At 31.9% G+C, this 66132-nt stretch overlaps 5 protein-coding genes across 7 annotated transcripts; 3 read left to right on the forward strand and 2 right to left on the reverse strand.

Annotated features, from left to right (window-relative positions):
• The first annotated feature begins 14045 nt into the window (after positions 1-14045).
• On the forward strand, positions 14046-25552 carry LOC126681906 (mediator of RNA polymerase II transcription subunit 16). 2 transcript variants are annotated; one of them, XM_050377463.2, is made up of 16 exons: positions 14046-14747; positions 15490-15558; positions 16094-16182; positions 16662-16774; positions 16970-17071; positions 17905-17995; positions 18548-19144; positions 19428-20046; positions 20179-20258; positions 20559-20641; positions 21136-21372; positions 21621-21792; positions 22066-22586; positions 23153-23329; positions 23634-24011; positions 24840-25552. In XM_050377463.2, the coding sequence occupies exons 1-16, from the start codon at positions 14431-14433 to the stop codon at positions 24984-24986; spliced, it is 3792 nt and encodes a 1263-aa protein (XP_050233420.1). In that variant the 5' UTR covers positions 14046-14430; the 3' UTR covers positions 24987-25552. The 2 variants fall into 2 exon arrangements, with proteins under 2 accessions (XP_050233420.1, XP_050233422.1); XM_050377465.2 differs by lacking the exons at positions 14046-14747; positions 15490-15558; positions 16094-16182 and having other exon boundaries at positions 16684-16774; positions 17910-17995.
• Positions 25553-26822: 1270 nt separating this feature from the next.
• Positions 26823-31170, forward strand: LOC126665692 (uncharacterized). 2 transcript variants are annotated; one of them, XR_008790565.1, is made up of 12 exons: positions 26823-27187; positions 27280-27364; positions 27454-27584; positions 27667-27769; positions 27903-27917; positions 28325-28467; positions 28622-28802; positions 29243-29317; positions 29742-29858; positions 30264-30325; positions 30573-30671; positions 30873-31170. XR_008790565.1 is itself a non-coding variant. In XM_050358568.2 (12 exons), the coding sequence occupies exons 1-12, from the start codon at positions 26901-26903 to the stop codon at positions 30891-30893; spliced, it is 1302 nt and encodes a 433-aa protein (XP_050214525.1). In that variant the 5' UTR covers positions 26823-26900; the 3' UTR covers positions 30894-31170. The 2 variants fall into 2 exon arrangements, 1 of the variants encoding a protein (XP_050214525.1); XM_050358568.2 differs by having other exon boundaries at positions 30281-30325.
• Positions 31171-34863: 3693 nt separating this feature from the next.
• Positions 34864-36348, reverse strand: LOC126656822 (stem-specific protein TSJT1-like). The gene is made up of 3 exons (XM_050351460.1): positions 36040-36348; positions 35639-35879; positions 34864-35289 (listed from the first exon to the last, which is right to left on the reverse strand). Exons 1-3 carry the CDS (start codon positions 36240-36242, stop codon positions 34975-34977), a joined length of 759 nt encoding a protein of 252 aa, XP_050207417.1. The 5' UTR covers positions 36243-36348; the 3' UTR covers positions 34864-34974.
• A 20101-nt stretch (positions 36349-56449) lies between these two features.
• On the forward strand, positions 56450-58404 carry LOC126656049 (CBS domain-containing protein CBSX5-like). The gene is made up of 2 exons (XM_050350506.2): positions 56450-56932; positions 57444-58404. The coding sequence occupies exons 1-2, from the start codon at positions 56553-56555 to the stop codon at positions 58273-58275; spliced, it is 1212 nt and encodes a 403-aa protein (XP_050206463.1). The 5' UTR covers positions 56450-56552; the 3' UTR covers positions 58276-58404.
• A 259-nt stretch (positions 58405-58663) lies between these two features.
• Positions 58664-61932, reverse strand: LOC126656043 (uncharacterized). Its single transcript, XM_050350494.2, has 3 exons — positions 59880-61932; positions 59177-59267; positions 58664-59080 (listed from the first exon to the last, which is right to left on the reverse strand). The coding sequence occupies exons 1-3, from the start codon at positions 61779-61781 to the stop codon at positions 58890-58892; spliced, it is 2184 nt and encodes a 727-aa protein (XP_050206451.1). The 5' UTR covers positions 61782-61932; the 3' UTR covers positions 58664-58889.
• Positions 61933-66132: the final 4200 nt, after the last annotated feature.

A 66132-nucleotide genomic window follows, 5' to 3' on the forward strand; every position in this document is an offset into this window, starting at 1 on the left:
CATATATGTAACTCAACTTCAGTTCTTATAGTTTTATTTGGTTAATTAATCAACTAATTTCACTAATTAGGCAATTGCAATAATTTTTTTATTATTGGATGAATTTATTTCAGGTCTCTAAGAACCTAGAAATTTGAATTAGTTAAGGATGTGGTTTTATCATAATGGGTTCTTTGAATGGGGATATTAGAATTACTTTTGTTTATAGAAAATAATGCATCATCGATGTATCTACAATGTATCATTATTGTCAAAATTTATTCGTTGAAAATAATTATTATGAATTGTAGACTGATTCTAGAAGATATAATAAATGATGTATCTATGATGTATCAACGATGTACCAATGTTGTATGTATAATGTATCGTTTCTGTATCTAATATGTATACATAATAAACATTTTAGATACATCTAAACAACATTAAAGATACGTCTCAAAACTAGCTCAGCTACATTCTTCAAAATAAAGGTAGTATACTAAATAATCAAAGCATAAAAAATTAACATGAAAGATATTAAAATTTTAAAATATAGAAATACATATATGAGACATATATGATAGAGTTTCAAATTGTTAAAAATATATCAAATATAGTTATATATACATGTCTGATACATTATAGATACGTAGCATTTGTCGTCCAAAGTACAAAAAGTTACAAAAAATTAACTTCACTGTCTAATTATACATATGTGATACATTTAGCTATACTTGGAAATTTTCAGACTATAATTGGATAACATGTTTGTCTTGTGAATTATATCAACAATTTCTTTAATTGATAATATTTTTGGACAGTGCAGATCATTATTAAGTACAACAGTTGGAAGGAGGCCTTCAAGTTTGAGTACAATAACTTCAACTTCTTCAGAAATGTCTACAAATTCATAAAAGAAAAAATAATAATTAGTCAAGTACAATAGATCACTCTAAATAAAGGACACAAACTATTTTAACTGTAAGAGAAAGTTCATCTACTCAAAGAAATAAAAACAGAGAAAGAATTATTGTTCTTCGATAATAGTAGAGTAAAAGTAGATCATGAACTAAAAAAATATATGAGATGTATTCATAACGACTTCATCTTGTCGATGGATTGCATCTTCGCAACCCTTGATTGAATCATACACGCAGAACACATAACATCAAACTACAAAACAAAACAGAACAATCAGTAAGCAAAATCAGATTAATAAATATCACATAACACATACAAAGTTATAAAAATAATACATTTCACATACATCTAATAAACAATACAGATACATCTCAAAACAGTATAGATGCGTTCCATAATTTCTAAAGAACCATAACATTATACATCTCAGAATTTTAAAGTAAAGCGAAATATTTTAAACTTCCTATAACCAAATAACAACTTTTTTTCGCATCGAAATAGTTCCGCGAAGGAACCATTTAGCTAATCTTTTTTCACAATTAGAATTAAAGGTGCAAACCCACGTTGAAACCCTGCTGTTTTGTGATGCATAAGAGAGTGACACAGCTGATTTTGGTTTAGGTAATGCATTTGATGTAATTTTTTGACTTTCAATTTGTTTTTTTGCTTTTTTCCACCTAATTATGGTTTTTCTTCTTTTGGGTCTTCTCTCTTTTCTTCTATACATACAGACCAACACAAATTCGAAACTGCTCCGGTGACAAAACCGCACACCACTCATCTTCAGACTTTTGCACATAGCCAGAACCAGCCATGGCAATAACCCCACCGCAAAAGTTGCGGTCTTTCCTGCAGAACTCAAATACCCACCAAATCCGGCAATAAAAATGGAGTTAAATACGGGTTGGGTCGATAAAAATCACCGTGAATGAATAAATTACATCACACAACACATATAATTAGATTAATTGAATTAAATTTCGTTTTGAATAACACAGATCTAGATTTAAAGGAGTAGAGAATAGACCTTGAAAAATAGGAGAAGCGAGTAGTAGAAGAGCGATGAATCGCCGATCTTGTTGGTGATAAGTCGTCGGTCGCCACTATTGTCAGTTATGAGTTGTAGGGTGAAGAACTCGCTGCAAACAAATATGGACATTTTTTGTAAAGAAAGTGGAAAAAAAGGAATATAGTGTAAATAGAAGTTGGCTATTAAATGTAAACATTTTAAGAAGTGGCTATTTGAGAAAAATTTCACCGTGAATGTAATTATTATGTTGTTTTCTCAATTAAAATAGGTAGTTAAATTATCTCGAATTTAGTTTTTAGTATGTAAAAAATAACTAAATTGTCTCCAATGTAGTAGGAATACCTATCTTTTAATTTGATTGAACTACAAAATTAAAATACTATATTTGGTCAATATATTATTATTTAAATTTCTATCTTATTATTTTTAAAGATATTATTAATAAAATTAAGTTAATTATTTAATTATGATTATTATAAAACCAAAAAAAGAATAAATTCAGTATGGAAAAAAATTTAGTTACCGAATATATTATATTTACTTTTACAATTTTTTTTAACTAATTTAATATTAATTATAAATAAAAAAATGATATAATTATAATAAATTTACTAATATGTTCATTGACGAGTTACGTTACGAGCCACGTGCATAGCACGTAATGCGAAACTAGTTTCAATAAAATATCAAATGTTTGCATATGTGGTCAGTTATATTCAAATCTTTTAAAAGCGGCTAGTTTAGCCAATTTTGTAATATTTGAAACCTTTTTTAGTCAATTTTTGAATCGAACCAAATTTTTGTTAAAATGTCCGCCACATCACTGCCAACTCGGCAAATTGTTGACGTGGCAACACACCTCATCCATCCAAATCACATGATAACCAAACCAAAATCAAACCAAATTTTTAAGTCTAATTATATTTATTGTTGAATAAATATAGAACTTTCAATTAGGTTTAAGTAAATTTAATTAGAAAATATTAATTATTTTAAATATATATAAATTTTATATTAATTAATTTGATTTAGAATTTGGTTTGATTCTAGTTTGGTTATCATGTGGTTTGGTTGGATAAGGTGTGTTGCCATGTCAACAATTTGCTGAGTAGGCAGTGATGTGGTGGACAATTTGGCATACATTGGGTTCGATTTAAAAATTGGATAAAAAAAAGGTTCTAAATATTATAAAATTGGCTAAATTAGACGATTTTAAAAGGTTTGGATATAACTGACCAAACACGTAAACCTTTGGTATTTTATTGAGATTAATCCTATTTAAATTCCATTGTAGACATCATAAATCATCGAAGAACGATGATGTTATGTAAAAAAAATTAGAATATATTAAAGATGAACAAACATCATGAAAATATTAAAAGGATATTATGACTGTTCACTCTAATATTTTAATTAATTCATGCATTATTTTTAGTTAGGTTTATAAATTTATGGCCAAATGTTGTAAAAGGGCGAAACCTTTCACAAAAGTTTTATAAAAGTCCTGACCTTTCAATTTTATCGATTTTGGCCAAAAACAAATTATTTGGTTTTAATTGTGGCCAACTTTCAATTTGATTTCAATTTGCCTATGTGACGCCTATGTGGCATGCCAAATATTGAAAGGTCGGGACTTTTGTGAAACCAAATAATCCATTTTTGGCCAAAATCGACAAAATTGAAAGGTCGGGACTTTTGTGAAACCAAATTATCAGTTTTTGGCCAAAATCGACAAAATTGAATCAGGACTTTCGTGAAACTTTTGTGAAAGGTTTGGCCTTTTTACAATATTTGGCCTAAATTTATTATATACTTTTTTCACATATAAGTAAACTCTAATTCTGTCAAAAAAATAATATAAAAGAAACATAAAAAAAAAGTTATACGAGAGATTTAGATATTTACCGAAAGGCCTAATCACTTAAAAACCCTCGACATTGTAATTTTTTTTTTATACCCCGGCGTAGGAGTTTTTTCAATTGTACTTAGGTTTCAACTCTACCCCAGTTTAGAAAAATTTGAAAAATTAATTAATTTAAGGATGAAAACACTAAAAACAATTAATTAGAAGGGTTATATCATATTTTTTTTGTTTGGAAAAATACAAACAAGTCCTTTAACTTTAAAAATGTTCAAATAAATTCAAAAATTTAATTGTTTTTTAAAATTTTATTAAATAAATAAATAAATTTTGACCTACCACCGTACTCATCTGATTTGCGATCCCGTTATCGAAACCCGACAATTTTTTAAAAAAAATTATTCTCTTTTCCGATTTTCAAGCTTCTCCTCCTCGCCTAAAAAGAGGAGCTGCAAATCGATCATAGGCCTTCTCCAAATCGATTTTAATCAATATAGATCCCCTACGACCTTTTTTCTTACGCATAGAGTGCAAAGCTTCTTGAGCTAAAATAATGTTATCCGTAATTTGACGCCCCTCCACAAAGCTAGTTTGGGTCGGTCTAATAATATGAGTCATGATTTTCTTAAACCGATTAGCAATAAGCTTAGTTATGATCTTATAAAGAACATTACAAAGGTTTATCGGCCTGAAGCTTTTGAAAGAATCCAGAAACTAGCACTTAGGAATAAGGGTAATAAGAGTTCTATTTAAATCGAAAGGGATAGGCTGACCATTAAAAATCCCATGAACAAAAGCGCAAATTTTTACCTCCAACCGTAGCCCACAGGCTTTGGTAAAATAAAGCATGAAGGCCATCTATCCCCGGCGCCTTCAAAGGTTGCATATTCCACAAAGCATTTCTGATTTCTTCAACTGTAATATCGAAGTCTAAGTGATTCATCGTTCTTCTATCCAGTAAAGGAAAGCATCCTCTGCACGCAAGGGGAACAAGCTCATTCATATTCTTAGTGAATAGCTTCTTGAAATAATCTACTGCCATGGTTTTGAGGTCCTCCTGGTTGTCAATAATGAGCCCTGCATCATTTTTCAAAGCCCATATTTTATTCTGTCTTCTACGAATAGCAACCCTCTTATGGAAGTAAGCAGTATTTCGGTCACCATCCATATCTCCTTCACAACGAGATTTTTGAATCCAGAGAAGCTCCTCTTGATAGAGAGTTTCATCCAGCTCGAGTCTAAACTGAACTTCGATGTCATTGAGCCTTTGATTTGAATAACTCTCCCTCACACATTGAATACCTCTAAGCCGAGCCAAAATATGTTTCTTCCGTTGAAAATTGTTACCAAAAACTGAATGATTCAAGGACCTCATCTTCTCCGCAATATCGTTAATAGACTCAATGATAGGCATATCAGGCTTCCAATTCTCACTTACCATTTTACCAAAGTTATCAACTCTCAACCAGGCCGCCAAAAACCTAAAGGGCTTTCTACTAGTCCGGCTTTGAGCATGTTTACAGAATTGCAGAAAAATCGGATTGTGATCCGAGTGAACACGGGGGAGATGCAGAACGTAGTTATTAGGAAAAGTCTTAGCCCAGTTTTCATTACACACATATCGATCTAATCTTTTTAAAAGATTTCCTCTGCGCCAAGTAAAAAGAGAGCCTCGAAACCCAAGATCCACCAATTCAAATTCATCCATCCACTGTTTAAACAGCGAGGGCTGATGAGCCAAGGATCCACAGTCGTCCTAGCTAAGTTACTAATATCCTCCCAAAAACCTCTCCGAAGGCTAGCGTTAGGATTAGCATAGGCAATAGTAAATAAAAATGAATCATTCCCATCATCCACTTTGAGATGGATATAATGCTTGTTGTTCTCCAAGATAGAAACCATAATTCTACCCTTCCACCACAAAACCCAAATACCTTCAGAAAAAACAACTGCTTCAATTCTATGCGAAAACTGAAAGCCGCTGCTTTTAATGAAATTATCAGCATTTTGGCCACTTATCCTTGGCTCAAGAATACCCACCATATCAAAGCTATACTGCGAACATAAATTCTTAAAAATACCGAAGTAATTTTTTTGAGCCCGCTCCCTACGAGTTCCAAATAAAAGACTTGCTTTTGTCTATCATTAAAAAGATAAAGAAAAGAACAAACACCAGCCAAAAGAGGCTCGATCAACACTGACTTCCATTCCATCCCCAAGAATATCTCCTTGGGCTTCTCTATCTATACCAGCAGGGCAATCAACAAACATGGCATCAGAAGGGTCCGGGTCCTTAGTCTCAACTACATCGATTATCATGCAACTGTTATGTTGCTTGTTCACCCCACTCTCATTATGAGTATCCATCTGCTTTTGCTTATTGAATGATACATTCACCATCGAATGTTTGGACCCATCCAGAGGTCTGGGCTTTAGTAACAACACATTTTTTATTCTCCAACTGGGCTTTTATGTTTGCAACATCTGATAAGGCTTTTCTTTGGTGAGATATTTCCAGAATTTAGGCAGGGGCAGGACTGTCATTTACTGCATGTGAAACCTTCTTAGCCTTGGACTCCTTTCTAGTAGCATGATTAGCTCTATTTTCGAAATTCTCCACCTTTTCCTCCATCTGCTTAGGTAACAAACACCCTCCAAATCGTTTTCTATATCTCATGCATTCAGAACATCAAATCTGGTAGCTAACGTGTTTCTATCCTTAACAGAATTGGGATTTTTTTATCATTTGTGGAATAACTTCTATTTCCACCATACTTTCCTCTTTTCTCCATGGCCCAAAACTAGGGTTTTCTTCTTAGGCATTCCCAACCTCCTTAGTCACCTTGCCTGGTTCATGACTGCCGGCACTGACCTTTCCGGTGTGGGCAATTTCTGTCTTGTATTGGACCCTATCATGAGGGCAGCTCTCCCTGACATGACCGAATCTACCGCATTCAAAACAAATCATGGGAAGACATTCATATTCCACAAATTGGACATTACCATCAAGCCGGAATTGAGAAACTAGGGGATTTTTCAGGTCCAACTCAACTGCAATTCTCGCAAATTTTCCTCTTTTCACAGCCTCAATACAATAATCAATCTTGATAACTCTCCCTACTATCGCCCCAATATATCTGAGCACTTTTTTGTTGTAGTACTGAATCGGCATACACGGCAGTCTAATCCATGCGTTGACAAATCTAATTTCATCATTCGAGACATCGAATCCAGGGTACCAAGCTTGCACTGACAGGTAGTGCCCTAACATCACCCACGACCCTTCTGTAATCACTAACTTTAGATCATGACTAGTGCTTAATTTCACCAGAAAATAGTCGTTTTCCATGTTAATAACGCCAAATGACTCCACAAAATTCCACATCGACTCCAGTCTATAACATAGATTTCGGTGCTCAATCGGTCTCCCCAGGAGTTTGACAATGGCTGTAGATTGCCATTGTTTCGACAGTTCGGTCTCAGAAAAATCAATGGCTAGCATGCCATCTCCTATAACAATTGTAACATCCGCCTCCTCCACCACAAAATCGTCAAAATCTCCAGCCAAATATTCGTCACGAACCCGTTCCGTTTACATCACCTTATCCCCGAAAGACATGGCTCATGTGGGATTAATTCCGCCATCCCCCTCTCTAAACTTAGCTTTCTTGGTGGATTTGTCTTCACCAACCGTAGGTCGAGATTCTTTCAGAAGGGGGTGATAGGAGTAGAAATACTCCTATTTTCTATATCGATTTTGGTCTTTCTAATATGCTTTTATTGTTATAATTGAGCTATTATAGGTCTTATTATGTGTTTAGTATTTCAGGTTAAATACATGGAAATCAATGAGTTTTGGGTTTAATTTGAGCATTCTGAAGGTTTCCGAAGTAAGGAGATGCCGAAACCACATTTGCAAACCTGAAAATCTGACCCCTCTGCACTAATCGACGAATATGGACTAGCTAGAAGCTTCAAATGAATTTGTGTTCTTCATGAACGTTGAAGTAGACATCCTAATCTTTCCAACGGTTCAAGAATCAGCTCATTTGGAGGTGTCTACAAAGAGTTATGAAGTTTTGAAGTCAGTCGTTGCGCAGTAGAAATAGTGTCTCTTTCAAGACAAACTTTTGTGCATGTCTCGATCGAGAAGCATGTTCAGATGAGCTTCTCGATAGAGACCAGTGTTACAAAAAGAAACAGAGAGCAAGCCAAAATTGGGTCTCGATCAAGAAGCACTTCTCAACAAGCTTCTCGATAGAGACATGAAGAAAACTCAGAAAAGACCAAAATTCGACTTTAGAGCTTTGCTTTGAACATTTTCCTTATTTAGCCCAACAAAACGTGGACTAGAATGTCTTTTATGTTTCCTCTTTTGTTTTTACCTATATAAGGCTCATTATCTCTCACCTTTAGGGTATCACTTATCATGTAAATACATACATCACTTATTCTCTACACATTTTTAGTCATTTTTAGGAGTAGATTAATTTTAGGGTTTTGAGCCACCATCTTCTTCATCATTTCCAGCATTTTTAGTATCTCCCATTGAAGAACATTTCAAGCTTTCATTATATGGATATTGCAATTTAATGAAGTTTTATCTTTTCTAACTAATGTCTCTACTCATTTATTGTCTTCAAGAGGTACTTAATTCTTCCTTTATGTTTATTAATTGTTTTTGGTTGTTTGTTGATTTTAACTTTGCCATGAGTAGCTAAAACCTCCATGTTTGGGGGTTGATATGATGGTTGAATAATTGCTAGATTTGGTTAGGTTTTGGCTTGTGTGTTCTAATTAATTGCTTAATGCCTATGCTAGATTGATCTCCTAGTATTTGTTGCTAGATTAATTTTCACCTTGAGAGAGGGTTTATTAATTGGAATTAATTAATTAGATGCTTAATTAGTAACACCATGAGAGTGGGTTAGTAATTAGGTGGCCTATGAGTTGTGTTTAATTGCTAATTGCCTCTAATTGTGTTTAGTGCTACGAGAGTAGGTTGAGCTTAATTAGTTGTGGTTTTGTAACTCTTTGAGGCTCGAGAGAGCGGGAGTTGCGATTTAGAAAAAACTCGGTTCGCGTTTAGAAGCCATAGTCCGACCCCTTGATAGTAATTGGTTAATCGTAGTATCACCCCTCAAGCTCGTTATCCATAGTTTATCTTAATCATTCAATCACTTGTTTATCGCATTTTTCTAGTTAAATTGTTTAGTAATTGTGTTTGCTTTAGTTAATGTTTTAATTGTTCAAAGTCCAAATAAACTACCTTGCTATTGCTAAACGAATTGGATTCCAAAATCATATTTCACTCACTTTAAATCTCTCATCCTTGTGGGATTCGACCTCGGTCTTACCGAGTATTACTAGTTGCGACACCGTACACTTGCGGTTTTCGCCAACAAGTTTTTGGCGCCGTTGCCGGGGATGAGGTTGTGTTTAATTGATTGAAAGTATTTTGAAATTCGGTCGAGTTAGCCTTATTTTCTGTTTTTACTTTTCTTTTGTTGGTTTGTTTTCGTGAATTACGCTTGGTGTTCTTGTTTGTGGTTGTGCAGGAAATTTGTGTTGTGTTGGTTTATCTTCAATATTATTTTTTATGGTGAATATATTTGGGCAAGAGTAATGGCTTGGGATCTAAATTTTGAGATTTGTGGGGATTTTAGTCATACCGGAGCCGAGTGTCCTATACTCTATTCAAATTGGAATGACCATGTCAATTATGTTGGTGATCAATGGCAAGCTAATGACCCTTATTCCGACATGTATGATCCGGGGTGGCACAACACTCCGAACTATGGTTGGAGCAACAATTGGGAGAACTTCAATGAAAACTTGAACTTTGATTCAAGCTATCACCCACATCAAAACCAATGGGACCTCAATTCCAATTTTGGCAATGAAGCACAACAATCACATGGTTTTCAACAAGATGAAATGTTTGATGAATCTAGCAAAATCGACAAGATCATGGAGTTGTTAGATAGAATGGAGGTACATTATGAAATTCAATCTACACATCTTCATAACCTAGAGTTACAAGTTGCTCGGTTAGCTAGTGATTTGAAAGAGACAACCCAAGAAGGTTTACTAGCCGAAATTGAAGCTACTCCAACACAACATGCTATGGCCATAGAGTTGAAAGATGATGATGCTTTAGTAGAACATCCTCCCATAAAGGTTCACATAGAGATTGAAAGAGAAAAGTGTGAGGATGTTGAACTTGAAGCTCCAATTTCCAAGCCACTTACTTGTCCCAAGAGCGTAAATGATGAAAGTGAGGAGAAATTTGGTATTACGGTACTCTACGAGGAATTCAACAAATCCTTTGATTATAAAGATCCATTCTTGGAGGGGTTTGATTCCGAGTATGACGGAAAGAATATCAAATATATGAAGATGCTTCATACTCCTCATGTTCTTTGTTATAGAGTACAAGCATACTCTATATTATTGGAGTTGTATTTGAAGGAGCCAACAAGGAAAAAGAGGGAGAAGATGCTACCAAGACGGCTTCCACATGTTAGGTTGTATTTTTAACAACCTTACGCGAAGAGTTTAGCTTTGGACTCCAACTAAAGCGCACTCGGGAGGCAATCCCGAGAGGTTCGATTTCTTTTCTTGTCATTTATCTTTTGTTATTTATTTTTAGTATTTCATTTATGTTATTTTGCGTTTAATTGAAAAAGATTTGATTCTCTAACCCAAACTCATGCAATTTTCATATATGTTTTATTTCTTAGCATTGAGGGCATTGCTTAGAAATAGTGTGAGGAGGGTTGGAAAATTGAATCTCGTTTGTGTTTAGATTGTTTTAGGTTGTTTTTATGTGTTTATGCTTTTATGTGTTTGTTTAGTTTAAATGTTTTAAGATATTTTTGTGTTGGGATTTTGGTGCCTTTAGTGCATGAAGCCTTTGCTTAATTTTGTGAGCATGTTATCTAAGTTGAATAAAATGTTTGAACCGTATCAATTGTCGATTTTCCGGTTAATGAATGCTTAGAATGATGCTTCTCGAGTTAACAATTTTGGGTGATGCTTGTCTAATGAAATGCCAATTGTATGACATGATTCGATAGGATTAGGGTGAACTCACTAGTGAGCAATTTTAACCCTCGATGCATGCTCGATTTAGCTTGATGCGGATTCATGATATGTATGCCATAAAATTGTGTAATTTTCAAAATTTGGGCATGCTTGACATAGTTGATGTAGCTTCTAGTACATGGCAAAAACACACATTTCTTTCATTGATTGAATATTTTGAGCCTACATTTCTTGTTGTGTTTTGCATACTTAGTCCTAGAACTTGCTCGGTGTCCGTTCAAGATTGCATTGTTGAATTTTTGACAATTAGATGAGTATGGCAATTAGGATTACACATTTCCTTAAACCACTTAAAAAGCCTACCCTTTTACCCCTAGATAACACAAACTTGAGCCCAAGACTTTTCTTGTTTTAACCCACATTTTCACACATTCAACCTTTCAACAATTTACCTCTTTGAACACCACATTTGACTTGATTGAATTTAATGTAGAAACACTTGATCTTAACTTGATGGAAAGAAAAAGAAAAGTGAACAAAATGCCTTAGTACAAAAGAAAGAAAATAAAAACAAAGAAAGAATAAAGAAAGTTTAGAAAAAAAGAGAAAAAGAAAAAAAAAAGAAATTGAATACAAAAGAATAAATAGAGGCATGAAAAAAAAAGAGAAGAAAATGTTCACATTGTGCAAAATTCCAAGTTAGATCAATTTGAAATATTTTGTGAGTTAGTCATCAAGTTATTTGTTAAGCAACATTTTACCTTTCTACCTACCCTAACCCTTAACCCCATTACAACCCAATAAAGTCCATATGATAATTGTCGGAAACCGAACTAAGTAGTGGAGTCCGGACTATGAGCAAGCTTATGGTGACTTTGCATGCGTTCTTTTACACCTTGATCTTTTGAGCGAGTGAAATCTAGAGAGGATTGTGCCATTGCTTGAAACTTAAAGAACTATGCCATGCTTTGGCCATGTTAGCTTGTGATAGTTACATGTCCCGCATATGATAGCAACCTCGTGATGTAACTTGTTTGATAAAGTGCTTGCGTGATTGTAGTCTTAATATCATTGGATCATGTCATTAAAATTGCATTCCTCATTTGTTTGCATCACTCTTAGTTGTTGGTTCTTGAAGCATTTGTTCGAGTATTCATTGGTTGGAATGGGTGTTTGATACATGTTCAAGTATTAGTTCATTAGTTAGCATGTATTCTTAAGTAAGTTTCATTTCTTGCTTGGGGACAAGCAAGGGTTTAGTGTGAGGAGGTTTGATAGGAGTAGAAATACTCCTATTTTCTATATCGATTTTGGTCTTTCTAATATGCTTTTATTGTTATAATTGAGCTATTATAGGTCTTATTATGTGTTTAGTATTTCAGGTTAAATACATGGAAATCAATGAGTTTTGGGTTTAATTTGAGCATTCTGAAGGTTTCCGAAGTAAGGAGATGCCGAAACCACATTTGCAAACCTGAAAATCTGACCCCTCTGCACTAATCGACGAATATGGACTAGCTAGAAGCTTCAAATGAATTTGTGTTCTTCATGAACGTTGAAGTAGACATCCTAATCTTTCCAACGGTTCAAGAATCAGCTCATTTGGAGGTGTCTACAAAGAGTTATGAAGTTTTGAAGTCAGTCGTTGCGCAGTAGAAATAGTGTCTCTTTCAAGACAAACTTTTGTGCATGTCTCGATCGAGAAGCATGTTCAGATGAGCTTCTCGATAGAGACCAGTGTTACAAAAAGAAACAGAGAGCAAGCCAAAATTGGGTCTCGATCAAGAAGCACTTCTCAACAAGCTTCTCGATAGAGACATGAAGAAAACTCAGAAAAGACCAAAATTCGACTTTAGAGCTTTGCTTTGAACATTTTCCTTATTTAGCCCAACAAAACGTGGACTAGAATGTCTTTTATGTTTCCTCTTTTGTTTTTACCTATATAAGGCTCATTATCTCTCACCTTTAGGGTATCACTTATCATGTAAATACATACATCACTTATTCTCTACACATTTTTAGTCATTTTTAGGAGTAGATTAATTTTAGGGTTTTGAGCCACCATCTTCTTCATCATTTCCAGCATTTTTAGTATCTCCCATTGAAGAACATTTCAAGCTTTCATTATATGGATATTGCAATTTAATGAAGTTTTATCTTTTCTAACTAATGTCTCTACTCATTTATTGTCTTCAAGAGGTACTTAATTCTTCCTTTATGTTTATTAATTGTTTTTGGTTGTTTGTTGATTTTAACTTTGCCATGAGTAGCTAAAACCTCCATGTTTGGGGGTTGATATGATGGTTGAATAATTGCTAGATTTGGTTAGGTTTTGGCTTGTGTGTTCTAATTAATTGCTTAATGCCTATGCTAGATTGATCTCCTAGTATTTGTTGCTAGATTAATTTTCACCTTGAGAGAGGGTTTATTAATTGGAATTAATTAATTAGATGCTTAATTAGTAACACCATGAGAGTGGGTTAGTAATTAGGTGGCCTATGAGTTGTGTTTAATTGCTAATTGCCTCTAATTGTGTTTAGTGCTACGAGAGTAGGTTGAGCTTAATTAGTTGTGGTTTTGTAACTCTTTGAGGCTCGAGAGAGCGGGAGTTGCGATTTAGAAAAAACTCGGTTCGCGTTTAGAAGCCATAGTCCGACCCCTTGATAGTAATTGGTTAATCGTAGTATCACCCCTCAAGCTCGTTATCCATAGTTTATCTTAATCATTCAATCACTTGTTTATCGCATTTTTCTAGTTAAATTGTTTAGTAATTGTGTTTGCTTTAGTTAATGTTTTAATTGTTCAAAGTCCAAATAAACTACCTTGCTATTGCTAAACGAATTGGATTCCAAAATCATATTTCACTCACTTTAAATCTCTCATCCTTGTGGGATTCGACCTCGGTCTTACCGAGTATTACTAGTTGCGACACCGTACACTTGCGGTTTTCGCCAACAGGGGGTCCTCCATCTTGATTTTTTCCTCTCTATTAGTAGTCAAATCACATTTGGAAAAATTCATCTTAACTGAACCGATCAAAATAATAGAATGTACAACATTTCTATCAAATTATTGTGTTATAATGGTAACAATCTAATATTTTTTTAATTTTTTTATAATTTTAATCTATCATGTAATTCGACATTTTTCCTTAATAATATTATATTCATTGAGGTCTGAAAATTATACTAAAGTTTCCTCTCTTACTAGCAAAACAAACAAACCAGACAACATTGTCAACACTATGTCTCCCCACTCTGCAAAACCCTAAAAAATTAACACCCCAAAATCAAAAACAAATTTCATTTCCAATCCCTAAAATCATCAATTCCCCAAATATATACATCAATTTACCCACTCACTCACTCGCTCACTGAGTCACTCACTGTCTCTCATAACAAGCACAAGCACAAGCACAAACACACGCACACTAGCCCCACTCTATCTCTCTCCAACAGTGATACCTGTCGCCCTCAATTGCGACTTTTGCACCACTCAAAAGCAGATTCAATTTTAACCTCTTGCTCTTTCTCTCTCTTCCCCTATAATTTTTATATATATACTCATAAAGTTAGGGTTTCGTTTCATTCAAATGAACAATCAGACCCAACAGCAGACACAAATTGTGGGGTCTGGAGGAAATAATAAGGACCAGGAAGAGGAGAGCGTGGGACAGTCGCTTGAAATTGCGGCTAAGGCGGCTGCTGCCGGCTCCGATAAGGCCGCAGCCGGTGAGACTGTTGGTGGTTGTAATAGTAGTGGTGAAGAAGAGAGTGTTGAGAAACCTGATTGTGATCCTATGGAGGAGGATTCTGTTAGTCCTGCTACTGTTTTTTGTATTCGGCTTAAACAACCTCGCTCTAATTTGCAGCATAAAATGAGCGTCCCTGAACTTTGTCGTAATTTTAGGTCAGTTTTTCTTGTTATTGTTCTTCCTCTTGAGTTAATTTTAGTGAATTAGTGCTTTAGTTTTTGATCAATTTTGATTCAGTTGAGTGGTGTTTCAATTGTTTGTGCTGTAATTGTGAGTTTAGTGAAAGGTTGAAGCATTTCTTGGTCAAATTTAGCTTAATTTGTTTTTTAAGGCTATGATAAGCTTGTGTTCGAGTTTTCAGTAAGTGGTATTCTTACCTTACTTTAGTGTTTTGATACAAGGGAAATAAGTTCTCCTTTATACTGTGAATTAGTGCTATATGATGTAGTAAAGAAGTAGAGCAAAAAGGGGATGGATAATAGGATACTGCTGACTTGTAAATTTTCCTCTGCCTTGCTGCAACATCCTCAGCTGGTTGACTCTGTAGTCTCTTGTCTGGTCTAAAGTGTGAAGGTTGAATCCAGTTATGCAATTAACTTAGGAAGTTCTTTACATCGCGTACTACAATATCATTCCACTAGTAAATTCAGCAGCCATGATTTGGTTCATCTTATGCCTGGACTCTCAGCTTTGTAGATATCCTATCTGTGCTGGACATGTCTTATCATTATTATTGTTATTTAACCGTTCTTTTAGCATTTGAGATTGGGCTAGTTTTGCTAATGCTAAACCACATGAGGATATATTTATAATGCTTGCGGGCCTGCTATTTTTCATTCACTTCTTCGTATGGTTGTTGTAACTCTTTTTCCTTATTCCGATGCTTGCCTTTTTCAGTGCTGTTGCTTGGTGTGGAAAGCTGAATGCTATTGCGTGTGCATCAGAAACTTGTGCTAGAATCCCAAGGTCAGTGGTTGCTAAAAAATGAAAAGTAAATATTTAAATAGAAGTTAACAGGAATGGTCCCGGTATTTCTATTGATCATTCTGCATGCTACTATTAGTAACTAGTCCTGGACTCCTGGGAACTTAATTATCATTGCCTAGATACTAGTAATGCTTTGAGGCTAAATCAATATTTCTTCTCTTTTTTTCATGCTAAAACTCTTTCTGTCTCAGTCCTCTTATATTTGTTACATTTTGCTGTCTTTTTTCTTTTACAATGGATAAACCATTAATTTTTGGTAATAAATACTGATTGTACTTTGAGGAAGGATTGCAGAAATTGAATGGAGATAAATCTATTAATTCATACGCGAAAATTCACATCTGTGTTACATTCTTGTTGAGATGGTTCTGATTTGTTGTTTCTGGTGATGATGTATAATATTGTATATATAAACAAATGTTGGACTTGTGATGAATAAATTTCTGTTTCAGTTTGCTCCTTATCTTAATGAAAACTGTTTCTTTTCATTCTAATTTACTAATGGTTGATGTAGCTCCAATGCAAATCCACCATTTTGGATCCCCATACATATTGTTATACCCGAGCGTCCAACTGAATGTGCAGTTTTCAATGTGATAGCAGGTACTTCATTCATCTTGTTGCTTCTATTGGCTCATCAGACTTTAAGCTATTATACTTATTATCTTTGTCTAGGCCATATTTTTTCATGGTATTTATAACATCTTTATGACTTCAATTGAATCACGGCATTCTAGTTAGCCAAACTCCTATATTCCTCTCTGCCTTTCTTGATGCAATTATTTAGAGATAATTCTGACATATATTCAGTGGATAGCTTACTCTGTTGCTTGAATATTTTGGTAATGCTACATTATAAACATAATAATTTGTATGTAGTTGGTTAGATATACCTATTTATACTCTGTTTAGCATCATTATGCTTTAATTTGCATGAAAAGTACCTATTTGATAGCTCAAGACCTGGATCTTGTACTACTACATGTTATATCTCTTACATTTATGAAAGTATGTTACTAATGTATGCCAAGCATGTATTGATAAGTAAATTTGAGGTCAGCTCACATTGATTTTTGATACAGATTCTCCCCGCGATTCTGTTCAGTTTATTGAATGGTCCCCTACTTCTTGCCCTCGTGCCTTACTAATTACTAATTTTCACGGGAGGATAACCATCTGGACTCAGCCTTCTCAAGTAAGTTAGCTTGCTGTCTAGCTTTCACCAAACAAATAAGAAGATGCCTTATAGCTCACAAGTTATTATAGGCCATGTTATGATATTTATCAGGCTTGCAATTGGTGATTATTATTTCTACTTGTATTAGTAGACGCAGTTTTCTTTCAACTGCTCTAGTTCTTATTTAGCTCTCATGTTATCTTTCTTATCCAGGGCTCAGCTAATTTGGTTCGTGATGCTAGCTGCTGGCAGCGTGAGCATGAATGGCGTCAGGATATTGCAGTTGTCACTAAGTGGCTGTCTGGGGTTTCTCCGGTAAATAATTTTTGTGCTCATTTGCTCATATAGTACTGCCATCAATTTTGTTTTTGCTTGCAATTGTTTTGTGCTTGTAAGAGTACTATTCATACATGCAAGTTAGAAAAATTATTGGGGACATCACTATTATAGGTTAGAGTTGTACTTTGGTTTTAATGACTGAAAAATGACTTACTATGTGGAAGAATATTTTCTCCTCCCATCATGTTAATATTTTTTTTTGCTATCACATACATTTCCTTAATAATCAAATGACCAGATTTTGTTTTATAAGATTGTAGTCTTTTGTTTCTTTGCTTAATTCATGCCATTATTTTTTTAATGTATTGATGTTCGTGGCCATTTTTTTCTTACACTGTTGTCAGTCTTCTCCATCCATCTAGTTAATATTTCTGGAGCATTGTTACGAAATTTTCACATTTCTGGCCCTTGTTCTGTCAAGTATTTTATGTTAAAAAGTTTAAATACATGTACGGGATTCTTCACGAGAGGCATAATATGGAGCTCAGTCCTGTCAAGCTTTGTCTCATTTATTACTGATATTGTGTTTCAAACATGAGCTTATGCTCATCTTGTTATTGTAGCATTTGTTTAACCATGATTATTTTTATCACACTTTTGGAACCATGGGCCACGGAGTTAGTGTTACATTTTCTGCAAGATACTTTCATTTGCCTAAAATTGCATTTAAATTATATTGTTTCCTTCCTTTTTGTATTCCTATTATGCATTGCTTTATATTGTGTTCTTCTGGTGGTTTAAATTTTGTCTCAAGGTATGATGGAGTTTCGGCATTTTGGTTGTTATTTGACTTCTTTTAGAAAAATCAGTATAGGTGGCTTTCATCGAAGTCCAGCAATTCTGCAAATTCAAAGTCAACATTTGAGGAAAAATTTCTTTCACAGCAGTCTCAAACTTCAGGTTTGTCTTTAATAGATTATATCATAGAGCTCATATTCAAGTTTTTGATCTTGTTTATCATTTTTGATTTGCGATGCGTAAGATTTTGTCCATGGCTTTCTGACTAGCCAGCCTTATCTGCTGATAATCAGATGATAATTGTAATTATGTGAAAGTAATAGCAATACCGTGTTCCTGATATAAAATATGTAATTTTTATGTATAAAAGAATTGCAGCTGCAGTTTTTGCAATAGTTTTATGTACTTTAATCTGCGAATGATAGGTTCCAGGCCATTGGTGATTATATTTCACGATGATGCTTTGCATACCACGCTTTCTGAAATGCATCACCGACCATATAATACCAGTGGTAGAAATTTACTGCATGCTTTTTCTATCTATAGAAATGTACTCACGCGTCAACATAATTATAAATATGGACAACATGTACAGGCAACAATATTGGTCTAGTTTAATTGCTGCAGCTATGGTTATATGCTGTGTGTTATTTCTTTTGTATATTCAAACAGCATCACAAACAATGATTGACTCGGTATCTGGTTTTATTTCAGCTAGATGGCCTAATTTCCTTTGCGTCTGCTCCGTTTTCTCGTCTGGTTCCGTGCAGCTACATTGGTCTCAGTGGCATCCTAGTCAAACTAATGCAACACCAGAGTGGTTTTGCACAAGTAAAGGTCTGTTGGGTGCTGGGCCCAGTGGGATTATGGCTGCTGATGCAATTGTGACAGATAGTGGTGCCATGCATGTTGCCGGTGTTCCGATTGTTAACCCATCTACAGTTGTGGTTTGGGAGGTAACTCCTGGTCCGGGACCTGGATTTCAGACTACTCCAAAGACAAGTACCAGCAATGGGGTTCCACCTTCTCTTAATCCACCTAATTGGTCAGGTTTTGCTCCCTTGGCTGCATATTTGTTCAGCTGGCAAGAATATCTGATATCTGAAGCAAAACAAGGGAGAAAGAATACTGATCAAGATTTTAGTAACACTGTATCACTTCACTGTTCACCAGTTTCCAATTTTTCTGCATATGTCAGTCCTGAGGCTGCAGCTCAATCTGCAGCAACTACTACTTGGGGCTCTGGAGTTACTGCTGTTGCTTTTGATCCAACGCGTGGTGGCTCTGTGATAGCTGTTGTGATAGTTGAGGGTATTTCACTATTCTGACTTCTTCCAGTCAAAGTTCATGTCGATTCTATCTCTTTTTGTTTTGTTTTTGTTTCGTGTACTTAATTTTAGACTGCATGAACATGGCTAGGCTTTGCATTCCGACTATGTTAAGAATAGTTTCTGGGGGCCTAGAATGTTATGTCAAAAGTCAGATTAGCTCTCATGCCCTTCTACATTTTAGATATGGGGCGGGAATCTTATGTTAAAAGTCTCATGAATTATTTTCTTTAATTGCATTTAGGATACTTGTTTTACAATTGCAGGGCAATATATGTCTCCTTATGATCCAGACGAGGGTCCTTCAATTACTGGATGGAGAGTGCAACGGTGGGAATCATCTGTTCAGCCTGTAGTTCTTCATCAAATCTTTGGAAATCCTACCTCGAGTTTTGGAGGGCAGGCACCTATGCAAACTGTTTGGGTGTCCAAAGTGGATACAAGCATACCTCCTACAAATGATTTTAAAAGTCATCAAGCAGTTGCCGCAGGGCTAGCCTCAGATGTAAGGAAGATGTCTGATTCTGGTTCTGAGAAGGCAAAAAGTCTCAGTTTTGATCCGTTTGATTTGCCAAGTGATGTTAGATCACTTGCTCGAATTGTTTATTCTGCTCATGGTGGTGAGATTGCAATTGCTTTCCTGCGGGGCGGAGTTCACATTTTCTCTGGTCCAAACTTTGCACCTGTTGACAGCTATCAGATTAATGTTGGATCTGCAATTGCTGCTCCTGCTTTCTCTTCTACAAGCTGCTGCTCTGCTTCTGTTTGGCATGACGTTAGCAAGGACCGTACGATACTGAAGATCATACGTGTTCTTCCCCCAGCTGTTCCTAGTGGTCAGGCAAAGGCTAACTCGTCAACCTGGGAACGCGCAATTGCTGAGAGGTTCTTGTAATTCTTTTTTATTAACTATTTCAGTTCTCTGTATTTTCATAGTTATGTTGTGTCTTTTTAAGGTTGAGTGGCAGTTTCTTCAATATTCTGCTTGCCAATGATGATTTTGTAGTTTTAATGTAGATTTTGGTGGAGTCTTTTAGTTGGTGTTGATTGGTGGGATGCAGTTGGCTGTACACAAAGTGCTGCTGAGGATAATATTGGTATGGATATTTATGTGGTTATGACCAAGACTCTGTACATTTTCAAAAAATATCCTCACCAGCACAGTTCTTATTTTTCTTTGCATCTGAAAATATATTTTGTTGATGGAACAAAACATAGGTTCTATTAGTTTGGATAAATTCCTTAGACTATTTTGCTGAAACTCCCACTGGTTTGCTGCTACTTACTGGTAGTGTGCAACAACTAAATTCTATGCTAATGCATGTATGTACACTCTAGATTATGAATATTAAGTTGTGAGAGAAGTCTCTTGATGGATGTGGTTCTTTTCCTTTCAGTTTCACTAAACAGTGTCATTGCGGTCTTGGATGCGGATTTTCATTCTCTCCCTTCCACTCAGCATCGGCAACAGTATGGCCCTGTATGTTCTCTGGCCTGTTTTCATCTCAATAACATGCTGTTGATATGTATCTTTTCTGATCTTTGGAATTGTGAATTTGTTAAAGAATAATGAACTGTCAACAAAGTTATCTGGGATTTTTACCTCTGCGCTTTCTCGCCTGACTACGTCCATTTCTAATTGTTAGTTATGTTCTTTTATGAAATCCTTTGTTGTGTGTTTTTATGTGTCAATTGTTATTTGCAAACAAGATTGAAGGTATTCAGCTTTTTTAAATGGCCTTTCCTATATTACAGAACATTTGATTGCATTCTGATTTAAATGAGGATGTGTCTTCTGTTGAATGACTTTTGTTTCTGAAATATGCCTGTAATTCTGATTAATTTTACTGTTCCGACGGATTGGTCGCCGTTCATCCTGGCATACTTTCACATGTAGGATAAATTTAAAATTCATTTAGTGTAATTGTTTATTCTTGGTTTTATATGTGTAATTATTGGTTTGGCCTGGTGTAGAGTCTGGACAGGATAAAATGCAGGCTTCTTGAAGGTACAAATGCTCAGGAGGTTAGGGCAATGGTTCTAGATATGCAGGCGAGATTGTTGCTTGACATGTTGGGTAAAGGCATTGAGGCTGCTCTGATAAATCCGTCAGCACTTATTCCTGAACCATGGCAGGCCTCTGGGGAGACTCTATCGAGCATTGATCCTGAAGCAATGGCTGTTGAACCGAGCCTTGTTCCTAGTATTCAGGTTCAATTTGCACTTCATTGACTTGCTTACATCTTGAGTCCTGTTGAAGTTTTAAGTTGTGAATTGATATGACCAACATATGCTCCCTACTGCTCTTCTTCACTGCTTGTTTTCATGCACCAGCAAATATGGTCTTCTCTCTATTCAGCTCTATGTTCTGCTATACTGTTATTTTTATTGTATTTTCCAAATTTGTTCTGTAAACTTTTTACTTATTAATTTTTCATAAACATGTTTGTGCTACTCAGGCTTACGTTGATGCGGTTCTTGATCTAGCTTCACATTTTATCACACGTTTACGGCGTTATGCAAGTTTCTGTCGCACATTGGCTAGTCATGCAGTTACAGCCGGAACCGGCAGTAATCGCAGTATGGTGACTAGTCCTACCCAAAATGCAGCATCTCCTGTAACAAGTCAAGGTTAGTAATGCTTCGGGGCCTAGTGTTTTAGAAATGTAGAAAATGAGGGCGGAGGTAATACATGAGCCAGTTATCTAATGCATATATATAAAAATGTTTGGCTGCAGTATATCATGAGTGGCTATTATACATCTTGACTACCCAAGGGGTGATACCAAAGCTGTTTGAACCAAGTGGTTAATTAGGATGCTTTTTAAATATGCACTCACAAAAACAAAATCACATTGTAGTCAGCTAAGAATATTTTTAACTGCGGTATACCATGTTTTCCAGGAGGTCAAAATGGTACTTCTAGTTCTACAGGTAGCACTCAGATGCAAGCTTGGGTGCAGGGTGCTATTGCTAAGATTAGTAGCACCAGTGATGGAGTGGCTAATTCGACCCCAAACCCTATAAGTGGCCCGTCTTCCTTTATGCCAATTAGCATTAATACTGGAACTTTTCCTGGAACACCAGCTGTTAGGCTCATTGGTGATTGCCACTTTCTTCATAGATTATGCCAGCTTTTGCTCTTCTGTTTTTTCTTTCGGCGAACACTATTACCCCGATTTATGGGGGCTGCACAGCGGAATTCTGATTCAAATATGCAAAAACTTCAGCCTGGTGCTCCTGGAAAGGTGGAGGAAACCGGCTCTGTGTCATCTAAACCAGCGCAGGCCATGGTCAGATCAGATGAAGGACTGGCTTCTCGAGGTGGGCAGCTTGTGCCTGGAGCCAAAGGATCTGAAGATGGACCTGCTGGGCGTTCGAGATTAGGATATGGCAATGCTGGGCAAGGTTACACTTTTGAGGAGGTACAAGATTAGTGCTATATGATTATTTGTAATGTTATGGTCTTGTCATAGTATAGCAAACATGATCAATTTAGGCTAAACCCATTTTAAAGTCCTTAAACTTTCATTTTTTTCTTCATCAAGTCCTTCAATTTTTATTTAGCTTTCTCAAATCCTTAAACTTTCATTTTTTGGTTCATCAGGACCCTCAACTTCTATTTGACTTTCTCAGGTCCTTAAACTTTTATTTTTTGGTTCATTAGGTCCTTAAACGAAGATTCATTTAAGGACCCAATGAACCAAAAAATTATCAATTAGGTACTTACTTGAGAAAGGCAAATGAAAGTTGAAGGATCTGATGAACCAAAAAATAAAAGTTTAAGGACTCGAAGAAGTCAAATAGAAGTTGAGGGACCTAATGAACCAAAAATTTATAGTTTAAGGACCTCAAAATAGATTTAGCCATCAATTTATTGTGTGGCTAAACATCTATTTTCCTTCAGTAAACTGACATTGTTCAAGTTTTAGTTTAGGAAGCCTATTGTATTGTTAATATATTTAAAGCTCCATTTGCTGTTCTGGTGCAGGTGAAGGTCCTTTTCCTCATACTTATGGATCTTTGCAGAAGAACAGCAGCTCTTTCACATCCATTACCTGTTTCTCAAGTTGGTAGCAGCAACATCCAGGTGCGGCTGCATTATATTGATGGGAATTATACTGTATTGCCAGAGGTTGTAGAAGCGTCACTTGGACCACATATGCAGGTATCTTTGATTAGGATGATCGCCAATGACTTAAAATGTGATTTACAGTCAGTTTTTATAAATTTGTGTAATGCTATTTGTAGTTCCATCGGAAACTGGACTATTGAACTGGAGAGTATTTAAAACTTCAGTTTTTATATATAGATTTACTAGATCAGGCAAGGCATATTAAATATCTACTGTTCCGCTGAGGTTGTCAGCTTCGCAAAAGAAAATTATGTAGTTTACATGACACGTTAAGCTTATTTTGTCTTCAAACTTAACTTGGTCAAATTAATCTCTGTTTTCCAATGAAAATACACAGAACATGCCCAGGCCCAGGGGTGCAGATGCGGCTGGCTTGTTGCTTCGTGAGTTAGAACTCCATCCCCCATCTGAAGAATGGCACAGGCGGAATATGTTTGGTGGTCCCTGGTCTGACCTAGAAGATATGAGTTCTTCAGATGATACTCCCAGGATGAGTAGTTATGCAGATTCCCCCGAATACAGTTCATTGGAGAATTGTGATGTGTATTATGGGGTAAATGGTCTATGGCCAAGGAAGCGTAGGTTGTCCGAACGAGATGCAGCTTTTGGCTTGAATACTTCAGTTGGCCTGGGAGCATACCTTGGGATTATGGGATCTCGAAGAGATGTTGTTACTGCGATATGGAAGACTGGTCTTGAAGGAGTTTGGTACAAGGTTGGTCCCTTTAAATTTTTGCCAGTATTTTTTTTCCTGTCTTTCTCCTTGTACTATTTTTCTTTTGTTTAATAATGCTGCTTGGATCCACCGAATTATTTTTGCTTAATGCATAGAATTGATAACAAGATCCTGAAAGAAAATTCTAAACCTGTCAAAATCGTAAAGTAAAATTAATTTGAAGCAACTAGATTCTTTTTTTACTTTTTTTTGGTAAGAATACCGAGATTATATTAAGCTCAAGAAATCTAACTACACAGGCTCAAAAGCCAACAAGTTCTTAATCCTCAGGATTGATACAAACAACAGAAACAAAATAAAGCTTTAACAAATCATTCTCTGCCAATTCTGATACAGCTGACAGAACACCTGGGAATTATTCCTCCTAGAAAACATCTTCAGAATTACTTCATGCCTGATTACAGCAGTGATAATTGCTTCTGTAATGTCTTCTTCTCAAAGATAATCCTGTTCCTAGCTCTCCAAATCTCACACACAAAAGCAATCCTTCTGATCTTAGCAAGGATACTCTTCCCCATAAATAATTAGTATTATAAACTCAATATACTGAATGGACACTCACCTAATATTAAAACTAGATTTCTGTTTAACTAGGGGCTCTATTGCACCATTACACCAAGTTGGGAGGTTTACAATGATATTGAGTCAAGTGGTTAATGTAAAAAAAAATGAAACTTCCAAGGGCTCTACATATTGGAAGTTCTAGTTTTAATTTAGTTGTTCACATTTCTGTATGCATGTTCAAATCTATCTGGTTTTTGTATGTAAATTTGTCGTCCTTTATAATGTGGACTAATGTTGGTGCAGTGTATAAGATGCTTGCGACAGACTTCAGCTTTTGCTTCACCTGGTGCCACAAACTCATCTAACCAAATGGACCGAGAGGCATGGTGGATTAGCCGCTGGGCCTATGGGTGCCCTATGTGTGGTGGAACCTGGGTTCGAGTTGTATAAACAGTTACTATTGTACATATGACGTCTGATTTTTGATAATTTATCAGATAAGAAAGCCATGTGCTTATGAAGTATTCACACGATAGACGTGAGAAGGCATAACTCCTGATTGGTATTATACGCTTTTGCCCATCACTTGCTGATCGGTGAGTCCTATAAATGCAGGCGCTTTCGTGATCTTCTGAACTCGGTCGGAAGTGAGAAGCTAGTTTCTTGTAAAGTCTAGCCAGTTCTTATATCTTACAATTGGCATTAGTTCTTGCAAGAAAGCGGCTACAAACTTCCTTTGCAGCCAACAATTTTGGGTTTTGGATGATGTTTTATTGGAACGATTGACCCTCTGCCTTCATTGAGGAATGAAATGTAACTACACTTTATAATGTATATTCATAAATATTAAGGAAATTGTACTGTATGTATTTGTATTTACACCGATCTACACGATGGTGAAAGTAGCGTTTGTTGGAGGAATTTAATCTATTCTTAGTAAAATGTTGTTCAGCATTTGTAATATTTGAGTTGTCACTTGTTTTTCTACATAAAAGTAATTTGTTAAGTTTATGTGAGATTCCTGATTTCCTTTTTGAAATGATTAGTTATTTTCCATTCAATGATTATCTTTAACAGTCGCAAAGATATATAAAATGTACTATAGTTTGCTTGCCACTTGCCAAATATAGAATTGTGAGTATATATAACAAAGATTAAAAAATAATGGATCATATTGGTAGAGTTTTGAAATTATATTTGACAAACGATAGATTACAATTATGGATAAATAAAAATATTTTTTCAACAAAAACTTCATCAATAAGACAATAACTAATTTGATTTTGAAAAGTATATAATTTTGAAGTATGTGAACGGGTATTTAAAACTAATAAGTAATAAGAACATGTAACAAAAGAATAACAAAATCCTCATAGTTTTCAGAAAAGTACAAATTAGCTCCTTTATTTTTTTGGGTATTAATTAAATCCTCTTTATTTTCGAATAGAACAAATAACTCCTTTCGTCTAACATCATTAGAAACACTCGTTAATGGCTGACATGTCTCTCATAATCATATAGAAAAAAAATTCAAACATAATTTTAATGTTTAAAATATTTACCAAAAATTTGAAGGGGTAAGTGTCCCAAAAGAGTTTATTTGTTCGATTTTAAAATAATAAAAATTTAATTGTTCAATTTTAAAAAATACGAGGGCTAAGTTGTACCCAAAAATTGGAAGGTTTTTTTATTTACCTTCTGCTAAAGAAAATTAAGATTCCTGGTATCTAAACGACATTGCGTTAGTTAATCGACGAAATTCTTTTATCCAAGGTTATATGTCATTTAGATGTAGATGACAAAAACCGGCAGGCTACTGTAGAAAACGACACAAACTGGCATAGAAAGAAGGGCCTAATTACTTAAAAAACCTCCACCTTGAATTTTTTTTTTCATTTATATCCTGACCTTGTAAAAAAATCATTTGTACCCAATTTTGAGTTTTTAGGTTTCATCTCTACCCAATACATAAATATAATTGATAATTTAATGAATTAAAGGATGAAAAAATTAAAATAAATAAATAAAAGGTTATATCATACGTATAATTAGTATATAAACAATAAATTAAAGGATTATTTTAAATATTTTTTCACGTGAAAAGAGGCAATTTTAATACTTTTGGGTAGAAATGAAACATAAAAACCCAAAATTGGGTACAAATGACTTTTTTACAAGGTGAGGGTATAAATGAAAAAAAAATTCAAGGTGGGGTTTTTTTAAGTAATTAAGTCTAGAAAGAAGTTACATACTGACTTTGACAAAAAAAAAAGTTACATACTGATCGACTGTGCTGTTCCAGCATCTCCGGTTGGCTTTGGCCATTTGAACTTCAAAAATCCCGTCATTTGATCGACAAAAATCATGAACGCAGCGCCAGGAACGCACTCTCTAGCCTTTCGAGTGATGAGGCTATGCCGGCCGTCTTTCCACGTGGAAGCGCCGCTCCGTGTCGACCCCGCCGATCTCATTGTCGGAGAAGACATTTTCGACGATCCTATCGCCGCTTCTCAGCTCCCGCCTCTCATCGACAGCCAAATCACCAAGCTCACCGATACATCCGATCTCAGTTACCGCTCCAGATTCCTCCTCCAACATCCTTCCGATTCCTTCGGCCTCACCGGCCTCCTCGTCCTCCCTCAAGCCTTCGGGTACCACGTCATCATCATAATCATAATTATAATTTATCATAATCTACTTATTTGCATTTTGAGTAATTTGATTTTTATTGTTATTTTGTTAGGGCTATTTATTTGGGAGAAACATTTTGCAGCTACATTAGCATTAATAACAGCTCTAATTTTGAAGTTAGGGAAGTTGTAATTAAGGTGAGTTTTTTTTATTTGTTTAATTGCAGTTAAATTATGATATTGCAAATATTTTTGAAACCTAATAAGTAGAAAATTTTATAATGCAGGCAGAAATTCAAACGGAGAGACAACGGATCCTCCTTTTAGACACTTCAAAAGCACCTGTAGAGTCGATTCGTGCTGGAGGTCGCTACGATTTCATTGTCGAACATGATGTTAAGGAACTCGGAGCTCATACGTAAGTTTGTTTTATAAATTATTGGTTAATTTTGCTAGTATTCTCTACTTTGACGTGGCGTTTATGACATTGTGCATTTTAGGTTGGTCTGTACTGCGCATTACAGTGATGGTGACGCCGAACGTAAATATCTTCCGCAGTTTTTCAAATTTAACGTTGCCAATCCACTTTCAGTTAGAACTAAGGTATTTTGTTATTAAGAGATTATTGTGGAATTTTTGCTTGCATATCAAATCAGATCAACTTATTTAATTAATGAATGAGTAGATTGACTGAAATGAGTTGAAGTTTAATATGTTTTTATTTTTGTTTTTGTAGGTCCGTGCTGTCAAGGTATGTTCGGCTTGACTGCTATTTTGTATTGTGAGTTTATGATCCTTTTTAGAAAGACATGATATTTTTTGATTCAGATGGTTGATGAGAAAAACTTTAGCATTTAAGATTAAATTCATGATGTTTTAGTGACCAAGGTTTCTCTAATGTTCTTTCGGTTTTGAAAAGGTTATATATTGTTCTTTCACAGTTTAAAGAGTTCACTGACAAACTGATTTGATGCAATCATTTTTCTTTTACTTGTAATGTATTACATCATCTTGATCTAATGACGCTAGGAGGAATTATGAACAATTAATAATTACATGGACATCCTTCAAATTGTTTTCCTAGTAAACAGTTTTCTACAGCCACTCTGGTCATTCATTTGTGAATCATTTCTGTGACGTGCTCATCTTTTATCTCAGGAAACTACATATTTAGAGGCATGTATTGAAAATCATACAAAGACAAACCTTTATATGGACCAAGTTGAGTTTGAGCCAGCTCCGCAGTGGAATGCAAAAATACTAAAAGCTGAAGAAAAATCTGAGACAGATTCTCAGACAAGGTTGGTAAAATGTGTTGTTTTGGATGCATATTATGAATTTGGCATGTTATATCATTTTATTTTCACTGTAAATTGTTCTGTTGGTTCATGTGACTTTTATGATCATTGAGGCTATTGATACTAACACATTTATATTTCACTTGCTTGTTTGCAGGGATATATACAAGCCTCCTGTTCTTATCAGATCGGGTGGAGGAATTCACAACTATCTTTATCAGTTAAGATTGTCTACACAAGGTTCTGCACAGAGTAATGTTCTTGGAAAGCTTCAAATAATATGGCGTACAAATCTTGGTGAACCTGGTCGTCTGCAGACACAGCAGATTCTTGGCACTGTAAGCTTGCTTCAAAAACAAAATGGGGAACTTCCTTTTCAATTCCAATGTGCCATTTGATTTCTATATCTAGAAGCACTGTTTGTCTGTTGGTCTTTTTACATCATAATTTTGCTCTGTACTACACGTCTTCTGTTATTTTGTTACATAAAATTATTTGCACATCAAGTTTTAATTGCTCAGGGCATGACTCAGTATTGCTGGATTTCCAATTTAGAATTCATAATAGATGAGCCAAGAAAAGACTGTAGTACTGCAAGTAACAATATGACAATTTACTAAAATATTTATGGTGAAGACTTGCAAGTTACAATGTCTTACTATTTAGAAACTACCTATGTATTAATTCTTATACAGTTGTCTTGCCAACATGTCCACTCATGACATGTCTTCACTTCGAAGAGATGTTTTACTTAATATCTCATGTCTTCCTTCTGCAGCCGATCACACGTAAGGAGATCGAAATGTGCATTACAGAGGTTCCATCTGTCATCAACTTGAATAAACCGTTTCCGGTAATTATAGTCATTTTTTTGTAGATTAAATGTTTGGATGCAACCAATGGGTTTAACTTTTAGCAAATTGTATTTCAAACATGTTCCTTGTATGGTGTTTCTGTTTTTCGTCATCTTTGTTTAAGAGGCCTGTTTGAAATAGTTTTGCCTTGTGGCGTCTCTTTGTTTTTTTCTCAACATTGCTTATCCTTCTGTCATGAATAAAGTTATCCTCATTTCAGTTTATCCAGACACACCTAAGCAATTTAGTTGCAACTAGATTCATCTTTTCCTTTCTCAAAAAAAAAAAAAAAAAAATCATCTTTTCCATTTTGCCTACTATGTTAACCTTATCATTATTGTTTGCATGTATATCTTGATTGTTATTCTGCGCTTTTCTGGATAAATTTTTAATTTGGGAACTGAATAAGTCAGTTTTCTGCAGGTACACTTGAATCTCACTAACCATACAGATAGAGAATTGGGCCCCTTCGAGGTTTGGTTATCACAAGATGATTCTCTGGAAGAGAAGGCTGTTATAATCAATGGCCTTCAAACAATGGTAATGCCTTTCAATTGAGCGTTCAGCCATCTACTTGGCTAAATCTTCCATATGCTTTGTCACGTTTTGTTTACCCGAAGCTACATCTGTCTATTTTAAGTACTTGTGATATCTGTGGTTGTGGTATCAAATTTAATTATTCACATAAAGAACTTCATGCTTAAATAGCTATACCACTCCCAACGCCAAATGGGTTTCAAAATCCCTACTATGAGCTGCGAAAAACATTAAATTGTAGCAATACTCTTAAGTTGCTTAAATTCTTCGGTACGATTAGGATGATTATTTGGTCTATTCCTTAATTGATTATATGTGGATTCTTACAAGAAAACTTTTCTGTTTTGAATATCGATTTGCTAAGTGCACAGGGATCTTAACTTCTTGTAATTTGGATTGCTGATGTAGATGTGGTATCTATACAGGAATTATTACAGTTGGAAGCATTTGGAACCACAGATGTTCACCTGGTACGTTGAATATTCCCGATTCTTCCTGACCAAGTTCATTTCCAATTCTACATTTTGAACCTTAAATTACCTAATTATACTGTGCCTGAATTTGATTGTGTTTGAACATTTTTGTCCTAAATTTCGGTTGATCAATACTGTACAATAATATTTCCAACGCATGCTAATAATGTTATCTTTATCACTGTTTAGGATTCTTGATGTTGGAAATAAAATGTGAGTTTTGAGTATTACTTCACTTTTGCAGAACTTGATTGCAACGAAACTTGGAGTCCAGAAGATTACAGGCATTACAGTGTTTGAAAAAACAGAGAAGAAAACCTACGAACCACTGCCTGATATAGAGGTCAGTACTCTACGCTAGCCTCTGCTCTGCAATTTTTTCGAAGTTTAGTAGCATTTTGTGTTAGCTTCTTTTAGACTAGCATGCAGATTTTGAATATACAGGCATTTTAGATACACGGACCTTGTCGCATAATATAGTCAGCTAACTCAAACCCTAAATTTTGAGTATTGATTGACGCATCAGTTTGCTTCATTTATACAGATTTTTGTGGATATTGATTGATCTATCGACTAGTTTTGAAGGATTTGGTCTATAAAGGTGTACTTTTTAATCTTCGGTGGATTTGTTTCATCTCTGATTAGAAAGCTAAAGGTGGTTGGGAAATTTAAGTATCAAGTTACCGTGGATGCTAGGATTTTGACTCCTGTTCTTAATCGGGAGGGATGCCCAAATTACTTGTATTCATCGTAGAGTTCAATTAATTGAATTGTAAATGACCTTTTGGCATTGACAGAACTCATACGGAGGTCCCTGTAGTATTACCATTTTTGTTCCTAAAGTCCTTATATTTTTTTGTTTTGCTTTTCTATTCCCTCTACTTGGTATGATTCAGGGACATCCGCATGGGTTTAACCTTTGCCATTTCCATAGATAAGTTCGAGTCATCCTAACCAGGTGAAAATAAAGAATTTATGGTTAAAGGTTAAATTGGAGTTAAATACAGATTGAACCTATTAATATAATCTAAAAAGAATGTTTATACTATTTGCATAAAACATTGAAAAATATTACTTCCATCGTGTTAAATTTACAGATAATGTATGACAAAAAAGATTAAGTTATCTAGACAAATGAGTAGATTTATTAGAAAAAAATTATTCTTATTTGATGTAATAACAATTTTAAGTTTTTTTAATGTATTCACTATAATTAATGAGAATATATAAGATAATTTATTATTTAAATAAGAGACGTGTATTTCACTATAATTGCTGAAAGTATAAATGATAATTTATTATTAAATAATACCAATTATAGGAAAATAAAAATAGTTTTTATCAATTTGAAAAACGTAAAATGTGTTTGTAATTAATAATTTATTTTGATCAGTCTATAAATCTACAATTGAAAATGTTTACAAAAATGTTTCAAATAAATTTACAATTGAAAAGACTTTACAAAGTATAATACTTTAACAATACGTTATTATACACCAAACAGCCAACGCTAAAATAATATTATAGTTCATGAATCGATTTTCTAATTCATAAACTTAACATAAGTTTATTAATCCCTAAATCATTTTTCAAATTGACTAAAGCCCTAATTCCTTAATTGCTAACCTAAATCACTGCAACCATATCACATTTTCCTTGATAATGGGGCTATAATTTTCACGGGTATAACTCTTGGCATGTTTGCATGGCATCATCTTCTCATATTTTCTTCGCCGGAAACCGTTTCTAAATGGTAACTGTTTATTCAAATCTTCAAGGACCAAAGGTATGGGCATTTGATTTCTTTTGTTAAAATGAGTTAATATGTTTGTTTTAGTAACTCCATAAACGTTTGTTTATCTGCAATACTTTACTTTCTTGTTTCTATACTCAATTTGATTAACTACTCCCACTATCAATCAATCATTATAACCTACTTCAATATTTTTGCCATTTCTTAAAACCTCCATTTTCCATCAGTCAATTAATGAATCTTTTAACAAACCGTCACAAATTCCGACAAATTTCAGAGTCTAGTTATAATGCAATGACTTAACTAATATGTATTCATAATTCAATTCAGACCTACTTCTCAAAAGCCATTTAATTCAATTATCCAGATTCAAATATTTCAATTTCTCTTTCAATTTTGTATTTGTTCATGTATTATCCCATCTTCATTTTCTCATGGTTGTAGTGCAAACAATGATTCCCATAAATGTCCCAGACTCCCAACTCAAGATTTTTCTCCTAGATTTCGTGTCTTGATTGTATTTGTTTTGTCGGTTCCTTATCTGAATTTGAGGCTTGTGTATGACGGTTTTTGCAACCGCTGGTAACTTACAGTTTATAATGCACAGTAACAATTTCTAAAATAATATTAATCTTAATATTTTGGCGTGATTTATTATCACTATTTTGGCCTAGTAAGCACGGATAATTCAATAAAGTTGTGTTTTTATTCTATTTTTGATATCGAAAACTTATTCGAAATTTTTCAGATAATTGTTATTAAATATAAAATAAAACTTTGTTAAAACTTTAAAATATATCTATAAATACAAAATATAATCGATTACTCAGTAATTCTATCGTTCAAATTACATACAATATATTTTTATATTCGAATTTTGTCCGTGCTATCTAGAATTTGGCGTGATTTTATATCATTATTTTGCGTGTATTAACATTTTCAATGGCCGAAAATTCTCTTTTTTAGAATCGTTGTTTTTACTTTTTTGTGTTTTAAGATAAACTTCATACTTTTGCTGGTTTTATGCCTTGTTTGTTTTTTTTTTTTTTTTGGATCAAAATATTAGATTTTGTATTTACAAATAATTTTTTAAATTTTTTAGCTCAGTCAATTTTTTTCCTTTTAAAGTGCTTATAATATGTTTCCCATTTTTTAATACAACCAATGCTAAAAAGTTTTTATTTTTATGTTTTATGTTGGAATATTTTTAAAATAAATCAGAATTTTTTTAGATCTTGAATTTAGATAAAAATTTAATAGTTATCATATGATTTGAATTATTCTTTAAATGTATAATTAAATTTATTTAATTTATTAAAAATTGATATTTTCATTATTTTTTTAGTGTTGAAAATGAATACAAAATGTTTTGGCCGAATAATTTTACTTAAATCAAATGAATTGATGTTATGGCTGTAAAATAAACATTAATGGCGTTATGGTTACTTTAACTTATTTACTATTGGATGAAATTATGATAATTCATCCAATAGTGATAAGTGAATAAATTAAATTTTATTATGAACAAAGTAACCATAAATTTAAATTTAATGGCAAAAAAATTAATTTTGGCTAACATTTGGCTTTTTAATTTTGGCAGAATCAAAATTTTAAACACATGGAAAGTTGTTACTTTCGTTATTTCATCTTTAAGGCACCGTTTGGATTGATGATTTTTAAAATCCATGAATTTTAGCAAAATTGATGGATTTTAAATCAATGGAATTTAAATCCATAGATTTTAAAATTCCATCGTTTGGATTGAATATAAAATCAATGGATTTTTAATATTATTTATGGAAAATAATAAATAGTATAACAATCCATCATCTATAAAAAAATGGTGGATTTGGACTTTCCCACCTAGTAGATGGGAAATCAAAACCCTCAAAAATGATGGATTGTAAAAAATGAGGGAATTTATAAATCCATGGATTCTATTAATTTTTTTCTAGGCAAACGATAGATTTTGTCCAAATCCATGTATTGTTTAAAATCCATCGTTTAGAATCCATCAATTCAAACGGTGCCTAAAGAGATTTATCAGATTTTTAGAAATATACATTTAACTCTTTATTGATGAGGAAAAGTTAAAGTTACAATTTTTTCTAATTTAATCTTTCGATTTTAGATCTGGTTTCTTTTACATTATATGTGTATTTGGGTGGCGCTTTTGGTGGCTAAAACGCCCTTGTGGATGACTGCTTTGCAGTACTCATCATTTCATTTTAGATTGGCTTACTCATCATTGTTGAGTAGTCTTTCTTCCTTGTATATATTCACAATTCTCTCAACAATTTTAGCCTATGACAAAAAAAAACAAAAAAAATTATTAATTATTATTTTTTTATTGTTGGTTCTCGTTATCATTGTCTTGATCTTTCAACTCCAAGAGAATTTTTTTTATAAAAGTATTCTTTATATCATAGTCTACGGTTTTAGAAAAGAATATTAATATTATTATCAAACATACTATTATTTACATCCATAATGCTAAACAATTTATAAGAAAATTGAATTAAACGTCAAATACATACATCAAATAAAAAATATAAAAGATAATAAAATGATAAAAATAATTATAAGACCCTTAAAATCAATTGAACCGTGCATATGATCCCAATTAGAACATATTTAAGTGTCTTCTAAAAAATTAACCGATTAAACAAATTTTAATTTTAAACTCATATAAACATGAATACTCGAAGCTTTTTTTTTGATAATTTAAAGGGAAGCGCTTGTAGCTCGTTGGTGTGAATACTCAAAGTTTAATAGAAGAATATAGACACGAAAGTGCTTTTTTAAAATTTCATTAAAAATTACATAACAAAATAAAAGGCGAATATGAACAGCAAGAAAACACAAATAAAACAAACATTAAAATTCCGATAGGTTAAGCCTGAGAGCCACTCAACGCCCAATTAGCTTCACTACCAACACGAGGCATACTGCTAATCCTAACTTGTTTATCAACCTTAAAATTAGCTCCACACATAGCCCCTTCACTGTCAATTCTCGGCATTGCCTGCAATTTGCTCATCGGATGTTCGAAGCTCGTCAGCCCTTGCGAGCTGTGAAACATGCATCCCGATGGGAACGGAGCAAAAGATTTAGCGCAGCTTCCTTTAATAAGCTCCAAATTGTCGGATATCACCACTGAACCATCAGCTGCAATTCCCCAGAATAGCTTCACTCCTTCATTTGCACCCTGCATCAACAACAAGACCAAACTTTTATTTCTCTTTTCAAATGCATACGCGTGGCGGAACCAGAAATTCTATTCAGATGTCGAATGAACATTTGTTCGACTATTTTTTAGACCCGTTGATTGACTTTTTACAAAAGTAAAGACAAATCGACGAATTCTTGTGATCGAATGATATGTTATTTGATTTTTTTAGACCAAATAAAACTCAATTTTGTCTCACCCTAGTTCCGCCACTGAATATGTCACTTTGCATTTGGTCTGAATTGAATCGAAAAAAATAAAATTGAACCGGAATTTAAAGAATAATATTTTTTCTAAACCGAACCGAACGGAATCGAAGTGGACTTACCAGGGCAGAAAAGACATGACCAGATTTAGCATCATAAAGCACAAAACCGAAGGAGCCATCAAGATCCTTGAGCACCTGGTGCGCCGGGTACGGACCACGGTCACGTAGAGTCTTGTAAGCTTCAATTACAAACATAGCCTCATTGGTTCCCTTAGACAACCCATATTGTCTTATCAAACTGCAAATATTATTCAAACTCCCCAAGAAAATGCAGTACACATCATCCACACCACAAAACGACCTGCAATTCACCATTCAAATTAAAAAAATAAATCAAATTAAGATCTTAAATTATACCGATAAATTATAGCTCAAATGGTATAAGCGCTAAGCAGCAAACTGCTAGCTCGTGGATTCAATTACTCCCCCAAATCTCAAATTATAGAGAGAAATGTACATACCTCCGATGGCTGGGGAAAGGATTTTGCGGCGGACTGTAGGCCAGAGCAGCGGAATCTCCGAAGGTCATGGAGAAGGAATTAGAAGACGAAAAATCTGTGAGAATCTCATGAGGAAGCTTAGGTTTTGTTGAGGAAGCTAATGAAGCTGGACTGTTCAGCTCTTGAGGTGGATTTACTATACCTTTCTTGAATATTGCCAACATTTTGAATTCTTTTTTTGAAAATATAATAATCTCTTGTAAAATCAAATCTTTGAACACAATTAGCTGATGATTGAAATTTGATTATGTTTGTTGATATGCAATTGATGGAGAAGATGGAGCAAGTGATTTACTATTTATATTAGTGTTTGGAAGAAATTATTAAGGATATGAAGAAAAAGAGCTTGCGTGGCAGCATTATCCAAAACTCGATAATCAAGGTTGGTACTTTATGACGCGCTATTGTTAGTTTTTTTTATTACAAATTTTGTTTTTAGTAATGCTAAATTTGAGGACATTTTTCAAGCACTATTTGATCGCTGGGTTAATTAATGTTTTTCTCTTGATCTAATAATAAGATGAAAATGATTTCTTTTTCTTTAATTCCTTATTTTAATTTAATATGAAAAATGCTATTTAATCCACCAATTTGTACCACCCCTATTGTCCCTAAGCTATATCAATTCCTCTCCCATCCAATTATTAATAAAAAATATTCATAAATATTTGTTAATTTATAGTATGATAAAAAAAATATTAAAAATTAGGTCCCTCGTATTCAACATGATAAAAAAATTATTATTAATATTAATATACTCTCACAATAACTTGACGTAATGATGTTCATTTTCAAAGTTCTAAACTACAAATGTATTTTTAAATGTGTATCTATATAATCGTTTAATATATTTATTTTTATTTTATTTTTATATTATAAAAAAACATATTGTTTCTATAAAAAGAAGTCTGAATAAATTAGTAGTTATAATTTGAATGTGGATAAGGAAATTTCAAAAAGTGTATAAAGCTGAGTGTTAATCATGTGATTTTGTTATTAAATTAATGAAATACTAGTATAATAGAATGGAGTCTTGGCTAAAATTGGATTGATTTTGTGGGTGACCGAAATGTAATAGAGGGACGTGGATAAGTTATTTTAGTCTAACGATCTTATCCACAAAGTGCAGAAGTTGGTGACAGTAATCCGAGTCAGCGAATCCTTCATCACGTGCTTAGGAGTTAGAGTCAATGACTAAGTGCCACGTCTTTTCTTATGTTGCTTTCATACACAATATACCAACAAATATTCAATCTGCTCCCTAAACTTGGCAAAATAAACTAATTTAGGTTAATTTCAAAGCTTTTGAAGGAACACTTTGAGTTTGTCATTTTGACTCATTTTATTTCTTTTACATAAGTTGTTAAAAATAATTAGTGGATTATATATAAATTGAAACTGATATAGCACAATTTTATTAGATAACTTGATATAACAAGATAAAAACAAGTCAGATATCCAAATTTAAAATGTGTTGTTTTCAAGCCATGAACTTGACTTTACTTTTTTATACTAAATGCAGGGACTAAGATAAACCTTCGTACTTATGTACTAGTATCAAATTCTATAAAATTGATTGAAAATTAAAATTAATATAACAGCAAATAGTTTAAAAATAAATGATATTCTTATATATATATTTATAAACCACTAAAATTATAAACTAAATTTCAAATAAAAAAGGCATATGCAATAAAAATAACTGATGTGTTTTTATTCAAATAATTTATATTTCAAATTTTTGAAATAATCAACTTCAGTCTATTCTCAATTTTCTACTGAAAAGAACAAAATTTAAATATTCTCTTCATATTTAAAATGCAGTCTAAAATAAATACTGAATATTCTAAAAAGATAATAAAAAAACTACAATTTAAAATAAATTTGATGAAAAATCCGAGTCTTGCAATTATCGTCATAAGCACATAAAAAACCTTTTGTTAAATTTTAGATTTAATATATAAATAATAATTAATTATAAATTATAATTTTTTTTTCAAAATTACATTAAAAATAAAAATCTAAAATATTAAAACCAGTTGAACTACACAATTTATTTCATTTAAAAGCAAAACAAAATAAGATTTTAGAGAATTATTTTTTGCAAACCGAACATGACATGTCAATTTGGTCGATTTTTTAGTTCAGTTTGATTTATTTGTCCAAAACCGAATTGAAATTCAAATTCTTTTAGTATATTCAAGACCGACTATAATAAAAACCTTAAAAAATAAAATTTTCAAACCAAATCGAACTAGCATGTTCAACCTATTTGATTGGTTTTTTAATTCGATGATTTTGGTTCAGTTTACATTAACTAAAAATAATTAAGTCTAAACTGAACCGAAAAACCATTTATTTTTATCATAAAAAATAGAAAGAATTACTGAACATAGATTTTAGAAAATTATATTCAAATAATATTTTTTTTATCCGCTTATCTTATCACACCCATGAAATCATTTTCATCTAATGATTAAAATATATAGTAAAATGGAATATAAACAAAATAACTATAAAAAATCCATGAAAAATAGAAATTTGTCACATACATTGTATATTACAAAACTATTGTAGAATTAAGAAGAAAACCATATAAAATAAAATGCTAAATTAAAATACGTGTAAACTTAATCCTTTTAATAGAAAATGTCAATATTATAATACAGAATCCTTCAAAATAATAAAAAAAAAATATTGCAAAACATGACAAATTTTGAGAAACAAAATGTAAACTTGGCATGTCATTTTATAAAATAATTTTGTTTTTATGAAAATTAATAACCCAAATAATACCCAAAAGTTGATATTAATTTTTTCTTTTTTGAGAAAGATATAAAATTATTAACATCCATATTTGTTTCAATTTGCAAATGTAATAAAGTTGGCATTAGCTCAACAGTGGTTCTTTATTGTACAGCCTTTACATCATTAGACCCGGCCCATCAAATGCAAATGGATGACTACGATTCTCACAGACTTTACTCATTGGACTTAGCCCATCAAATGCAAATGGATGACTTCGATCCTCACATTACTTTACTTAGCCCAATTACTTCTGGAGATTTTTATTAATTTTTGGGCGGCTGTATTTTCAATATTATTCAGAATAGCAAGAAAATTTACTGTGTTGTTTGTATTTTGTTTTCCCACAGTTTAAATTTCAATTCATAATTAAAGTATATCTAATTCTATTATTGATCATTCTATTATCGAACTCCCAGTCAAGATAATTGTGTATACCTAACTCGTCACTTGATACATTAATAGACGTGACATAAAAATCATCTTACGATCTTCATTTTATATAATTTAAGGTGTGGGTTTATGCACCACTAATATTAATAAATACATTAAACGCCGTCCATCATTGAGAGACGATTATTCTATTGTAGAGGGGGTAGAGCCAGACCGGAGTCGAAAAATAAAGATAATATTTATAGCAAATTTATTATTAAAAAGAGGTTAAGTTTGAACATTCAAAATTTAAAGAATTAAAAGTTAAATATAAACTGGAAAAAAAAAATAGATTCACCATTGCCTATAAATATAGAAGAGTTAGCTTGGTAACAAGTCTAGATACTAAACCACTTCCTTTATTTATAATAAAACATTGTTGAATTGATAATTAGAGTTTAAGTTTCTTCTTCTTTTTGTCAATAAACTAAAAAAAAAAAGACTATTTCATTGCTTGAAAAAATAAATAAGGCAAAAACACAGGAAGATATAGCTCTTGAACTCTACGAAAGAGTTTTAAGTTAATACTATTTTATAAAGAATTGCTTGTTCGAGATTCATTTTATAATTTCAGTCATAAAATATTTTTTTGATAATGAATGTGCTGGTTTCATAATTATAGCATAGCTGATTAAATAATTATTAATAGCTAATTGCAGTATAAATTTACATGATAATACATTATTTTGCGTATTTTTTTCATTAACAAGTGAGATCATGTTTTAGAAGCATTTATTTTGACATAAATAGCATTCGACTATTAAAATATACAAAAGTAAAATTTAAATTCACAGTCTTCAAATATATTTGAAAATACCTTAACTAACTAGACTAGGGTGACACTGAATATTAAAGCAATTCAATCCAGCAATTTTTTTTTGAAAAAAAGATCGTTTATATTTTTAAAATTTGCCTTTAGAATCAAACAAGCCTTCAACATTTGAAAAATTCAAATATGCCACCAATATTTTAAAAGGTGAGCAACCAGGGCCCTATTTTGAATTATAAAGAAAATGTTGGAGGTTTGATTGTTTAAATCAGGGTCCTGATTGTTTATTCTTTAAGATGTCAGGGCATATTTAAATTTTTAAAAACGTTGAGGGTGCGTTTGGATAAGGGTGGATTTGGATTTGGATTTGAGCCAAATCTTATGTTTGAATTGTAAAATTTGTTTGGATTTGGATTTGAGTCAAATCCAAGTTAATTTCAACATATACAAAATTGAGGATTTGAAATAACTCCTACAAACTATGGATTTCAAATAATCTCATTATCTTTATTATATTAAAAATTAACCAATTGAATTAATTCAGTCTAAAATCGACTATAACCCGATTCGAATAGAGAAAAAAATGAAATTTTTATTCGGCCATTATTTTTCCGAATTTGTTTTTTCAAAAAAAAAATTCTGGAGGAAGAACCTGTTTCTCCTTTTCCGAGATACCCGCTGTCGCCGTCCGACGGTAATTTTTTCGGAATTTTTTTTTTCTGAAGGATCAGGCTCCTCCTCTTTCGGGGTACTCGCTGCCGCCGTCCAACAGAAAGTTTTCCGAATTTTTTTAATCCGCATATTTTTTTCGAATTTTTCTTTTCCGATTTTTTCTAGAGTTTCTTTTTTCGATTTTTTCCAGAAATTTTTTTCGATGATTTTTTAATCTACATAATTTTTCCGAAATTTTTTTCCGGAGGATCAGACTCCTCTTTTGAGGTACCCGCTGTCGGCGTCCGACCGGAAAAAAAATTTCGACAATTTTTTTTAATTAATATTTGTTTAAAAAAATTCAGAAACTTTTTTTTCGAAGGATCAGGCTCCTCTTTCGAGGTATCCGCAACCGCCATCCGACTGAAATTTTTTCGGAATTTTTTTAATCCACAGATTATTTCCGAATTTTTTTCCCCAGAAGATCTGGCTCCTCCTCTTTCGAGATACCCGCTGCAGCCGTCAGACGCAAAAAAAATTGAGAAGGGGATTCTGACGCCACCCCACGACGAAATTTTTTTATTTTTATAATTTTTTTTTTGAAAAAAATTCAAATTTTTTTTTTTAAAAAAAATCCGTCAAAGGGCGGCAGCGGAAACATAGGAAGAGAAGGAGCAGGTTCCTCCTGAGGAAAAAAATTTCGTCGGAGGACGGCGGCAAATATCTCTATAGAGGAGCAAGCTTTTTTTTTTTCGGGAAAAAAAGTTTTGGAAATTTGGAAATTTTAAAAAATTATTCGGATTAATTTAAAAAAATTTAGAAAAATTTAAAAAAAATTTAAAAAATTTAAAAAAAATTAAAAAATTTAAAAAATTTAAAAACTGGAAAATATTTGTTTTGAAAAATTATTTCTTTCAAAATTTCGGTTTGGTTTTATTAAAAAAAAAATTAAAACAGAATTGTTCGGATAAATGTGATTTTATAAAAAAATTATTTTCAGTTCGATTTGAACATAAAAAATTTAGTTAAATTATAATAAACCAAACTAAAAAAATTAATTGGTTCAATATTTTTTGTAAAAAAATATTACTTTCAAAGTTTTGATTCTCTTTTATTTTGAAAAAAAAAATTTGGTTTGGTTAGATGCAAAAAAAAAGATACATTTTTGAAGTATTATTTAAAAAGATATATTTTAAAAAAAAAATTATTAGTTAAATATTATATATATTGAGAGTTCAAATTTTTTTGTTCATCCAAATAATAGATTTGAAATTTATGAATTTGAAATGTAGAATTTGAAATGTAAAATTTGAAATTTAAACTTTAAATCCAAATCCATGTATCCAAACATATTCTGAGGGATTATTGAAAACAAACTTTAAAGTTCATTTCTCTATTTTATATCTGACTGAATTGGAGTAATAATGAGGAATTGAAGTCAATTTTGGGGTACTGACTGTTGATTTCGCATTTCTATGCTAATATACGATCACCTAGGGTACATACCGTACCCCCCAAATCCCATATTACACTGACAATATAAGACAAAAATTCATAGTGACTCGTTTGTCTTCGTCCTAATAAACTGCCATCCACCCTCTCTCACCACATCATATCATACCGTTTTATAGAATCCAACCAAACGCGGAATATATACGGACTGGACGAGAGGAACACACGTGTCCCTTTTACTGTCAGTTGCATGGGGCATCTCGTGCACCGCTCTATCCATTACTTTGTTGTTTTCTGTTGTTTAAAATTATATGCATGTACTATCTGCCACGTGGGTCAATCATTTAGACTCAGAGTGTAAACGTCACCACTGACGTGGCATTCAACTTTCAATTTGGATTATTTAGCCCGTTTTTGGAAAAATTTGGGACATAATTTTAATCAGTTTATTACAAATTAAATATCTAGGTGACAATAATAATTATCTGAATCATCAATAAATTTTTAATATTTGAGGATTGAATTTCTGATGTTTGTAGAAAAATTTATTTTATAATCTTAATAGAATAGAATATTATTCCATACATAATATTATTTAAATTATAGTTTATTAATATCAGTTAAAAAATTAATTAAACTAATTAAATATAAAAACTATGTATATTTAATATTTGTGTATATATAAATAATAAATGAAGTATATTTTGGCTAATATATACTATAAATTAGTATAGAACTAGCCGTATACCCGCGCGGTAGCGCAGAATCATTATAATTTTTTGATTTATTTAATTTTTCTATAAACTTTGATTTATAATTAATAAATTCAAATGCATCTAATTGATTACTTATTATCTACAGTGATAATATATATTAATCTTAAATGAAGTATTATTAAATGTAACAATTTAATAATTAATAAATATTTATATTCTAAGAACTCATAAAATTTATAAATTCATGAATTTAAATAAAATTTTATTTTTATTTCAGTATAGTTTAAAAATAATAATTTTCTTTGATATGAGCATTTTATGTGAATTCTAATTTTTTTAAATAATAATTTTTATAATTAAAATTAATAGTTTAAAAAATAATTCTTTTTATAATAACAGAGTAAATATTAAAATTAATAAACGGATTATACAAATTGAAAACTTGTGAAATTAATAATTAATTTATTTAAATTTAAAACTCATATAAATATTCATTTGGTATGAGTATTTTATTTAAATTGAGAAATTAATTAAAAATTATCTATTAATATTAAATTATAAAAATTAATTGATTATCTAAGCCGGAAACTCATATGAATGCTGATTTAAATTGTATTTTTTTTCATTGTTTCTACTCTTTCTTTGAAATTGTTTATTTTTTATACTGTAATAATATATAAAAATATCTGAACTACATAGTCCAATATATCTTTTATGATATTATATGGAAATACAAAAACAAACCATTGTCCATATTTCTTGTGCTAAAGTGTAGAACTGTAAAGCATATTCTTTTGAAAATCCCTAAAGAAAGTAGGTATTAAATAAGTTGTAGATATCTAAATAAATGATCAAAATCATGCAAAGAAATTTGTTCATTGTAATTGATACGTAGTTGAAGAAACTTTTTCATTGTAACTAATACGTAGTTAGTTCGGCAAAAATGTTTGCTACAAAGCTGAAAAATTAAAAACAATTATCTATTAATAATATAAAATTAAATGGCCCGTACAAATTTGATTTAGTGGTCTAAGTTTCAGCCATTTGAACGTCAAAGGTTGCGGATTTAAACCCCGGCTATATCCTTTCTTAATATGAAGTGGTTGAGATTGGATTACTGACCATTATAGCCCGGAATTACCAGGTATGTGGGCTTGCGGGCGGTCCACATCCTGGAATTTAACAATGATATTGAGTTTTGGCTCAGTAGAGTGAGTACTCGTCACCAAAAAAAATATAAAATTAAATAAGTGTTTAATAATAACTTTTAAAATTAATTGAGTATTAAATCTAAATTGAACTCTATAAATTGTAAAGATTGGAAGTTAATATAGATCAGAATACTATAACACGTAGAGATTAGGAATTAATATAGATTAAAACATTTATTAAAATAAATATAAATAAATAATGTAAAAAAGTGGTAATTGATGAAAATGCTCTATTTGGTGAGAATTAATGAAAAAATTCTATTTGATGAGAATTAATGAGAGGTCTCTGTTAGTCCTCTTAATTATATAAGTATCATTGTCAAATTATGGGATGTGGACCGTCCGCAAATCCACATATAGAATTCCAATCTATAATGACCAGGAATCCAACCTCAACTACTCCATATTAAAAAATGGCGTAGTTAGAGTTTGAACCCGCGACCGTGCGGGCCGGTTTTGATATCTTATTTACAATTTTGATTACTATGTTAATGTATTTTAGGGTAAAAACGAAAACAGCAATATAATTATAAGCTGTCTTATTTTTGTTTGATTTGGGCATTTAAATTGTCTAATTTAGGCTACGATGACTAAAATTGACTAGATTTATGTTCATGAATCATCATCATTTTCATGGTCCAGCTCTCTATTTGCTCCAATTAGCGCTTGAGAATTGAGATTATTTCCTTTAAAAAAAATACTAGAATATCCATCTTATGAAAATATTACAGCTTGGTTTAATTATTGATGGAAGCCAAATTTGAACCACGTAAATGAATAACAACCATATAAAAGCTGTCAATATACTATTCCAAGTTTTCAATTAATTAGATTACATACTGTTCAACTAATTAACATTCAATAATTTAATTTCCACTTGCATAATTCAGTGATATAATTTGACAAGTTTAAATTTAATTTATTCCCTTTCACAGTAATAAAACAGCATTCACTATTTTAATATTGCATTCACAGCAAGGTCAGATACAAAATTGTTATTTTTATAATTAAATGAAAGTGGGCTTTACAGTTCCAATATGATGTTTATTTGTACAGAGGAATATTTATTAGATCCTAATATTTTATAGAGGAATTTGCACAAAATACTCTGTATTTAGATTTATTTGTTTCAAATACTTCAATTTTAAAAATTTATATTTTTACACTTTTTTTATAATGTTTCTATCTCTACTCCAAATAGAATTTTAACTTATTAGCATTTTTACTCCACTCATGTAAGACACATGTGTACTTTTATTTTTTTTATCTTTTTCTTTTTCTTCCTTTTCTCTTTTCTCTTTCCCCTTTCTCTCTTTTTTCTTTTCTCTTTTCTCTTTCTTCTCTTCTCTTCTCTCTCTTTCTTCTTTTTCTTCTTTCTTTTCTCTGTAACTTTTTCTTTTACGTTTTTTTTTCTTCATTTTAATGAAATTTCTTAACAAATTCTATCTAAAAATTCAAGATAAAAAAGAATTAATTATGAAAAATTCGACCTAATTCCTTTCAAGAAATAACGAAGTTTTCCGCCATTCCATCGCCGTCATTGATCTTCTTCTTTTTTCAGAATTTTCTTCTTCTTTTTCTTCTTCTTCTTCTTTCTATGTTGTTTTAATTGTAGTATCGTTTTTTAGTTATTTTTTCAATTTTTTTTTAAGAAATCGTTTTTTTCTTCATTAATGATGTTTTGACATGGTTTTCAAACGCTTTTAAATTAATTTTAGAAATTGTTGGAAACTGTTTTTTCGAAACTGTTTTATACTGTTTGAAACATTTGTAAACGGTTTGAAACTGTTTTGTTGAAACTGTTTGAAACTGTTATTTTTTAGACTGTTTGAAAATGTTTTTTCGAAACTGTTTGAAACTTTTGTAAACGGTTTGAAACTGTTATTTTTGAGACTGTTTTAAAGTGTTTTTAGAAACCGTTCTAAACTATTTGAAACCTTTGTAAACTGTTTGAAACATTTTTATATTGTTTAAAACTGTTTTTAAATAACATTTGCAAATTATGTTTTATGAAACTGTTTGAAACCTTTATAAATTGTTTGAAACTTTTATAAACTGTTTAAAGCTGTATTTTAGAAACTGATTGATACACTTGTAAACTGTTTGAAACCATTGTATAATTTTTTTGAAACGATAATAAATACGTCTTTTAAAAATTGTATGAAACCGTTTGAAATTGTATTTGAAACTGCATTTGAAACTGTTAGAAACCGTTTTTAATAGAACAAATAAATAAAAAAATTACAGTTTTCTTTGTTTTTGGAGAAAGTTATGATCGTTGGATTTGAATTTCAAGTGAAATTTGAAGCGATTTGATTACGAATTAAAAATTCGAGCGGATCGGAAAATAGATTTGAAACTAGCAATAAAACTTTAAGAAATAGTAATAAAATCACAGAAATTAATTCCCTAAAATGTTATGAGTTGAAGATTAGACTTGATTTGTTGATGTGTTATTTAAAAAAAATAAACTGAAAAAAAATGATTAAGAAGAAGAAGAAGAAGAAGAAGACACTGAAACAAGTGGAGTAATTTTTAGGTATAAAAATACATTGGACAGGTATAAAAATAATTAGCTGACACGGGTAGGTAGGTAAATCAAGTCCAAAAATTGTGGTAGGTAATTGCTAATATTTTTTTTATTTAGGTATTTCCCTAATTCTCTCTATTTTATAAGTGTAGTGATTTAATTTTGATTTTTAAATATGGCATTCCAATTTATCAATATTTAGCATAGTGTAATATATATCCGTTTTATAGAGAAATTTTTAGGTAGACTCAGTCTACCACGTCATCCATAAATTAAGCCTATCACATAATGACACGTCATTAAAATGATGACAATCTTGTAAATTCGTTTATTTTTTATTTACGCATTTGAATAGTAATATTATAAGATTGCCATCATTTTAATGACGTGTCATTATGTGATATGCTTAGTCTGCAGATAACGTGGTAGACTGAGTCTATCTAAATTTTTTTTCCGTTTTATAATGTCATTTTATACAAAACAAAGTCTTTTTTACACATTTTTTAGCTTCATACTTGCTAAAAATGATTACATATGGTATAATGTAAAAATCTAAAAAATTAGAATGTGTGATGTTATATTTTAAAAAGATAAGAATAAATCGCTATAAATTAGTAAAATATTGAAATTTAACATACAAATTAGGAGTGGGCATGGACCGGTTAACCGGTCCATGAGAGTATTTTGTAAACCGGTCCATAATAGTACGGTTTTTAAAATTAAAAACCTAAACCTAAACCTATAATTTTAAATGGTCAGCCGTTAAATCGGTTAACCATTTAAAACGGTTTGGTTTTTCGGTTTTGAGGGTTTTAAACATATAATCATTAGGAATATTAGATAGGATAAAATTTACAGATAAACTTTTAAATATAGTCTAATAATAAAATTTTGATTTTCATTCTATTTAAAAATTTAACAAACAAAAAGAAGTTATAGAAATTCAAATTATACTAAAAAAATAGTATAAATTATACTATTTTTATGAATAATTAATTTAATGCAAATATTTAAAACTACAACTATAGCAATCAAATTCACCTTCTCTAATACATAAAAATAAAAATATATTCCTATGAAATATTTTTTAAATATATTTTTATATTTAGAATTTGTATGTGTATAGAATATAAAATGAATTTTATTTTAAGCATTAAAAAAATGTATGGATGTATATGTATTAAAAGAAAAATATTTATAAATCGGTTAACCGCGATTTTTAAAATTTTAAAACTTAAACCTAAACTATTAACTATAAAATTAAAAAATTAAAATCTAAACCTAAATTTTTAGACCGATTAGCCATATTTTTCGGTTTAATTTTTCGGTTGCAGTTCGGTTTTACCGGATTTTTTTCCCACCCCTGATACAAATAGCTCATAAATATGTCACGTAAACCTACTAAAACTCATTTGTTAGATTCGACATAATTATTGGGGCTTAACCACTAACTGCGGTTGACTAATTTAATACCAACATAAAAATGAAGCCTTTTGTCAGTTTCTGAGGGTTGTCAAATTTAATAAGCTTAATATTATGTTCACAACTTGGAAAATATACGTTCTATTTGATCAGCAAAACCCTAGCCGTCTCTCTCTTTTGAAAATCCTCTCAAACCCTAGTAAGTTTTCTTGTTCTTGTTCATTTGGGGGGTGGTTTTTGGCCATTTTTGGCCAAAAATCACCCCACCAATCTCTCAAATTTAGTTTTTTTCATAGTTTTTATCTTTAGTTTTTGAATAAAGTTTCTTTCTTGGCCAATTTTGGTCTAGATCTAGAAATTATTTTCTACCATAGTATTTTAATTGAGATTAGATCTAATCTAATCGAAATTAAAAGTAGTTTTTTTCATCTTTGGAGATGAAATTGTTTTTTGCGTTGCAAACGACTTGGATCTCTGAAACAATTATAGGCAGCATCTTACGACGGATTTCATCAAGAACAGGTATGTTTTGCGTCAATATCGATGTTCTTGTTAATCTTCAAGAGAACAGATGTATCACAGAAGATGTGATCAGTCGTGCATTCGAAGTTAGACTTCCTTAGAACGTTCAATAAATCTAGATTTTATTATTAGATCTAGTTTTAGTCTACAAATTTGGGTGACCCTTGGTGGTTAGTTTAGCCCTAGTCGATGACTGTATTTTTACAGCTCTCATCATCTTTTCTAGAATAGTTGACTCAGTATGTTGAGAAACCGTTCATGTAATTTTCGTTATTATTAATGGAAATTTTAGCCTTTGGTAAAAAAAAAATAACTTACACTTCAACTCCATTAAAAACTTAAAATAAGTAAATTTTAAATTATAGATTTAATCAAATTTAATTTACACAAGCTTAATTCACCAAATCAATTGAGCCATCAATAATTCAATGAAAATTAAAAAGTTGATTTTAATTAATTAAATAATTAAAATTTACATTGGGTGAAAGTACAAACAATAAATAAAAGTATTTATATATATATAAATAAAAATAACAGAATCAATTATTATTTTAAACACAATGCAATATGAGATAAGGTTCGATTTTTTATGATAAATAATTATGTTCAATTTTGTTTCGGGATAAGATCCACGTCATATACATTATTTTATATCAAAATAATTTGATTTAAAAAAATCGAATAGTAAATTAGATTTCCAGATTCATCAAAAAGAAAATAAAATTTTCAGTGTAACAATTTTTCTATAGATATTTTTAGAGAATTTAACAAATGCTTAGCTAGTGACATTAATAGTGATGTAAAAGACTTGATGAGCTACTCGCCGCTCGAGATCAACTGAAAAATGAACCGAATCTCGAGCTCGAGCTATTAGAATTTAATCTTACGCCGAGTTTGAATATCAGTTAAAGAAGCTCTTGAGATTATCAGGGTTAAATGAATCAAACAATCTCTTATGTATTTAAAATATTTATTATTTTATTACTATATATTGACCTATATATCTCCAATTTAAGTGTATATCAATGTTGTCTTAATTAATTAAATTTTATATTTTATAACAAGGACATTCAAATGTATAAAATAAAGTAATTTTGTAATAATAATTTTTATTTGCTATTCAATTCATGTCGAGTTCAAATTTAAATATCAGTGTTTTAGATGTTGTTCTATCAAGTTTAAATTTAAGCTCATTCAAATTCGAACACGAGCTTATATAGCACATTCGAACTCAAATGTGCATTCGAGTTTGACACAATACCGGTTCGTCTCGCTCTGTTTATACTCCTAGTTGTGGACATGTGTTCTTAAGGATCTGTAGTATATTTTCGGTGATCAAAAGGATATTTGATTTTATATATAAGGCATTTAATATGAAAAAGATTTCGAGTTATTATGAAAACGATTTGGAGAAAATAGGTCACTGCAATATAGCAATATGTGGCTAAAAATTGTTGAGCTGTTGCTCTAAAAAATTTGGTGGTCATGTCAAATTAATTATTCCACATTTGTAGGGATGTATTTTTTTTCTATATCGTATGTGAAACTAATTCTATTGAAACAGAAAATGTAATTTTACTAAAACTTCTTATCAGAAGAATTGACGGAAATAATTTTTCCTTTTATCGATCTTATTGATGCAATAATTTAATGTTAAGTTTATGTACTAATAATCATCACCAAATTATGGAAATGAGAAACCCCTCGTAATTTAAATTCTAAGAAGTTTGATCTTCTTTAGAAAATTATCTCAATTCTAATATTATGAATTAAAATGTACCTTCCATGTATAAAAAAAATAAATACAAATATGACATTCAATTTGAACTTTGGCTCAAACATGAAGGGCATAATTGAATTATAGATCAAACTTTAAGGGCATATTTAAACCACATAAGATTTAAAGTGTAAACATCAAATTTTACATAAGTAAAGATTGACGGATTCTCAAATGGCGTTAGAAGGAGAAACTTTAATTGAGTTGTTTTTAAAAGCATAAAGTGCATTTAAGCAATTCTTTAAAGACCTAATGGTAAAAAAAAAAAAAACCTTTACGACTTGTTGCAATTTTATCCAAATTTTGTTATTTTTACAATAATATCCAAATTGCATTTTTTTGTTGCAATAATATCCAAATTGCATTTTTTTTAGTAATAATAGTCGAATTGATGGTTAAACTTGTTGTTTTGAATTTAAATATTAGGCTATTTTTTTTGATGTATAATAATATAGTAGAAGTTCAAAAAAATGACAAAAGACTCAAAAAAATTCACATAAAAAGTGCAATTTGGCTATTATTGCAACAAAATAATGCAATTTGGATATTAATGCAAAAATTAAAAGGTTTGGATAAAATTGCAACAAGACGTAAAAGTTTTTTTTTTTAAGCCTTCTTTAAACATAAAAAATCAACTTGATTCTTAAACTTGGAAATCAATTATTTATCAAAACAACTTGATTATTAAGTCAAACGTGAAGGACATATATTGATTTTCCTTTAAATTAATCATTTGAAATAGTTTTTAAATATCGATATATAATTGTGAGATGTATTTTTATTCGGCTTATTCTTTTTTGATAAACGGGGAGGGGGAGCGCTTGTGGGACGAAATGAATCCACAATCTTAACAGTTTGCCGTTCAACGCTTATAACATTTGAATTGCAGCTCGTTGGTTACTCGGCTTATTTTGATTATCAAATAAATGAGCTAAGAATTTCTCAACAAATAAATAATGTAAGACATGCCAAAACGTAGAGAAAAAGAGAGATTCTAGAAGTTAGTATGCATTTCCATAGTCTTTAGGGACCACTAAGTAATAAAAAAAGAAGGGTTATCCCCTTAAAAAACCCCCACCTTTTAACCCCAATTCGTTTGCACCCTCACGTTGTAAAACCACCAAATATACCCAAATTACGACCTTTCACTTTCAATTGCACCCTCAAGCATCAAATTGACATCTTTTCACTTGAAAAATGTTCAAAAAAATAGTTTTATTTTCGTTTTAAATATAATATTAAGACCTATTTAGAATATATGTTAAAATTTAAAGTATTAATTTGAACATTTTTCAAGTGAAAATAGGTCAATTTAAGGCTTGAGGGTGCAATTGAAAGTGAAAGGTCGTAATTTGGGTATATTTGGTGGTTTTACAACGTGAGGGTGCAAACGAATTGGGGATAAAAGGTGGGGGGTTTTTAAGGGGATAAGCCAAAAAAGAATTAGGACCACTTTTGTATTACCAAAAAACATACAAAGCCAAATTACAAGTTATGGAAATTGTTAATTACTCCCACTGTATTAAATCCATAAATAATTTTAAAAAAATGTTAAAAGATTAAATTTATAAAAAAAAGTATTATAGTTATTTTTATTTAAATCAAATAGTTATTTAATTTTTTTGAATCTAATAATAAAAATAAAAATTATATTTAGTAAAAATATTTATAATATTTTAGTTTTTGATAATAGATAATTGTCTGTAATTGAGAATAAAAAATACAAATATTACTCCTAATTAATTTTGAACGGGAGATTTTTTAATTAAATTTGTCAGGACATGTATATGATTAAAAGGAAATCAAGAAATTTTTGAATTTCGTACCTAAATTATGGACCAACCGTTAGTGAAAAATATCTATTGCAAAGACATGAGATATTCATAAATAATTCCATTTTAGTGTACAACATAAATAATTGATATAAAGTTGTTTGGAATTTCTATATTCTGGGTATTTTGGCATTGTGCATTTTAATCATGTACAATCATGTGTTTGATTTAGTTGGAGGTTGAAAAAAAAAAAACTATACATCATTCCTCTATATTGTACATTTTAAATGGTTTTGATTATCAATAATGTAACTAGAATTAGAATATTCTATTATTGGTTTTTAATAAATGATAAATATTATAAATAGGGGAGCAGCTAGAAATTTATTAAATAAACAATACATGAGATTATAATAACATCTAATAAAATTGTAAAAAATTATAAGCAGGGGCGGGGCGGAGCCAGAAATTAATTTAAAGAGGGGCCAAATTATATGAAAATCTAAATTAACAACTATGTTTTGGAAAAATAATAATTAAATAAATGTTTTGAAGGGAAAAATAAGTTCAGGGGGTTAGTTATATAAAAATCTAAACATAACTTTTTTTTTTGTAAAATAAGAAAAATTCAAAAGCTTTTTTAAGCCAAATTCAAAAGCTTTTGAATTTGGCTTGAAAAAGCTTTTGACAAATAAATTTTAATATATTTTGACAAATTAAAATATAAGTCCATTTTTTTCGGTCGAAAATGCTAGCCTAGACATCAGACGTACTATACTATCGATAGTTGAATTGATGTTTTTGTTAAAGATAATCCCACATTGTTTAGGAGAACAAATATAAATGAGTTTATAAGTGTAAAGGTTCAACCACCTATTAACTAGTTCTAGTTATTAGGTCATGGTTGAACCTAAACACTCTCATAAGTATGTGAGGTTGTCACATTCTCACCAATTTATAATTAATTACTCCCACCAATATTTCTAATATGGTATCAAAGCGGGTCTGGCTCGGGTTCTTAATTTGCCGGTTGTCCGTCTGGATGTCCAGTCCCAGCGGCCCGGTCCGGTATTGCCGCTGCGTATTAAATCAAAAATTTCAGTGGGTCTGGCCCGGATTCTTAAGTTGCCGGTTGTCCGTCTGGATGTTCATTCCCAGCGGCCCGGTCCGGTGTTGCCGCTGCTTGTTAAATCAAAAAGTTTCAGTTTCAGGGGGAGTCAATTTCAAGTGACAACCGGATGTCCAGTCCCGGTTGCACTTGAGGGGGAGTGTTAAAGATAATCCCACATTGTTTAGGAGAACAAATATAAATGAGTTTATAAGTGTAAAGGTTCAACCACCTATTAACTAGTTCTAGTTATTAGGTCATGGTTGAACCTAAACACTCTCATAAGTATGTGGGGTTGTCACATTCTCACCAATTTATAATTAATTAATCCCACCAATATTTCTAATAGTTTTTTCAACAAAAATTAGATTGATGTTTTGCTTTGTCAAAATATGAAAGTTTGTGACTGATTTTGTCAAATTCTAAAATTCATGGTTTATACGCTAAAGTTTATGTTTTCTTTTTTACAGTTAACCCAAAATTATATTTACATATGAAATAAATTAGCTATGTATAGAGTTTTTTTTTATATAGTTCTATTAATGAAGATAACAATAATATAAGGATGAAAACCATATAATAATAATTTTTTTTTTCATATGATTTTTTAAGGTTGTAGCAACAAATAAAAGGTAACAAATGTTATACAAGCAAAAATTAAAAAGAAGTTTAATTATGGATCCTGCAAATTCGACACAAAGTTAGAATTTGCACTGATTTATAAACCTCGAAATATTTTATTGTTTCATCTGTTATTAATTTTGCTACCTCTCAAAAAATCTTTAGTACCATGTCGTCATTTTTTTGCAAGTGCTAGGATCTTTCCTGGCAGCCGAAAACGCATATTCGGCCACAGCCGTCGGAATATAATAGTGGTTTATTGAGGTTCAAATTGATGTTTTTGCTAACCTTTTTTACATGTGCTTGTAAAATATCAACCTCTAGTTTTTAATTGGAGACTGAAAATTAACGAGCTGGCCAGCTTTCTTTTCGTTGTCATGTTCACGGTTGCCATATATATGGCACACTAGTCACTACATATACATACAAGATTAGAGGTAGAGCCAGCATTCAGTTTAAAAACGGACTAATTTTATTAAGAGCAAATTACTACGACTCCCTCCGTATATATAATAATTAACAGTCTGACATTTTTTGTTTTAAAATTCTGCGTAATGGTCTCTCATTTTTAATTTTGCTAACAACCTTCCGTTAATCTGGGATACCAAATCGTTTACAGAATTGAAATTGAAGTACCAAATGGTTAACAAACTTAAAAAGTGAGGGATTACATCGTTAACGAAATTAAAAAAAGGATATTAAATAGTTTGAAAGTAAATCCCAAAATTAATATAGGGGTCTAATAGTTAACAAAATTAAAAGTAAAGGACCATTAACTAAGATTTTGAAATAAGGTATATCAAACTATTTCTTATGGTATAACTGGAGGGTTTTAGAGTAATTTTCTCTTTATTAAAATTAAATTAACCGAATGATTCTATTTATGTAATCAAACCGATAAAATTAGTTGATTGGTTTGGTTAAACCAAAAACTATAAAGAGTAATTAATAAAAAAAAGTTGTTAATTTGGTTACTTGAATTTTTAAAACTCTTAGTTGTAATCAAGGTGAATTTTTCATTAGCCGAACCGATCAAAATAATCAAATTGATCCAACTTTTTAGTCGAAGTTAACCAAAATATATAAAATAGTTTGGGTTAATCAATTTTCTTGTTCACCCCGATTGTTAATAAAAATACTATCAATTAATTGTATTTTACAGATTTATTTTTTCAAATAACTTTTTTAAAATGAAAGTTTATTGATGTAACTTTATTCATCTTAAAATGTCTACTTTGTCTATTTTTACAAAAGTATATATATCATTCTATATTGTTGTCTATTTTATAAATAAAACTCCGATCAAAATTTATTTATCACAAATAAACCTCAAGGTTAGAGTTAAACTTGTATGTATATTGAATTTATTACTACTATTAAGTGTAATAAATTTTAAATAGATGAAAACATTTTCAATTAAACATGTTCATATTCCATGCATCTATTTATTAGATAACATGTTCAAAATTTCGATACATGGATGTTACATTTATAACTTAATTTATTAATTAAAAAGATCCTTGACCTTGACTGATAAATGGCAACATACTCAAAGTTTATTTATTCTTAAAAATTACATTTCCCCTTTTTAAAATATGAATATCTAAAAAAAGCACAAAAAATTACTAAGGTTACAAAGCAACATTAATTTAGCACCACTTTATTATTATTTAATGGCGGTGAAAGTTGAATATGCATTTGATCTGCATCGAATCTACTTATTCACTTTCCAAAATTTAAAAAAGGATAGAGAAAGAATTATTAAGTAAATGGTTTTTATGATTATTTGTATTTCATTGAAATTAAGCTCCGTCATTTAATAATTAATAGTATAGTTTTTCAATTTTCTGATTATTTTAATAATTAGACATAGGAAAAATATATTCCACAAACCAATTTAACAACAACTATAAAGTAATTTATTCATTTTTTGGTAATATAAAATGTGCGCAAGAACCGATCAAATTTGAAAATGAAACCGAACCGACAAATTCGATTAAGTTTGTTTTGATATGATAACAAAAATTCAAATGTTTGATTTACTTTGGTTTTGACCTAAAATAAATAAATTATATTTTAACATAAACCTGACTAAAAATATCAAAAAAACCAGTCTAATTTAAAAAATTGCACATTTTTATAATTTTGGATAAGTTAGATTTTGGAAAAAGGTAGACTTTGGTTCCGGTTCGGTATTGACCCGAATACCCACTCCTGATAATATAGTAAAACAAAAAAAATAAAAGTATACATAAATAGTTTCTTGACATCTTAATTATAAATCTAAACTAAGCTTATACAAATTTAAACCTAAATTTTGGGTTTACTTGATCAATTTTGACCATTTTTTACTCATCAAGTGGCATTTTTAAACAATTCTTAAAAAATTAAACGTGTTAAGCATAATATATTAAATTTCTTTTTGGCCATAAAATAATCTTTGAATTTTAACCCATTCATTCCCGCATAAAAAATCCGAAAATTCAGTAGTGGGCCTCACACCGAGAGACCCAGTAATCCCGGTAAAAACTCCGCCTATAAATACACAACAAAAACATCTAGTCCTCTTCCCGTCAAAATTTTCCTCCTCCACCACCGCCATCCTCCGTCGTCATTCCGGCAGCTTCCGCTTAACATTCTCGCCAGAAACCTCTCCCATACATTCATTTTATCAATTCTTCTGTGTATGGCAGTTAGTTTATTAACTCGCGAGGTATCAGATCTATGCCTAGGAAAACCCGCTCTGAGGTCTCTGTCAATCTCCGCCACCGTCGCTGACGCCTTATCGGCGCTGAAAAGATCCGACGAGCCGTATTTAAGTATATGGAGCTGTGACCATAATAATAATAATCTTCCTAATTTTAATATTAATATTAAAACGAGAGGTTTAAGATGTAATGAGGAAAATTGTCGCTGCATTGGTAAAATTTGTATGGTGGATATTGTTTGCTTCTTGTGCAAGGAAGATAATTTGAAAAATTTGGGGAAAGTTCTTCAAACTTGTGTTGCTGTTCTTGTTCCTAAAGTTTCTGGTGATGTTGTTAAACATTTGGAGCCTCACGCCAGGTTGGTTGAATTTTAATATTTTTTGATTTAGGGTTAGGTTTTTGTTTGCAGTTCTATAATTTGAATTAATTATTTTAATTATCGGTTATATTTTGATGTTGTAGCTAGAATTCAAATGTTTACTAGCAACTTTGAAGGAATGAATCTATAAGACGAGATTTGATTTTGTTTATAGTTTAATTTTGTTTATAACCGGGAGGGAAAGCGCTCGTGCGAGGAATAGAACATTCTGCCCGGCGTTTATACCATTTGAGCTATAGTTTAATGGTTTTACTTTAATTCTTGCTCTTGATTCGTGTGAAAATGCCTTTTTTAAGAAAAGAAAATCATGATTAATTTATATTATTTTACATACATAAGGTTCCGATCGCTAGAATCTCAGTTGATGTTAGCTATAAGGCGGGGTTTGAATCCAGAAACTCGTGATATAACTGCGTGTATGTAAAAATAAATAAATTCCTGTGTATTTAAACTTGAGCATATCTGATGGTTTTCTCGCATGTTGTTTCAGGTTGTCGGAGGCTATAGATCTGATTGTTGAAGGTGCACAGAATCTTGTAATACCACTTCATAGTCCTTTTACAAGAGAAAAGCTGACACACAAGACATCATCTATCTCCACCCTCCACAATGGTCGTGAGTACTGCTGGCTGACGCTAGAGGATTTAATTCGCTACCTTCTTAACTGTATCGGTCTCTTCTCGCCTATTCCTAATCACAGCATTGAGTCCCTCAACATTATCGAAGCTGAATCAATCTTGGCGGTCTGTTACGACGAGCCTACCACTTCTGCATTGCCGTTGATCGCTCAATCCCTTGTCAAGCAAACGTCAGTCGCTGTGGTTGACACAGAAGGCAAGTTAATTGGTGAGATATCGCCTTATGCATTGAATTATTGTGATGAGTCGGTGGCTGCTGCTGTTGCTACACTTTCTGTGGGGGAGTTGATGGCTTTTGTAGATTGTGGTGACCCGCCGGAGGATTTAATAAAGTTGGTGAAGGAACGATTAGATGAGAAAAACTTAGGTGCCGCTCTGGAACTGATAGAAGAAGAATCAGGAATTTCAATGTCATCATCATGTTCTTCGTATTCATCTTCTTCAGATGAGGAGTTTGGATTAAGCAAGAGTGGGAGTTTTCGCTGTCATTCGACTAGAGTTGCAAGGAGAACAGATGCAATAGTGTGCTTCCCATGGAGCTCGTTGGTGGCGGTAATGATCCAGGCAATTTCTCATCGTGTGAGTTATGTATGGGTTGTTGAGGAAGATGGCACGTTGGTTGGAATTGTTACTTTCACGGGAATGATGAAGGTTTTCCGGGAACGTTTGAAGTCGATGATGTAGGAACTTTTATACAGAAATGTGAACTAAATTGAAAATTTATATTGTATTAACTGATTCTTCCTTTTTGTTTAGTTAAATGAGGTTGTAATAGAAGGATTGCGAATGTTATTAATTCACTCTTCACTGTGATTTCTGGCTCCATTTCTTCTTTTGCACAAGTATAAATTAATTTTTGAAGTTGAAGAAAACATAAATTATGGATGGCAACCTTTCCAAACTTTTCTGTCCTCAAGGCTGAAGAAATATTTTTAAGCCAGAACTTTCTATTTTTATTTATTTATAACTCGGGAAGGAATTTTTTAGCGTTTGTAAAAAGATTTGATCCTATAACCTTAGCCAATTACAATATGGAGACAGAGATATATGTTTGATGCGAGAGCCGAGAAGGTTATTGATCAAAATTATTAGTTCTATGATATTATTAACAGTTTGTCGGTGTTCATCTTTTTTATTACAATTTATCAATGTTGCAGAACACCAAGACCGGCTTCTTTTGTTCTCTGCTATTATTCTTTGAGTATCCGTATAAAGAATATTAAAATGAATAAGGAAACCGAGAATGTCGAGTATCAAGTATGACGGAGGGGGTCGACATAAACTCCGGGTTCCCAGCATCAAAGGCGCCTGTAATTCAGCTCAGCAACACATGATGATATAGCTTCTCTTACTTGAAGATTGTCATAGTCCATACCAAGTGCATCTTCATATAATCTTTTTGCCTGCATTAGCAACTTCATCTTCTCTTTACTATTCCTCGGCCGTAATCGAGATCTTTGCTGCAGCACAACTCCCCATCGATATAGAGCTGCAATGCACGAATGTGAAAATTAAATGATTCAGAGCTACTTTATTATCTTGACGTAAAGTTATTCAGAGATTCTCTAAATCTTTTTCATCTTACCATCTGGTGCATAAATATTTCCTTTGGACATCATTGCATCAAATTTATCAATTGCAGCTAAGAACACTTTGTCAGCATCAGAAGCAGCTTCCTGAAATTTAAGAAGATATAGATCAAACTTGTAAGGCATCAGATCAGATGTTAAATTGCTTAGAACTAAGTTGTCAAATTATGCTAATTATACTGACAGACTACTGTCCCTTTAAAGATCAAACAATTCCATCAAATTGAATCAGATTGTATGTGCAATATCACCTACAATACCAAAGTATCAATGAACCTGTTTATAAAAGTTGCTCAAGAAACCCTTTTTTTAGCTTCTAGCATTTATTTCTTAGTTCAAGATCTGAAATCAATGAATTAGTAGATTTGGTCCGCCCAAAATGGGAATGGGTTAGAGTTTTGAACTTATAATCTATAGTCTGACAATTAGATCGACCATGATATTATTACTTAAATTATTCATTCCATCAATAAGATTTTCATCCAGTCTAGGTAACCAAGAATTCCGAAGTGAGGTAATAATATTATTGGATCATCAAAGCAACTTCGATATCTACTTTTAGTTCTATCCACAGTTGTTTTTGTGAATTCATATTACTTTTTTGTTTTTCCATTTCTTTCTTTGTTCATACCAACCTAACCCAAAGGCTCCATATAAACTACTACAAAGTCCATAAAAGTCAAAATGGTGAATACTTACTGGTCCAATATCCGCAATCAATTGTGCCCGATAAGAGAGAGCAAGGCCCCAGTTATACAAAGCTCTAACATCATTTGCATCAATGGATAATGCGAGCCTATATTTTCTGCCTGCCTCCACAAGAAGTTCTTCACATTCTTCACACACATTAGCAAGAGCATATGCAATTTTATCTTTCTTTGACAAATTCTCATCGAAATCCTCAACTGATAAGGGATCCCTTCTTAAAAGGAGAGTTCTCAGTTCACGACTGAACCTTAATTTTAATTCTCCATGAAGGAGATATGTGTTGCCTAATAGGCCGACAGCCAACAAACTCATCGGCTTCATGGCTAAGGCTTTAGAAAGCAACTTGGCGGACTTGTATAGTATTATCTCTGCATTTTCTTCATTGTGTTTTCGCCTGACAAATTCCTTGGCTTGTTTCATAAGATTATTAGCTTCCGAAAGATACCTATCAAACACCACGTCGTCTGCAAGCATTGAAGAAGATGAAGGACCGACTTCACCCTCCATTACAGATTGATGATCGGGCAATTGGGAATCATCATTGATCTCATTTTCTCTGAATTGAGGTCCATAATTTTCATCTAGATCCACCTTCCTACTGTTTGAAGACTCGTAAGCGCCACTAGTTTGAGTTGACACCTGCTCTTGCATAAACAAAGTTTCTCTTTCTGCATGTTTAAAAGTGAAATCAAAATCCGTAGAGTCAGGCGCATCCTCACGGAATTTCTGCATCTCAGTTGCATTATTTTGGTTCGTCTTCCAGCTGATACGCTGATTATCCACAAACTGCAATCTACTACTTTGGTAAGAATATTCTTGGGTGTCGAGAATTTTTTTCCGATTCCCACCTATTTCTCCCATCTTCATCTTAGCATTATCTGAAATTATTCTAATTCTTCTTTCACTATCCCAATTTAAAGCAGAGTTATTAGGTAAACCTTGAGAAAACATAGAAGTCCTATGTTCTTTATCATTGTCAACACCATTAAGTTTTATCCGTTGAGTTGAACTGTTTACTCGATTTTGATCACTGTCTATATCCTTTTTGGTTAAACCCTGTCCAGCCGCACCTTGCTTAACATTGTCTTTATCTTTCGCTTTAGCAGGCTTTGAGCCTTCCAGTTTCTCTCCAAACAAACCACCAACAAATTGCAATAACTCGGATCCAACTTCTCCGATTTCTTTCTTCTTTTTACCAGCAGATTTTCGATCCTCGATGACCACATTGCTATAATTTCCTAAGCTATCAATTGTACTGTCAACAACACTTCTCGAATTCAAAGCCGATTCGTGTAACGATTCAATAACACCAACATAATTTTCCAAATCACTCAATTCAATCTCTTTAGTATCAATAACTCTCAGTATATTCTTCTTCAGCTCATTAACTTTAACCTCAAATCCATCAAAAAATGCAACCAAACTTCTCAATTTCTCACTATAAACCCTAAAATTATCATCTTTAACCCTCTTCTTATTTGCATTTAAACTAAACTCATTAAAACTCCCACCACGGAAAAACCCAAGTGAAAACCCAACACCAAAAATCAAAACAGAGGCAGGAAAAACAATAATTGAAGAAATTTTAACTCTAGAAATAGCAAAAGCACAAAAAATACCTAACACAAATACAAAGATATATTTTTTATTGTCACCTTCAATTCCTCTAGAAAGTATAAAATCAGGGAGCTGAGTTGTATCACCGGAATCGGATAACTCACCACCGAGTCGTAAATCGTCCCAGCCACCGTAACTGAGTGAATTGGTGGCAAATGGTTTAGTGAAAGAGAAATTTTTTTTGGGGTTGAAAATGTGAAAAGATCTATTGCCATGAAAATTGGTGAATTTGGAGGTTGTGTTAATAATTGGGTTTGTGAGAATTAGGGTTTTCATTTGGGGATTTTTTTTCAATTTTTAGTTGATTAAATGTTCTTCTCTGTTTTGTTTTGTTTTTTCGTTTTCACATTGTTTTCAAGACAAGAACATGGGACTGTCAGTTCAGGCAGTTTCAAGAGGGAGTCAGTGCCTGGAAATTGATACTACGGTTGGTCTGCAAACTAAAAAACGATATGTCGTTTGAGTGCACTGCATGATGCAACTCCCATGTCGAATTTTAGTAAGGATTATTTGGGAAGAGCGTCGGTCGGTTCGGTTCGGTTCGATTTTAAAATATCAGAAACCAACGGTGTCGAAGTTCCTTTTTTTGAGGGCCGAATCGTGCATAATTAAATCATACACTGAAAACGAAACTCACCGAAAAAATATTTCGATTCGGTTCGATATCGGTTTTTTTATTCGGTTTGGACTTCTACTGAAGGCCATTTTTGAAAGCCTAATTTTTAACACAATTACAATGAAAACATACAATAACTGTAAATATTTATTAAACTTTACATACTAAATTTACTATAATCTATTCTTTTACACTTTGCATACTAAATCCCTGTATTAATACAACTTAAACACTTAAATCATATGCTAAAGAGAATAGCCCTAACTATAACAAAAAATATGTGTCCTGTTTTAATACAAGTTACAGAATTAACTTATATGCAAAAAATAACAGCTCTATCTATTACAAAAAAATTGTGTCATGTTATAATACAAATAATGAACTGAAATTAAAATCATCAGTTCACTTACTTGCAAGTTCAAGCATCCAAAATATAGGCAGCAGACATCATTTGGCAACCAACAACATCAGGAGCAAACAAGTTTTGAAATTTCAATAATTTCACTTTCAAGTTTCTTTTCAAATGGTCATTACTTAACTGTAAAGACTAAAAAATTTTGAGGGAGAAGAAGGGAATCAGATATATATTTTTCCAATCAATATAAGGCGATCTGATTCGCCCTAAACTGCCCCTTCCCCTCATCCCCCTCTTCACATTTAATAACAGGTTGTTGGGTCATTAATGCATGCCTAGTGTCTTTACTATGTGGATTTTTTAAGCATGCAATGTTATGTGCTCTAAGGGTTGCCATTTAGTTTAGCGTCTGAATGGTAGACTCTAACACAATATATACACTTAGCCATAAGCAATTTCCCAGAATTTTCATCAATAATACGCTCAAAGTGATCTCAGACTTTTTATCTTACCACTATCTGCTTTCGTTTTTTATCCACTGGCTTCATGCCAGTCACAGTTGCATCCTTATCCTACTGCTGAGTGGGCTGAGAAGAGCCCTCATCGGCACCAACACGTTGCTGCTGCTGCTCACTTAGAAAGGGCAATGGATCAAGAAGGTCAATGAGGGAATCATCAGCACCAGTATAAGCATCACCAACTTGTCCAGATTCAGACATCTACAAATACAGAAACAAAACCAGATCAAATACTAGTCTACTAGTTTAATTAATCTCTTAAAACCTCCATTAATTAAACACAAAAAACAAAACTAAAGGTCAGAACAAAAGCTTACTAAAGAATATGGATGCAACAAACTTCAAAACTGAAAGCAGATTAAGTGATTCTCATAGCAGAACAAATGAACAGATCAAATGTGGGTCGTTTGGGCTTTCACCAATAATTCACAGAGTATGTGAATCTTCTTCAGCCAAATGATTCATGTTAAAAAAATACATTTCAGCAAACCTTTCAGAATCACAGAGTCCCACACAAACACAAAGACTAACAATTTAGGATCATTCGATGATTACCTTGATTCAATGATTTTACATATCCAATTTAGGGCTTCCACCAAGCTCCATTTTGAAAAGCACAAACAAAAAATCCATCAAACAGAGAAGGTAAAAAAAAGAGTCAAAGTGTCAAAATAACACCTCTGTGTTCAAAACTCAAAACACAAAAACAAACAAGGGATTAATGTGTATTACCTTGTGAACGATAGAGATCTAGTTTAGGGCTTCCAGACCAACCAAGTCTCCATTTTCGAATATGAAACATGAAAAACAGAAATACAAAACCATCAAACAGAGAAGAGAAGGCAAAATAAGAATGAAAGTGTCAAAACCACCCTCGAACTCTATATTCTTACCTTTTTTGAGATCAGGCTTCCACCTCGAGCATAAAGCCTCCATTTTTCAAACACAGAGAACACATACAAGGTATAAAATCAAATATCAAACATGGAAATAAGGTATCATACACAGAACTCCAGTAACAGAGAAACAAAACCCTTCTCACCAATTATAGATCAAGTTCTACAATAAATCGCATGATTCACTTCAAAACGAAAGGTTGCATGAGGATCTCTATCGATTCACAACCATAGTACAAAACTGAGTAAGGGAAATCATTTATGGCTTAGCTATTTTATGATCTAGAGTAAACCAGAACGACAGAGTAGAGAGATTAGGATTTTCATAGAAGATTAGGGTTCAAATTTTAGAGAAAGGGCATAGAGGTTTTGAGAGGATGAGATGAGAGAGATCAGAGAGAAAAGAGGCGAGAGAAAGTGAAAAATCAGAGTGAACTGATTAGGTTTAGGAATTAGGGTTAAGAAAAGATAATGGGGTTTATAAAGGGTCATGAAGTGTTGTCGTTTCGAGCTAGGGTTACAGGTCTTCAGTACGTGCCACACGTGCTACCAAAACGACGTCTTATTGGTACTTCGGTTACATCGGTTTTTCGGTCGGTTCGGTTTTCTAAACCTAAAAACCAAACCAAACACCAAACTCCATACTTTCTTATATTTTACACCGAACCAAACCGTTTTAACCGAAAAACCACACCAAACATTGAACTGTGGTTTGTTTCGGTTTTTCGGTTTGGTTTGGTTTCTGCTCAGCCCTAAGGATTATTCATCTTAAGGTCCATAACTTTATGTTTTTTGCTTATCTGATCCTTAAACTCCTATTTGGTCTTACCTGATTTTAACTTTACAATTTTCATTTATATGGTCCCTTAAATTTAACATTTTTATTTATATGGTCTCTTACTTTTAATTTTTTGATTCCTCAAGTCCTCAAAAAGCAAAAGATTTAAAGTTCAAGGATGAGATAAGACTAAAAATCAAAGTTTAGGGACCATATAAGACTAAATATAAGTTTAAGGATTAGATAAATAAAAATAAAAAGTTAAGGGATCAAAAAGACCAAATAAAAGTTCAAAAATCGAATAAATAAAAAACGCAAAGTTAAAAAACCTTAAAATGGATTTATCCTTGTATTAAAAGTGTCATTATACATATCACTATACATTACTTCCTTCGATCCAAATTGATAGTCATTATTCTAAATTTCAGAGTTCCAAATTATACACAGTCATTTATTACTTAAATGATTTAGTGATATGTGTATTTATTAAACTAATTTTAGTATTACATTAAAAAAAGAGCAAATTTTATTAAGAGTGTTAGTACATTTTTATAAAGGATTAATGTTATAAAAATTAACCAATTTTATAAAAAAAATTCAATTTAATCACGTCTTCTAAAAAATTTCATAAATTTTTATTATTTTTCAAATCCATACATGATGTTGACGTTGCATCATTCATTAGTTAAAAATGACATCCACCTTAACAAATTACACCATGAATAAGTGTCACCTCAACACCATGTATGAATTTGAAAAAAAAAATTATGTATCTATATAATAAGTTTTAAATAACATCATTAAATTGAAAAAAAAACGTGTAAAATTGGTGAATTTTTATGATATTACCTCTTTTATAAAAATACTCATATACACAGATTTACTAATTTTTTTAATATTTGTGTTTGTATTAAACCACCTATCAATTTAGGACGGAAAAAGGATTACTTAGATAATATTATTATTTAGATTATTTCTTAATTTATTAAATTTTTACGAATTTTTGATATTATTTTATTTTAATAAATAATTAAATTCATATTTTTGTCTATTAAATTTATCAAGCAAATGGTTAACAATTTCCCCTCAAGGCCCATGTACTAAATTATTTGTACAAAAGATTAATGTGATTTTCAAAATTGTGATTTAAAGGCTTTCTTTTAAAGGTAGAATTCATCGATGATGAATAACATATAAGATAAAGAAAGTCATATTATAAAAATTAATTATATAATCTATCAAATTTGCAAACAAATATTAAGAAAAAAAAAATACAAGTAAAAAATAGCTGAAAAAGAAAAATTTATAACATAAATCTCGCTAAATATGCCATCTTAACTGTTAACGATGAACAACATTCTGTTGGTGCGAGGATCTTGATTTACCAGATTTTGATCCGCTTGATTTGTTGAATCATAGCATTTTCAGTGAAGTTCAAAATAAATAGATCATAACACATCAAAA

Source organism: Mercurialis annua, linkage group LG1-X (genome assembly GCF_937616625.2).
Source record: "Mercurialis annua linkage group LG1-X, ddMerAnnu1.2, whole genome shotgun sequence".
NCBI lineage: Eukaryota > Viridiplantae > Streptophyta > Magnoliopsida > Malpighiales > Euphorbiaceae > Mercurialis > Mercurialis annua.

Coding starts and splice junctions, on each gene's coding strand:
- LOC126681906 (XM_050377463.2), top strand. CDS start 14,431: ATGAACAATCAGACCCAACAGCAGACACAAATTGTGGGGTCTGGAGGA. Junction 17,072..17,904: donor GGCTGTCTGGGGTTTCTCCG/GTAAATAATTTT, acceptor TAGAAAAATCAG/TATAGGTGGCTTTCATCGAA. Junction 22,587..23,152: donor AAGGTTACACTTTTGAGGAG/GTACAAGATTAG, acceptor GTTCTGGTGCAG/GTGAAGGTCCTTTTCCTCAT.
- LOC126665692 (XM_050358568.2), top strand. CDS start 26,901: ATGAACGCAGCGCCAGGAACGCACTCTCTAGCCTTTCGAGTGATGAGG. Junction 29,859..30,280: donor TCAATGGCCTTCAAACAATG/GTAATGCCTTTC, acceptor GTATCTATACAG/GAATTATTACAGTTGGAAGC. Junction 30,672..30,872: donor AACCACTGCCTGATATAGAG/GTCAGTACTCTA, acceptor TCATTTATACAG/ATTTTTGTGGATATTGATTG.
- LOC126656822 (XM_050351460.1), bottom strand. CDS start 36,242: ATGTTGGCAATATTCAAGAAAGGTATAGTAAATCCACCTCAAGAGCTG. Junction 35,880..36,039: donor CCTTTCCCCAGCCATCGGAG/GTATGTACATTT, acceptor GGTGAATTGCAG/GTCGTTTTGTGGTGTGGATG. Junction 35,290..35,638: donor GTCATGTCTTTTCTGCCCTG/GTAAGTCCACTT, acceptor TTGTTGATGCAG/GGTGCAAATGAAGGAGTGAA.
- LOC126656049 (XM_050350506.2), top strand. CDS start 56,553: ATGGCAGTTAGTTTATTAACTCGCGAGGTATCAGATCTATGCCTAGGA. Junction 56,933..57,443: donor CATTTGGAGCCTCACGCCAG/GTTGGTTGAATT, acceptor ATGTTGTTTCAG/GTTGTCGGAGGCTATAGATC.
- LOC126656043 (XM_050350494.2), bottom strand. CDS start 61,781: ATGAAAACCCTAATTCTCACAAACCCAATTATTAACACAACCTCCAAA. Junction 59,268..59,879: donor TGATTGCGGATATTGGACCA/GTAAGTATTCAC, acceptor CTTAAATTTCAG/GAAGCTGCTTCTGATGCTGA. Junction 59,081..59,176: donor AAATATTTATGCACCAGATG/GTAAGATGAAAA, acceptor CGTGCATTGCAG/CTCTATATCGATGGGGAGTT.